The sequence below is a fragment of the Hemitrygon akajei genome, chromosome 12 (genome assembly GCF_048418815.1).
Source record: "Hemitrygon akajei chromosome 12, sHemAka1.3, whole genome shotgun sequence".
Classification (NCBI taxonomy): domain Eukaryota; kingdom Metazoa; phylum Chordata; class Chondrichthyes; order Myliobatiformes; family Dasyatidae; genus Hemitrygon; species Hemitrygon akajei.
In genome coordinates, this window is record NC_133135.1 from 109,027,292 (window position 1) to 109,088,239 (window position 60,948).

Genomic DNA, 60,948 nt, shown 5'->3' on the forward strand with positions numbered 1-60,948 from the left:
GGTAATAATTGTTCCTGATCCTGGTGGTGTGAGTCCCAAGGCTCCTGTACCTCCTTCCAGTAGCAGTGAGAAGAGAGCATGGCCTGGATAGTGGGGGGTCCTGATAATGAATGATACTTCGTAGCAAAAGCATTTTATGTAGATCTGTCCAATGGCTGGGAGGGCTTTAAAGTGACGTGCTGGGCCGTATCCACTGCTTTGTGTCAAGGGCATTGGTGTTCCCATACCAGGCTGTGATACAGCTGATCAACATACTCTCCACTATGCATCTGTAGAAGTTTGTCAAAGTTTTAGATTTCATGCCGACTCTCCACAAACTCCTAAGGAAGTAGAAGTACTATCGTACCCAGGACAGGTCCACCAAAATGATAACACCTAGGAATTTAAAGTTGCCGACCATCTCCACCTCTGATCCTCTGGTGAGGACTGGCTCATGGACCTCTGATTTCCCTCTCCTGAAGACAACAACCAGCTCCTTCGGGTTGCCGACATTTAGAGAGAGTTTGTTGTTATGGTACCACTCTGCCAGATGATCAATCTCCCTCCTACATGCTGATTCATCACACCTTTCAATCAGCCAATGACAGTAGCCACCATATACCTCATTAAAATTCATTTCCTTGCAGATGTTCACAGTAACTAAAAAGAAACATAACAGAACCAATTTAAAACCATACCCAAGAGAGATATATAGATATATATGTGCATGTATAAGCAATAAATATCAAGAACATGTTGTGGATTTTCCTAAAACTGAGACCGTAGGTTGTGGAATCAGTTCAGAGTTGTGGTGAGTGAGGTTATCCACACTGGTTCAGGAGCCTGATGGTTGTGGGGTAATAACTGTTCCTGAACCTGGTGGTGTGGGACCTGAGGCTCATTGTGGTGAGTGAGGTTATCCACACTGGTTCAGGAGCCTGATGGTTGTGGGGTAATAACTGTTCCTGAACCTGGTGGTGTGGGACCTGAGGCTCATTGTGGTGAGTGAAGTTATCCACACTGGTTCAGGAGCCTGATGGTTGTGGGGTAATAACTGTTCCTGAACCTGGTGGTGTGGGACCTGAGGCTCATTGTGGTGAGTGAGGTTATCCACACTGGTTCAGGAGCCTGATGGTTGTGGGGTAATAACTGTTCCTGAACCTGGTGGTGTGGGACCTGAGGCTCATTGTGGTGAGTGAAGTTACCCACACTGGTTCAGGAGCCTGATGGTTGTGGGGTAATAACTGTTCCTGAACCTGGTGGTGTGGGACCTGAGGCTCATTGTGGTGAGTGAAGTTACCCACACTGGTCCAAGAGCCTGATGGTTGAGGGGTGATAACTGTTCCTGAACCTGGTGGTGTGGGACCTGAGGCTCATTGTGGTGAGTGAGGTTATCCACACTGGTTCAGGATCCTGATGGTTGTGGGGTAATAACTGTTCCTGAACCTAGTGGTGTGGGACCTGAGGCTCATTGTGGTGAGTGAGGTTATCCACACTGGTTCAGGATCCTGATGGTTGAGGGGTAATAACTGTTCCTGAACCTGGTGGTGTGGGACCTGAGGCTCATTGTGGTGAGTGAAGTTATCCACACTGGTTCAGGAGCCTGATGGTTGTGGGGTAATAACTGTTCCTGAACCTGGTGGTGTGGGACCTGAGGTTACTGTACCTCCTTCCCAACAGCAGCAGTGAGCAGAGAGCATGGCCTGGATGTTAGGGATCCTTGATAATGGATGCACAATTTGTTATCCTTTTCACATTGGTTGTTTGGCTGTCTTTGTGTACAGTTTTTCATCGAATATCTCTGAAGATCTATCCTGGGCCCAATATATCGATGCAGCTACAAAGAAGACACAGCAGGGCTATATTTCATTAGGAGTTTGAGGAAACTTGGTATGTCCCCAAAGACACTTGCAAATTTCTTTAGATGTACCATGGAGTACAATGTGCCAATTCTGCATCGCCGTCGGGTATGGCGGGGGAGGGGGGAAGCTTCTGCACAGGATGGAAATAAGCTGAAGAGAGTTGTAAACTCAGTCAGCTTCATCATGGGCACTAGCCTCCGTAGTATCCAGGACATCTTCAAGGAGCGATGCCTCAAAAAGGTGTCGTCCATCATTAAGGACCCCCTTCACCCAGGATGTGCCCTCTTCGCATTGCTACCATCAGGAAGGAGGTACAGGAGCCAGAAGGCAAACACTGAATGATTCAAGAACAGCTTCTTCCCCTCGGCCATCCCATTTCTGAATGGACATTGAACCCATGAACACTGCCTCACTAATTTTTTATTTCTATTTTTGGACTACTAATTAAACTATTTAATATTTATACATTTGCTGGAATTCACAGCTTTTTTCTATTATTTTGTATTGCAATGTACTGTTGCTGTAAAAACTACAGATTTCATGAGATATTCCAATGACATTAAACCTGATACTGACTCTGATTCTATTCTGTTTCTTTGTTCTGAGAATATGGATCTCTAGGTACAATATGTTTACAAATATGTAATTTGATGATAAATTGGTTTTAAATTTTGAATTTTGAACTTTGAAATACAAAATAAAATATCCCTCGTGACTAGAGTGAAGGATGGATTCTTAACAACAGGAAGCTTAGTCAGAAATAACTGGTTTTGTTGTCTGTCTTGTGATACATCACAACTGGAAAAACTACAAGGAAAATATTACTTCATTAAAGTTTGTTCCTTTCTGGATGACAAGTCCGGTCTCTCCACGTTTGCAGGAGGAATCTTCCAAACCCTACCTGCCAAGATTGGAGCCATCGTGGGGACGAGGACGGAGGGTGGAGCGTCTAGAACGGGAACAGAGGTGGCAGCCCGGACCTCAGCCATCCCATTTACAGGATTAACATGAGAACATGCTGATCTCCACCGGGAGAGTCACAAAAATCCTCAGAGCTGTCTGAAATGCCCAGTGTGCTAGAGGAACGTGGACAGAAGGAATTTCTGGCTCTTTGGGTTAGAAATTCCTGGTGTCGATGGCTGGCAGTTTGGCAGGGAACTGCGTGGTTTGAACAACAGGACTATTTTTGTATATTGGTCCCCACAGGGTCTGCGCTCAGTCAGTTCAGGCTGTTCCCTGAGCCAGTCTGGTCCTCGGCGCTGAGGGAATTCAAACTTAAGAAAAGATGATAAATATTTTTAACAGGATTTTCCTCCTGTTGATTCAAGGAGCCAAACTGGGAGCCTTGGCCAACGTGTAGTGGGCTTGGCCAATAGCTGACAGAGTCTGGCAGGCGCGCGGAACACACACAAAAGACAAAGGCCGCACACGCGCTCGCCACACAGACACCAAGCACGGCGAGACAGAGGGAGGCCATTCAGGTCATCAGATCTGCTACCCCACCGTCAACACCAGTGACTTTAAAAACCAGTTTCAAGACTCCACAAGTATTCAGCTGATTGAATGAGTTTCATATCGGATTTTCCTTAATCAGACCCCCGTTCCGTTGTTTCGGGTTTGACTGATCATTCAGTCCTTTGCTTTTACCAAATCAAAACATGCAGTGAAATACGTCATTTGCATTAACAATCAACACAATCTGAGGATGTGCTGGGGACAGCCCACAGGTGCCAGTGCCAACATAGCATGCCCACGATGTTCAGCAGAACACGACTGTATGGTACGGGGTGGCTCGGTAGCGTAGTGGTTAGCGCAACGCTTTACAGTACGGACGACCCGGGTCCAATTCCCACTGATGCCTGTAAGGAGTTTGTACGTTCTCCCTGTGACTGTGTGAGTTTCCTCCAGGGGCTCCTTCCGCAGCCAAAGATGTACCGGTTGGTAGATTAACTGGTCATCGTAAATTGAGGGATTAGGGTCAGAAGTGCCTATTCCACACTGTATCTCAATGAATAAATAAATGTAACAGGCTGTAAGGTTTCACTGCTAATGTAATGGCCTCTCTGTAATGTTCTGCTGCTAAGGTAGCGGTTTCTCTGTAGCAGCAGTGTTTGGGTTATGACATGTTAGCCAATGAGTGGGACGTTGTTCTTTCTTGTGTGTGTCCGGGAGCAGCGGTTTTGCCGGGGAGAGATGAGGCAAGAAGACGCGAATGAACAGAGACGGTAGACCACTGGGCGGAATGGATTTGGAGTGAGGCTCTGAAGGTCAGTGACCATCAGAGGAGGTCGATGGTGGACGAACAGCCTTGTCAGTGAGCTCCAATGTTTGTGCATTAGACTGCTCCATGAGAATGGACCCTTTTCTTTTTTTGCCTTCTTTACTAACCATGTAGTCAAATTAAGAATTATAAAGCTCAATCGCTCGATCGCGTATTGTGTACTGTTTGTTATTTTGTGGTACTGATTTGTAGCTGCATCCACCCAAACGAGATTTCTTAAGTTTGGCCGGGCCAGGGGTTATCATCCCCTAGATTAAGCCACTAGCCAAACCGAGAGTTACATGAATAGATAAACAACAAGCAAAGCCAATCTCAGACTGCTTTGGTTATTGTCTGATTGCAGAGCTCAATATGTAATCATATCGGACAAAGTTTAAAAAAAGCTCAAAGTAAATGTATTATCAGCATATAGATAGATAGATAGATAGATAGATACTTTATTCATCCCCATGGGGAAATTCAACATTTTTTCCAATGTCCCATACACTTGTTGTAGCAAAAACTCATTACATACAATACTTAACTCAGTAATAATATGATATGCATCTAAATCACTAACTCAAAAAGCATTAATAATAGCTTTAAAAAAAAAGTTCTTAAGTCCTGGCAGTTGAATTGTAAAGCCTAATGGCATTGGGGAGTATTGACCTCTTCATCCTGTCTGAGGAGCATTGCATCGACAGTAACCTGTCGCTGAAACTGCTTCTCTGTCTCTGGATGGTGCTATGTAGAGGATGTTCAGGGTTTTCCATAATTGACCGTAGCCTACTCAGCGCCCTTCGCTCAGCTACCGATGTTAAACTCTCCAGTACTTTGCCCACGACAGAGCAATATATATACGTATATATACGTCACCATATACCACCCTGAGATTCTTTCTCTCACACGCATAGTCAATAAACCCATAATAACACTGGACAACCATTTTTTTCTGAAGCGTTGCTTCTTCAGAATTTTCTTTTTTTTATGACAGTCCGCATGAAGCTGAACACAAATCTAATTTCAGCCTACTTGTATCACGTAGGAATTTGGAGAAACAAGAAACTTACTTTTATGTGTTTAATTGCATAATGGTGCTGACGCTTCATAATGGTTCAGCTCAGCTAAAAATGTTTCGTTGACGATTTTCATTTGTACTCAGTGTCTGAGGCTTCTCGCTTAAGTGTCCAACAATAATCAGCCAGTATTGATGGATTCCAGTTTCCCTGATACCATTTCTCCATGACCGCAATGTCCCGGTGAAACCTTTCACCGTGCTCGTCACTGACAGCACCAAGATTTGCAGGGAGGAAGTCTAAATGGGAGTGCAGAAAATGAATCTTCAGTGACATGTTGCACTTCATGGTTTTGTTTGCTTCAAGTATGTTGTCAACCAGCTGCATGTAGTTTGGTGCTCTGTAGTTGCCAAGAAAACTTTCAACAAAATCCTTGAATGTCTTCCATGTGATTTTCTCCGGTCCTACTAGAAGTTCTTCGAATTAACTGTCATTGATGACCTGTTTGATTTGTGGACCAACAAAAATGCCTCCTTAATCTTGGCATCAGTTATTCTGACATGAATTATGAATTGAAATAACAAATATAAGTGATTTCAAAAACATGGTGTGCGATAGGGAAATTTCATGGCGATTTTCATGATCAGTAGCCCAAAATCTATAAGATACATCCAAAAGCAAAATTTTTGTTGTCTAGTGTAACCATCATAGAATCAACGAAAGACCACACTAACTCTGGCATTCAACCAAACCCTGGTCCTTCCGCCTCTCACTCATGGATTGTCCAACAGAGGTAAACGAAGACACCAGGTACTGCAGATGCTCAACTCAATTCAAGTTTAATTGGCACTCAACCACACATGAATACTCACGAATACAGTCAAATGTTACTCCGGGGTCAAGGTGCAAAACACAGTACCGACAGTCACACACAGCACCAAGTACACCCAAGATAGCCAGCATAAACGCTCAATAAAACAGTCCAAAACTCACGCTTTCAATCTGCAGTTGACCACAATAGAGCCCGTCTCACGCCGAGCGAAAACCAGGGGAGCCCTGCCTGGATGTTTTGCCACACTGACCCCAATGCCCCCGGCCCCACCCCTCCCCACAGGCGACCCTGCTGGAATCCAGAGCAACACACATACTGCTGGAGGAACTCAGCAGGTCAGGCAGCATCTGTGGACCACAGGACTATAAGATATCGGCGCAGAATTAGGCCATTCAGCCCATTGATTCTGCTCCATCAATCCATCACGGCTCAGTTACTTCACCTCTCAACCTCTCCATCTGTGGAAGTGAATAAACAGTCGACATTTCGGGATGAGGCCCTTCTTCAGGACACAGACAGAGAAATGCAGGTTCTCAGCCCTAAACATCAACTGTTAATTTATTTCTGTAGATGCTGCCTGGCCTGCTGAGTTCCTCCAACATTGCGTGTGTGCGTGTGTGTGTGTGTGTGTGTGTGTTGCTTTGGATTTCCAGCATCTGCAGAATCTCTCGTGTTCATAACATCTCCATCTGCCCATCATCCGAGCACTCCACCCACTGGGCCCCCTCCCCAACCATTCCCGACTTCCCTCCTCACTGCCCTCTCTTGCTTTCACATTCCACCTTCCTCTCCTATCAGATCCCTCCATCTGCAGCCCTATGCCACGTCCGCCTATCACCTCCCAGACTCTGTCTCCTCTCCTCCACCCGCTCCAGCGCTTTTCGCAGGACCCGGGCAACTTCTTCCAGTTGGTCCATGAAACTGCTTTTTGTTTTGATGTTTAAGTCTCCCATTATGCTTCAGTTGGGAAAATCGGCAAAGGGTCCACTGAAGCATGATGGGAGACTTAAAAATTGAGACAGTGGCTGCCGCGCTCGCTCATCGCCGGCGGCTGACGGAAGAAGACCCCTGTACTCGGGCAATCCCCCTAAATCTCTCTCTTTCGATGGAGGGTGAGAGCCTGTTGGTCCTCAATACAGGGGGGGGGGCACTTGGAGAAGCAACACAGGGGACTGTAACGTCGGAACAGCGAGTTGCTGGCCTCTGCTCTCGTTGTGGCAGCAGTGACCTCTCGCTGGGCAGAGGGAGAAGCTGGCTGAAAGGCTGAAGGGCCGGGTTATGGACTGTAGTTTTGATGGACCCCACGTCGCGTCTCTTTGGGGGGCTTTGATGCTTCGTATGAGGTTGTTGTTTCATAGCTGTCTGTGAAGAGTAAGAATTTCATTCTGTATCCATTCTCTGATATTAAACGAACCTTTGAACATTTGAACCTTATACCAGCCATTGCTTCTCTATCTTCCCGTCCAGATGAAGGAGGTCGACCGGAAACGTGAAGCTGTCCATTTCCCACACGGATGCTGGCTGACCTGACACGCATTCCCAACGTTTCTGTTGTCATTTTATTTTGGATTTTCAGCATCTTCGAGCTCTCGGTTTAATGATGATAAAGGTGTTTCTTACAGATTAGCTTTATCGAAACAGACAGTGAGACGTGCTGCAAGCATCAACGGCCAGCACAGCCCGAGGATGTGCTGGGATCTGCCCGAGGATGTGCTGGGATCTGCCCGAGGATGTGCTGGGAGCTGCCCGAGGATGTGCTGGGACCTGCCCGAGGATGTGCTGGGAGCAGCCCGATGTGCTGGGATCTGCCCGAGGATGTGCTGGGAGCTGCCCGAGGATGTGCTGGGAGCAGCCCGAGGATGTGCTGGGATCTGCCCGAGGATGTGCTGGGAGCAGCCCGAGGATGTGCTGGGAGCTGCCCGAGGATGTGCTGGGAGCAGCCCGAGGATGTGCTGGGAGCAGCCCGAGGATGTGCTGGGAGCTGCCCGAGGATGTGCTGGGAGCAGCCCGAGGATGTGCTGGGATCTGCCCGAGGATGTGCTGGGAGCTGCCCGATGTGCTGGGATCTGCCCGAGGATGTGCTGGGAGCAGCCCGAGGATGTGCTGAGATCTACCCGAGGATGTGCTGGGAGCTGCCTGAGGATGTGCTGGGAGCAGCCCGAGGATGTGCTGGGAGCTGCCCGAGGATGTGCTGGGAGCAGCCGGAGGATGTGCTGGGAGCAGCCTGAGGATGTGCTGGGAGCAGCCCGATGTGCTGGGATCTGCCCGAGGATGTGCTGGGAGCTGCCCGAGGATGTGCTGGGAGCAGCCCGAGGATGTGCTGGGAGCTGCCCGAGGATGTGCTGGGAGCAGCCCGAGGATGTGCTGGGAGCTGCCCGAGGATGTGCTGGGAGCAGCCCGAGGATGTGCTGGGATCTGCCCGAGGATGTGCTGGGAGCTGCCCGATGTGCTGGGATCTGCCCGAGGATGTGCTGGGAGCAGCCCGAGGATGTGCTGGGAGCTGTCCGAGGATGTGCTGGGAGCTGCCCGATGTGCTGGGATCTGCCCGAGGATGTGCTGGGAGCAGCCCGAGGATGTGCTGGGAGCAGCCCGAGGATGTGCTGGGATCTGCCGGAGGATGTGCTGGGATCTGCCCGAGGATGTGCTGGGAGCTGTCCGATGTGCTGGGATCTGCCCGAGGATGTGCTGGGAGCAGCCCGAGGATGTGCTGGGATCTGCCGGAGGATGTGCTGGGAGCAGCCCGAGGATGTGCTGGGAGCAGCCCGAGGATGTGCTGGGAGCTGCCCGAGGATGTGCTGGGAGCAGCCCGAGGATGTGCTGGGAGCAGCCCGAGGATGTGCTGGGATCTGCCGGAGGATGTGCTGGGATCTGCCCGAGGATGTGCTGGGAGCTGCCCGATGTGCTGGGATCTGCCCGAGGATGTGCTGGGAGCAGCCCGAGGATGTGCTGGGATCTGCCGGAGGATGTGCTGGGATCTGCCCGAGGATGTGCTGGGAGCTGCCCGATGTGCTGGGATCTGCCCGAGGATGTGCTGGGATCTGCCGGAGGATGTGCTGGGATCTGCCGGAGGATGTGCTGGGAGCTGCCGGAGGATGCGCTGGGAGCAGCCCGAGGATGCGCTGGGATCTGCCCGAGGATGTGCTGGGAGCAGCCCGAGGATGTGCTGGGAGCAGCCCGAGGATGTGCTGGGAGCTGCCCAGGGATGTGCTGGGAGCAGCCCGAGGATGTGCTGGGAGCTGCCCGAGGATGTGCTGGGATCTGCCGGAGGATGTGCTGGGATCTGCCGGAGGATGTGCTGGGAGCTGCCCGAGGATGTGCTGGGAGCTGCCCGAGGATGTGCTGGGAGCAGCCCGAGGATGTGCTGGGAGCAGCCCGAGGATGTGCTGGGAGCTGCCCGATGTGCTGGGAGCAGCCCGAGGATGTGCTGGGATCTGCCCGAGGATGTGCTGGGAGCTGCCCGAGGATGTGCTGGGATCTGCCCGAGGATGTGCTGGGATCTGCCCGAGGATGTGCTGGGAGCAGCCCGAGGATGTGCTGGGAGCTGCCCGAGGATGTGCTGGGAGCTGCCCGAGGATGTGCTGGGATCTGCCCGAGGATGTGCTGGGAGCAGCCCGAGGATGTGCTGGGAGCAGCCCGAGGATGTGCTGGGAGCAGCCCGAGGATGTGCTGGGAGCTGCCCGAGGATGTGCTGGGATCTGCCCGAGGATGTGCTGGGATCTGCCCGAGGATGTGCTGGGAGCAGCCCGAGGATGTGCTGGGATCTGCCGGAGGATGTGCTGGGAGCAGCCCGAGGATGTGCTGGGATCTGCCGGAGGATGTGCTGGGAGCAGCCCGAGGATGTGCTGGGATCTGCCGGAGGATGTGCTGGGAGCAGCCCGAGGATGTGCTGGGAGCTGCCCGAGGATGTGCTGGGATCTGCCGGAGGATGTGCTGGGATCTGCCGGAGGATGTGCTGGGAGCTGCCGGAGGATGTGCTGGGAGCTGCCGGAGGATGTGCTGGGAGCTGCCCGAGGATGTGCTGGGATCTGCCGGAGGATGTGCTGGGAGCAGCCCGAGGATGTGCTGGGAGCAGCCCGAGGATGTGCTGGGAGCAGCCCGAGGATGTGCTGGGATCTGCCGGAGGATGTGCTGGGATCTGCCGGAGGATGTGCTGGGAGCTGCCGGAGGATGTGCTGGGAGCTGCCCGAGGATGTGCTGGGAGCAGCCCGAGGATGTGCTGGGAGCAGCCCGAGGATGTGCTGGGATCTGCCGGAGGATGTGCTGGGATCTGCCGGAGGATGTGCTGGGATCTGCCGGAGGATGTGCTGGGAGCTGCCCGAGGATGTGCTGGGAGCTGCCCGAGGATGTGCTGGGATCTGCCGGAGGATGTGCTGGGAGCTGCCCGAGGATGTGCTGGGATCTGCCCGAGGATGTGCTGGGAGCTGCCCGAGGATGTGCTGGGATCTGCCCGAGGATGTGCTGGGAGCTGCCCGAGGATGTGCTGGGATCTGCCGGAGGATGTGCTGGGATCTGCCCGAGGATGTGCTGGGAGCAGCCCGAGGATGCGCTGGGAGCAGCCCGAGGATGTGCTGGGAGCAGCCGGAGGATGTGCTGGGAGCTGCCCGAGGATGTGCTGGGAGCTGCCCGATGTGCTGGGATCTGCCCGAGGATGTGCTGGGAGCAGCCGGAGGATGTGCTGGGAGCTGCCCGAGGATGTGCTGGGAGCAGCCCGAGGATGTGCTGGGATCTGCCGGAGGATGTGCTGGGATCTGCCGGAGGATGTGCTGGGAGCTGCCCGAGGATGTGCTGGGATCTGCCGGAGGATGTGCTGGGAGCTGCCCGAGGATGTGCTGGGATCTGCCGGAGGATGTGCTGGGATCTGCCCGAGGATGTGCTGGGATCTGCCCGAGGATGTGCTGGGATCTGCCCGAGGATGTGCTGGGAGCAGCCCGAGGATGTGCTGGGATCTGCCCGAGGATGTGCTGGGATCTGCCCGAGGATGTGCTGGGATCTGCCCGAGGATGTGCTGGGATCTGCCCGAGGATGTGCTGGGATCTGCCCGAGGATGTGCTGGGATCTGCCCGAGGATGTGCTGGGATCTGCCCTCAAGCGTCCCCACACTTCTGGCACCAGCATAGCATGCCAACAAGTCGCTGACGCCGACCCGCACGTCTCTTTGGCCTGCAGGAGGAAACCAGAGGAGATCCACACAATCACGGAGAGAACGTGCATTACAGGCAGTGTTGGGAATTGAACCCCGATTTCTGGCACTTTTCAATAAACAGGAGCCATTTTCAACAAATATCAGAGCACAGAAACAGGCCTTTCAGACCAACATTTCTGTGACTACCTGGGCTAGTCTCATCAGGCTTATATCTCGCTAAACATTTCTTATCCACTCGTACCCGTCACGCCTTTCCTTATTCCCTTGTCTAATCATCCCTCCCCACTAATCTCCCTCCCGGCAGTTAGGCCTCCTCCCTCCCCTCCATTCAGGGCTCCAAACAGTCCTTCCAGGTGAGGCAACACTTCACCTGTGAATCTGTTGGGGTCGTCCACAGTGTCCGGTGCTCCCAATGCAGCCTCCTCTGCATCGCTGAGACCCGTCATAAACTGGGACCACACCTCATCAAGCACCTTTGCATCATCCACCGAGAGCAGAGTTTTCCAGAGGCCTAACTTTTTAATTCCAATTCCCGATCCTGTCCCAACATGTCAGTGTGTGGCCTCCTCTGGTATCAAGATGCGGCCTCCCTCGGGTGGAGAAGCAACACGCTATATTCTGTCTGAGTAGCCTCCAACCTTCTGCCGTGAATATCGATTTCTCCTTCCAGTTTTAAAACAAAATTTCCCTCTTCCCCTTCCTCTATTGCCCACTCTGAGCTTATAGCTCTTCTCACCTGCCTATTACTTTCCCCCTGGTGCCCCTCCTCCTTCCCTTTCTCCCATGGTCCACTCTCCCCTCTTATCAGATTCCTTCCTCTCCAGCCCTTGGCCATTCCCACACACCTGTTCTCACCTATCGCCTCCTAGCTCTCCTCCCCCACCATTTTATTTTGGCATCTTCCCCCGTTTTTCCAGTCCCCATGAAGTGTATCAGCCCAAAACGTCAACTGTTTATGCATTTCCATAGACGCTGTCTGACCTGCTGAGTTCCTGCAACATTTTGCTTGTGTTACTCTGTCCATTGACACTGCCTGACCTGCTGAGTTCCTCCATCATTTTGTGTGTGTTACTCTGTCCATAGACACTGTCTGACCTGCTGAGTTCCTCCAGCATTTTGTGTGTGTTACTCTGTCCATAGACTCTGTCTGACCTGCTGAGTTCCTCCGGACTTTTGTGTGTGTTACTCTGACCATAGACACTGTCTGACCTGCTGAGTTCCTCCAGCATTTTGTGTGTGTTACTCTGACCATAGACACTGTCTGACCTGCTGAGTTCCTCCAGCATTTTGTGTGTGTTACTCTGACCATAGACACTGTCTGACCTGCTGAGTTCCTCCGGCATTTTGTGTGTGTTACTCTGACCATAGACACTGTCTGACCTGCTGAGTTCCTCCAGCATTTTGTGTGTGTTGCTGTAATTGTACCTATTTCTATTATTTCCACTGGTAGCTCATTCCACGTACCCACCACTCTTTGAGGAGAAACACTTGCCTCTCAGGTTCACTTTTGATCCTTTCCCCTGTCACCTTTAAACTATACCCTTTGTCTCTACTTACGTCAAAGGTTCAGATGATGTTATCACTCTTCATTGCAACGATGCAACTGTGGACATTCTGAAATCTAATCTGCACACAATGACCACTAGATGGAGAACGTGTCCTGAATTTTCAAAATTAAAGAGTACAAAATGCTGGCGGGAGAAGGACAGTCAATATTTCAGATTGCCACCCTTCACTGATATCTCAGCTCTCCTTTCCACAGATTATTATTTCATTCCAGATGCAGATGGTGCAGTAGCAAAGTCATGAGCCTATGTGGCTAAGCATTGAGCACTGCTTTCCGGATCACGTGCTTTTGTTAATTGTTGCCTTTAGTAGAGTTATTGTGCTTTCTGTTTACTTTGACTGGCACAGGTTTTCCACAGACTGTGATTATTTAAAGTGAACTCCTGATTTGCGCATATCACGGGCTCCTTACTTTGAGAACGGTTCGTCTCGCAGAGCCAGTCAGTCGAGCCACCAATGTTCTGTCAGAATTCCTATGAACAAACTCTCGTTTCTGTCTCCACATGGGAGTCAGTTGTTTCTCCGCACCTGGGTTCAGCCATTGCCAGCGCACACCGTGACAGAAGGACCCCATGGTCAGTGGACCCAGTTCAACAGAAGCTTGCACATCTGTCAATTTATATCCGAGTCTACGTTCTGAGCTTCTCAAGTCTGTATTCAAGACTTATTCCATAGTTCTCTCATGGTATTCAATGTCCCCTAGTTATATTCAATGTTCCCAGGAGTATCGGCCCTGTTTATCAGCCCTGTCTCGAGTTCCCCAGGGCTCCCTGGGACATCAGGTGCTGGCCTTGGGGAGGGAGGTACTGTCATGATCCCGGTGGCCCTGTGCGACTAACGGTAGAGCGCTGGGCTCTGAGGTTTCCAGATCACCTGGGTTCTTAAAATGTTGCCTTTACAAGAGACGTTAAGCTCTTGTGCTTCCTCTGTAATCTTGTCACGTTTATTCACCCCTGGGTTCAGTCGTTGCCAGCGCACACACACCCCGTGGCAAGCGTAGTGGCTAACGTAACACTTTACTGCACCAGCGATATTGATCGGAGGGTTCAATTCCTGCCACCGTCTGCAGGGGTTTGTGCGTTGTCCCTGTGACAGGGTGGAGTTCTGCGTGCTCCGGTTTCCTCCCACGTTAGGGTTAGTGAACTGTGGGCGTGCTATGCTGGCACTTGTGGGCTGCCCCCAGCTCACCACTGGACTGTGTCGGTGGTTGGTGCATCTCACCGTACGTTTTTTAATCCTTGATGCACATGTGACAAGATGAAGCAAATCTTTCAGTCTCTTCAAAGGAGCAACAATAACAAAACATAAAATAAAGCGTTACAGTTCCAGAGAAAGTGCACTGCAGGCAGACAACAGATTTGAGGCCGTAACGAGGTAGATTGTGAGATCAAGGATCTATCTTATACAGTCTCTGTCTCTTGCTGGTGTTCAGGGCAGCAGTGACGGTCCTCCATCTCTGGGGGTGTTCAGGGCTTCCTTCATCGTGTCAGTAGCTTCCTCTCGGTTTTCACTACTGTCAGTCACACAAGGACCAGGTGGAGATTCAGGAATACCGTCACACTCCGATGTAGAAGGATTATTCATTGCTGTTACCGTAACAATTTTGTTTGACCAGTCAGGGTTGTTAGCCCTAAACTGAACCCCCGAACCTGGAGGACCGGTGGACCACTCTTAGTCTGGCCTCCACCCTTTGACCTGTTTGGCATGGGTGACCCTACCAAGAGCCAAAGCAGAAAGCCCCCACTCCAGTCAACATGGCTCTCTGGGTCTGCTTACACTGGGATGAAGCTGTCTTTGAGCCTGGCCTACGTGCTTTGATCTGTTTGACGTGGGTAACTGCAGCCAGCATAGTGCTCTGGGTCATTGAAGCCTCCAAAATGCGACAAGGCTGTGGTCCTCTTGGAGGCCATCTTATGCAGAGGAACCATTCAATGTGAGATGGAAGATGTCCTCGAGCCCGGTGGTACGTGCTTTTAGGATTTCTGATCTTCTGCCTGATGGGGAGTGGGAATGTCTGGGCTGGGTGAGGTCTTTGAATTTGCTGGCTGCTTTTCAGAGGCAGCAAGAAATATGGACAGAGTCCGTGGAGGGGAGGCTGGTTCATCTGCTGAGCTGCGTCCACAACCCTCTGCGGTCACAAGCAGAGCAGTTGCCGTCCCAACCCGTGGTGCATCCAGATATGGTGCCCCAGTAAAAATAGGTGAGGGGTCGAAGGGGACATACTGAAATTCTTTCGACTTCTGCTGCTGGAGGAACTCAGCGACTCAGGGGGGCTTCTGCAGGGGCAAAGGGATGGTGACAGCTTGCATGGGGTCCCCCGGCAGTTTTTGTTCTCCTTTCACTGTGCCGTTCGGCCAAATGTAGAGGAGGCTTGACCCAAAAGCAGAGCAGTGTTGTAGGCGATGCAGTGGTGACCGATAACTTTGATAATAGACCACAAAATAACAAGCCACAAGGAGGCACCATAAAATGAGAAGGAACAGAAACTAATGCACTGAAACGCTTTACAAAGCAACATAATCACGTCAGACCAGCTTCTTAAAGCGAAACCCCAGCTCAGTGTCGGTGACTGTGGATTATGGACATTTTTTCCCAATTACCTTTCCCTACAAACCTCGCCCAAGACACAAGACTCCAGCGCTATCGTCCAGCAGCATCGGGCGAGAGACAGGTCAATTGCAAGCACTTTCCTCAGGGGGCAGAGAGGGAGAGAGAGTCCAGACACACACGGGCACCATCTTCCGGCAGCATCGAGAGAGAGGGACAGAGAGAGAGGCTGGTCAAAAGCAGACAGTCGTCGCTGAACGAACACTCATCCTCTGCTCTTGTCCACGTTGCTTTCAACTGTGCTCGATGCTTTAATCAGATTCAGAATCAGGTTTGTCATCACCCGCATGCGTCATGAAATTCGTTAACTTCGCAGAGCAGCAGTACAGTGAAAAACATCAAAATTTAGAAGTAGCAAACAAATGAATAAATTACAGTATGTACATATGTGTGTATGATAAATAGATTAAAATAGTGCAAAAACAGAAATTATATATATATATATAAAGTGAGTTGAGTTAGTGTCCATGGGTTCAATGTCCATTCAGAAATCAGATGGCAGAGGGGAAGAAGCTGTTCCTGAATTGTTGAGCGTGTGTCTTCAGGCCTCCTGTACCTCCTCCCTGGAGAAGAGGGCATGCCCTGGGTGGTAGGGGTCCTTAATAATGGGCATCGCCTTTCTGAGGCACTGCTCCTTGAAGATGTTTTGGGTACTACAGAGACTAGTACCCAAGATGGAGCTGACTAATTTTACAACTTTCTGTGCTTCTTTCAGTCCTGTGCAGTACCTTCCCCACCCCCACCCCACCGCCCCCCCCGTACCAGACAGTGATGCAGCCAGTCAGAATGCTCTCCACGGTACATCTACAGAAGTTTTCTAGTGTTTTATTTGACAAACCAAATCTCTTCAAACTCCAAATGAAATATAGTTACTGTATTGCCTTCTTTATAACTGCATCGATATGTTGGGACCTGGTTAGATCCTCAGAGATTTTGACACCCAGGAACTTGAAGCTACTCACTCTCTCCACTTCTGACCCCTCTATGAGGATTGGTATGTGTTCCTTTGTCTTACCCTTCCTGAAGTTCACAATCAGCTCTTTTATCTTAATGATGTTGAGTGCCAGGCTGTTGCTACGGCACCACTCAGTTAGCTGGTATATCTCACTCCTGTATGCCCTTTTATCTCCATCTACCAACAATGGCTGTATCGTCAGCAAATTTATAGATGGTATTTGAGCTATGCCTAGCCACACAGTCATGTGTACACAGAGAGTAGAGCTAAGCACACACCCCTGAGGTGTGCCAGTGTTGATCGTCAGCGAGGAGGAGATATTATCACCGATCCACACAGATTTGTTCTCCCAATTGCAGAGGGCGTTACAGAGGCCCAGGTTCTCTAGCTTATTGATCAGGACTGTGTTGAATGCTGAGCTATAATCTGACATAGGTGCTTGTGTTGTCCAGGTGATCGCAGGCCGTGTGGAGAGCCATTGCGATTGTATCTGCCATTGACCTATTCTGTCGATAGGCAAATGGCAGTGGGTCCAGGTCCTTGCTGAGGCAGAAATTCATTCTAACATGGCCAACTTGTCAAAGCATTTCATCAGCGTAGATGTGAGTGCTACTGGATGATAGTTATTAAGGCAGCTCACCCTGCTCTACCTGGTGCCTCTTTGAAGCAGGTGGGAACTTCGGACCGTAGCAGTGCGAGGCTGAAAATGTCCTTGAATACTCCCTCCTGTTATTTAGCATAAATTTTCAGAGCCTTACAGATACCCCATCAGGGACCTGCTGCTTAACATCAGCCTCTGGGATGGAGACCACAGGGTCATCAGGTACAGCAGGGATCTTCACAGCTGTAGTTGTGTTCTCCCTTTCAAAGCGGGTATAGAAAGCGTTGAGTTCATCTGCTAGTGAAGCATCACTGTCATTCATGCTACTGGGTTTCACTTTGTAGGAAGTAATGTCTTGCAAACTGCCAGAGTTGCCGTGCAACTGATGTCACCCCCAATCTCGTTCGGAATTATCTCCTTGCTCTTGGAATAGCCCTCCACAAATCATACCCGGTTTTCTGGTACAGGCCTGGGTCGCCAGATTTGAATGCCACAGATCTAGCCTTCAGCAGACGATGTACCTCTTGCTTTATCCACAGCTTTTGGTTTGGGAATGTACAGCAAGTCTTTGTGGGCACACACTCATCCACACAGGTTTTAATGAAGTCGGTAACAACTGCAGCATACTCATCCAGGTTCGAAGATGAATCCCTGAATACAGTCCAGTCCACCGACTCAAAACAGTCCTGTAGGCGCTCCTGTGCTTCCCTTGTCCAAACCTTCTTGGTTCTCACTACTGGTGCTGCAGTCTTCAGTCTCTGCCTAGACTCAGGGAGTAGAAGTACAGCCAGGTGATCAGACTTACCGAAGTGAGGGAGTGGAATAGAACGGTCAGCATTCTTGATGGTGGTGTAGCAATGGCCCAGTGTGTTGTTTCCTCTGGTATTGCAAGTGATCTGTTGAAGGTAGTTGCTTAGTGATTTTTTCCAGACTGGCCTGGTTAAAATCCCCCAAAGTGATGGTGAAAATGTCAGGTGTGCTGTTTTGCGCATGCTGACCCCATTACTCAAATCGTCTAAAGCCTGATTGTCATTGGCCTGAGGTGGAATGTACACCGCTACCAAAATCATCACTGAAATCTCCCGCAGCAGGTAAAATGGATGGCACTTAATTGTGAGATATTCCAGCTCTGCTGAGCAGAATTGGGATAACACTGATACATTTACACACCAAGAGGAGTTGATCGTGAGGCAGGCACCTCCCCCTCTGCTTTTAGAGACTCTATAGTGCTACCCTGACTGTGTACAGTGAACCCGTCAATCTGAATCACTGTGGAAGGGGTTAACTGGGATTCCATGAAACAAAGGATGCACGTGGTCCTAATGCCCCTCTGATACAGCCCCCCCCCCCCCCCCCCCCAGCTCTGAGATCATTGATTTTATTTACTGGAGACTACTTTTGCCAGCAAGATAGTCGGTAATGGGAGCCTAAAACTCCGGTTTCGTAAACACACCTGTTTCCCTGACCTGCAGCCATGTTTCCTACGGGGAATCTGACGAGAAGTACGGCCACAATTGGCAGTGTTTCCATCGGTTTTAGGCAGTGATAATTTATTCAATCGCATTAGGACAACTTCACTAACCGTACAGACCTTGGAAGCGGTTGTGATTCTCAGCTGTATCAGGCTGAAATGGGAATATTTAATCGTATCCGTCAAGCTGTGCTGCACGAGCTTGCTTTTCCCAAGTCACCCTGGAAGTGAACAGTGCCTTGAATCAACACACACAAAATGCTGGTGGAACACAGCAGGCCAGGCAGCATCTGTAAGGAGAAGCACTGTCGACGTTTCAGGCCGAGACCCTTCGTCAGGACCTGGCGAAGGATCTCGGCCCGAATCGTCGACAATGCTTCTCCCTATAGACGCTGCCTGGCCTGCTGTGTTCCACCAGCATTTTGTGTGTGTTGTTCGAATTTCCAGCATCCGCAGATTTCCTCATGTAGTGCCTTGAATCAGGAATGGTGTCAATCACTGGCTGCACACTCGACTCGAAACCGCACCGAACTCCCTCAGAGACAGCAAAATGTCAGATCACTCAATCAGCCCAAAAGCACACCATCAAAACGTAAGTGACAGATTCCAATCACACTCGAAACCGCACCGAACTCCCTCAGAGACAGCAAAATGTCAGATCACTCAATCAGCCCAAAAACACACCATCAAAACGTAAGTGACAGATTCCAATCACACTCGAAACCGCACCGAACTCCCTCAGAGACAGCAAAGTGCCAGATCACTCAATCAGCCCAAAAACACACCATCAAAACGTAAGTGACAGATTCCAATCACACTCGACTCGAAACCGCACCGAACTCCCTCAGAGACAGCAAAATGTCAGATCACTCAATCAGCCCAAAAACACACCATCAAAACGTAAGTGACAGATTCCAATCACACTCGAAACCGCACCGAACTCCCTCAGAGACAGCAAAATGCCAGATCACTCAATCAGCCCAAAAACACACCATCAAAACGTAAGTGACAGATTCCAATCACACTCGAAAGAAGGACCATCACGGGCTATCACAACGTTAAGGAGCTTTAAGTGATAACAATTAAAACATTACAAATGACAATAAGAAAATATAATTTTTAAGTAGATTGATTAAGTAGCGCAAAAACAAAAATGATAAAAAGGTAGTGAGGTGGTGTTCATGGGTTCAGTGTCCATTCAGAAATGGGATGGCGGAGAGGAAGAAGCTGTTCCTGAATCGTTGAGTGTGTGCCTCTGCTCTGATGGCAGCAATGAGAAGAGGGCATGGCCTCGGTGGTGGGGGTCTTTGAATGGAAGGGGTCACTGGCAGGGGTGACAGCAGAACAGCAATGGCTGGAGTTTCTGGGGGCAACTCGGAAGGCGCAGCAAAGATACATCCCAAAGATGAAGTAATATTCTAAAGGGAGGATGAGGCAGCCATGACTGACAAGGGAGGCCAAAGACAGCATAAAAGCAAAAGAGAGGGTATCTAACAAAAATTAGCAGGAAGTTAGAGAATTGGGAAACTTTTAAAAACTGATAGAAGCCAACTAAAAGGCCATAAAGAGAAAAAAAAGATGAGATATGAATGTAACCTAGCCAATAATATAAAAGAGGACACTGAAATGGTTTTTTTTCAGATATATAGAGTAAAAGAGAGATAAGAGTGGATATTGGACAACAGGAAACAACACCGGAGAGGTAGTAATGGGGTCAAAGAAATGGCAGAGGAAATTAATAAGAACTTAGTGCCAGTCGTCACTGTGGAAAACACTGGCAGAATGCCGGAAGTGTGTGAGAGCGTCAGGGGGCAGAAGTGAGTGTCATTATTACCAGGGAGAGGTGCTTGGGAAGCTGAAAGGTCTGAAGGTGAATGAGTCACCTGGATGAGAAGGACTACCCCCTAGAGTTCTGCAAAAGATAGCAGAAAAGATCGTGGAGCCAGCAGTAATGATCTTTCAAGAATCACAGGATTCTGTAATGGTTCCTGAGGACTGGAAAATTGCAACTGTCACTTCACACTTTAAGGAGGAAGGGAGGCAGAAGAAAGGAAATTTTAGGCCAGTTAGTCAGACCTCAGTGGTTGGAAAGATGTTGGAGTCTATTATTAAGAATGATGATTCAGGATGCTTGGAAGCACGTGATAACATTGGCCAAAATCAGCATTGGGCCAGGAAATCCTGCGTGACAAATCTGTTGGAGTTCTTTGAGCAAATATAATAAGCAGGATAGGCAAAGGAGAATCAGTGTGTGTTGTTTACTTGGATTTTCAGATAAGGTGCCACATATGAGGCTGCTTAACAAAATAAGAGTCCATGGTATTATGGGAAAGGCACTAGAATGGATAGCGGATTGGCTGACTGGCAGGCGGCAAAGTATAGGAGCAACGGGAGCCTTTTCTGTTTGTCTGCCACTGACCAGTGGTGCACCGCAGGGGGCAGTGTTTTAGACAATAGACAATAGGTGCAGAAGTAGACCATTCGGCCCTTCGAGCCTGCACCGCCATTTTGAGATCATGGCTGATCAATTCCTTTCAATACCCGGTTCCTGCCTTGTCCCCATATCCCTTGATTCCCCTATCCATAGGATACCTATCTAGCTCCTTCTTGAAAGCATCCAGAGAATTGGCCTCCACTGCCTTCCGAGGCAGTGCATTCCAGACCCCCACAACTCACTGGGAGAAGAAGAATTCTGCATGAAGGAATTCATGGCTTTGTGGCCAAGTTTGTAAACAATTCGAAGATAGGTGGAAGGGCAGGTAGTGCTGAGGAAGCAGGGTGTCTGAAGAAGGACTTGGACAGATTGAGGGAATAGGCAAAGAAGTGGCAGATGGAATACAATGTAGGGAAGTGTATGGCCATGCAAATTGGAAGAAGGAATAAAGGCATAAAATATTTTGCAAGTGGAGAGAAAATTCAAAAACCTGAGGTGCAGAGAGGCTTTCTGCAGCTTTTTTCAAATCCTATGCAAGGCCTCTTCGTATATGATGGTATACAACCAGTTAGATGCTTAATGTCTCAGAAGATCTGCCCTGGGCCTAACACATTGATGCAACCATAAAGAAGGCAGGACAGCAGCTATATTTCATTAGGAGCCTGAAGGCACTCACTCGATGATTCAGGAGCAGCTTCTGCCCCTCTGCCATCCCATTTCTGAGTGGCCCCTGTAGCTCATCAAGCGGCTGAACGGATGCCCGTGGCCTTCTGCTGCTGCAGCCCATCACTTCAAGGTTCTACGTGTTGTATACTTGGAGATGCTCTTCTGCATGTCACTGTCGAAAGCATGATTATTCCAGTTACTGTCAGCTTGAACCAGTCTGGCCATTCTCCTCTGACCTCTGTCACGGACAGCTCTAGAGAGAATCGGAGTCAGAATTAGGCTGAATATGGGATACGTCATGAGATTTGTTGGTATGCAGCAGTGGTACATCGCAATACATAATAACTGTGAATTACAATAAATGTACATTATATATATTAAAAAGTTACATTAAGTAAGTAGTGCAAAAAGTAGTGAGTTTATACAGACTGCAGTGCATGAAAATCACAACAGATCAGCAGTTTCTGAAATACTCAAACCACCCCATCTGGCACCAACAACCATTCCACAGTTAAAGTCACTTAGATCCCATTTCTTCCCCATTCTGATCTTAGGTCTGAACAACAACTGAACCTTGTGACCGTGTCTGCATGCTTTAATGCATTGAGTTGCTGCCACATGATTGGCTGACTGGATATATGCCTTAACGGGCGGGTGTAATGCGTACCTAATAAAGTAGCCACTGAGTGTTTGTCAGTGATATTAAACTCGATTCTCATTCATCAACACTGTTCCCTCTAAGTTGCATGGCACATGGCCATGCTGTAATTAAAATGCCCCCGTGCACATACCCTTTGTTACCGCGCTGCTCGAATAAAAACAGACAAGAAAATGTTTACGAAATGTGTAAGATTTTCTTTGTCGTACTGTATTTCATTATATCCTTCAATCAATAAATAGATTCAAAAGAATGTGATTTTTCAACTTTCATTCTAAATATTCACAGTACGCATATTTTAAAGCGTCACACAGTTTTCTGGCCGTGTAAAGATTTCCCGCTCAGAGCAATGGTTGGTCCACACAGCTGTAAAACTAATTAGAGGGATCACTGATCACCAGGACTTAACGTCTTCTTGTACGAAAGGTGACTTGCACCTATCAGGAAGGTGCATTAGCGCCACCTACTGTAAAGGAGTACGACAGGAGCCATGATGGGGATCAGATCCCGCCTCCCAAACCTGTTTTGATTAACAAGTTCACCAGGGCCCTACACAGCTTAACCGTCCTTGCCTCAGGTGCCAGAGCATCCCGCAAACTAGGTGCCCAGATCGACCCACAATTGCTTCTCGTGTTCCGGTGGGTATCTGCGGCACACCATGATCACACGTTCCACTCTCTCTGGGACTTTACAAAAACCACACCACTCGTTCCCGTGCTTACCAACAAGTGCCAAAGTGGAGTGCAAACTCATATATCCAAATCTCAGTCTCGCCAACCACACGTCTTCCCTCCATTCCTTCCCAAAAGGCAACTCGCCGGGACCAATGGAAACATATTGTAATACCTCCTCGCCGTCCCACTCTTATCCCACAAATACTGCCATTTTCCAATCCCAGCCAATCTAATACAAGATTTGGCTTCATCATATACTGACTATAATATCTACCTCAGACTTAGTCTGTTCTGCTATAACATCTGCCCTTTCATTACCACATGTGCAGGTACCCAACAAAACTGTACTACTATTCCCACACTCTCCAGAACACATAGGTTATAATGCAGGTCCATCAACAGTCTAGGTTTCCTTGAACACTTTGATTCCAAACTCTGTAGTACTGAGGAAGAGCCTGAGCAGACCGCTACCCTGTTTGGCCAACAACAGCGGCCATAAACTCTGCTGTACAGACAGACAACCCATCCGTCAGCCTTCTCCCCACCTCAATATTACACCAAGGGATAAATATTCCAGGGTCCACCCAGTTACCAACTGGGTCTTTGGAACCATCTGTAAAGATAAGCAAAAAGGTTAAAACACCCCTGTAGATGACCACCCCCTCACCATCCACAAAACCCCCGGAAACAGCAAATCTTATCCCCACATCTGGAAATTTCCAAGGGACAACTCCTGGCCAGGCCACTCTTGGGCTAATCTGCAAATCCCCAAGACCATACTCTTGCACATTTTCCCTAATTATCCATCCAAAACATTTATTAACTCTGCTAGTATAATCCCAACAATCCATTAAAACAGAATGGGACAGGCCCACACTCCACTATGAAATCCAGTATGAAGGCTCAATTTTTCTCTCCGCAGGTCAAGAGGCATCTCATCCAGCTCAATCCCCAGTGTGGTCTGGAACGCTCCACTGCAGATTGTAAGTGCCCTGGCCTGTAGGACATCCCAATCTAACTAAAACTGAATGAGCTGCCTCTCCATAAATCAACAGAGCACCAGGGGGAGATGATCAATATATAGGGGAGAAGGGGGTGGGTCAAGGCAGTAGCTGGCAGGTGATTGGTGGATCCAGGTGTGGAGGGTTCGATTGGCAGTTGGGTGTAGCGATAGCAACAGGGGCTGGGAGGTGATTGGTGGAGGCAACAAAGGGCTGCAGACGGTGGAATCTGATTGGGTGTGGAGCGGCACTGGATAAGGGAGGTGGGGAGTGGGCAACAAATGAGAGTCCTGAGGAGATCAGCAGCCCTGGTGGCATCTGTGGAGGAAAATGGTCAGTTGATATTTGGATCAAGACCCTCACCTGGGCTGAAAGAGGGGAAAGAGCTGGTGTCAATACACGAAGGGGATGGGTCGGTAGGCGATGGAGGGGAGTGTTAGGCAGGTGGAGGAGGAGAGAGTGGGAATGGTGAGAGAGGGCTGCAGATGGTGGAATCTGTTTGGAGAGGAAGGTGGAGTATGGAGGTGGGGAGAGGGCCCCCTGGGACACGTGATGGCCGGACGAAGGAGGGGAATGAGACGGTGATTTGGGCAGGGGTGGGTGTAGGACCGGGTAGATCAGGAGGAAAGTGGGGGGGGGGGGGAACGGAGAGGGATGGTGGGCAGATGGGATCAAAGGGGAAGGGGACCCAGGGGCTGAGTGTGTGGCAGATAGAAGCCTTTACACAGAAACATAGACACACACACATAACACACGCAAACTAACATACAGGGCAGAACTGAGAGCAAACCCTTCCTTCTCCGGTGGGAGCTTGCTGTGCGCCATTCAATTAGCTCATCGGCTACGTAACCAGAGCCCCGCGGTCCCATGGAGGGGCTTTTGGGCGACCCCCGGGGGAGAATGCCCCGAGTGCGGACTGTTCCCCCGGCGGCCAGGCGGGGTCAGTGTCCCGGCGAGGCGGAAGCCCGGAGGCTGACTCCGCCTCCCTCAAACTTTCACTTTCTGCTTCAGTTCTGGGTGTCGGAGCCACGGCCTGGGATCGGCCCTGCTAAACCCTTCCCACACCAGATCGGGGACCGGCACCCCATCGCAATGCTTTAAGTTGTATTTTTTTTTCTGTCTGTCGTTAGTTTGGAGCGAGGCAGAAGAATCGAAATTCCTTAAATAGAATTGCACGTAGACAATTTCAGTCAGTCAGTTGTGTTCAAAACGTGTTCTGCGTTATTGGAATTAAATCTTTTTCTCTCTCCCAAGAAGGATCACTGAGTGATTTTTCACCTCCCTCGTCTTCCACTCCGGTTAGGGTCCCCGCAGGATGTCAGACAGCCCCAAACCTCGCTTGGTGTCGGTGTCCCATCGCAAACTGCCTCTCATCCCGTTCGGGTGTCTCTGGATCCCGTGCAGCAACCGGTTCGTGTGCCTGGGGACGGGCTCAGGCTCCGGGACACCAGGCAACGGGGTAATCGGAGTGTACGGGACAGCGAGCGGGGAGATCCGACACGTGCACACGGTAAATCTATTGTTTCATTTGTATTTAGTTTCCTTTCTTCAGTGTTTCAGTTGTACTGTATTGAAAGGGAAGGCGAAGGCAGAGTCCCGGGACCAAGCAGCGTCACACGTACAACTGCCAGGATTCATTGTTACGGTTGTTTGGGAAAATAACGGTTACAATGTGTTCTTGAACAATGGACACACTGATATCATTCCCTTTGGCGGAGTGACAGAGCAGTGTAGAGGCTCAGGCCAGATTCCGACTCTGCTGTAATTGAAAGCTGCAATCAAAGAAAGACACATCATGTCGGGCAGGGTCTGTGGAGAGCAAACGGATGCCCTGTGGGCGTGGTGCGTGACGTCAGCTGACACTGACATCGATTCATGCCAGTTTCAATTTTGTGTGTGTCTGTATGGGTCTGTGTGTGTGTCTGTGTCTGTGTGTGTGAGTGTGTGTGTGTCTGTGACTGTGTGAGTCTGTGTGTGTGTGTGTGTCTGTGACTGTGAGTGTGTGTGTGTGTGTGTGTGTGTGTGTGAGTGTGTGTGTGTGACTGTGTGTGTGTCTGTGTGAGTGTGTGACTGTGTGTGTGTGAGTCTGTCTGTGTGTGTGTGTGTGTCTGTGTGAGTGTGTGTGTGTGTCTGTCTGTGTCTGTGTGTGTGGGTCTGTGTCTCTGTGTGTGTGTGTCTGTGTGAGTGTGAGGGGTTGTGGGTGTGTGTCTGTCTGTCTGTGTGAGTGTGTGTGTGTCTGTGTCTGTGTGAGTGTGTGTGTGTGGGTCTGTGTGTGTGTGGGTCTGTGTCTGTGTGAGTCTGTGTGTGTGTCTGTGTGAGTGTGTGGCGGTGTGCATGTTGGTGTGTGTCTGTGTGAGTCTGTGTGTGTGAGTGAGTGTGTGTGTGTGTGTCTGTAAGTGTGTGGCAGTGTGCATGTTGGTGTGTGTCTGTACGTGTGTCTGTGTGTGTGAGTGAGTGAGTGTGTGTGTGTGTGTGTCTGTGTGAGTGTGTGGCAGTGTGCATGTCGGTGTGTGTCTGTATGTGCATGTCGGTGTGTGTGGGTGTGTGTGTCTGTGAGTGTGTGTGAGCGTGTATCGGTGTGTGTCATTGTGCATTGATCTGTGTGTGTGTGTGTGTGTGTGTGTGTGTGTTTTGTACAGGGCGGGTGTCAGGGGAGATTCAGTTCCGCAAACAAGAAGGCAGGTTGGGTGGGCACCAAGAGCAGTGTTGTGGTTAGCATGGTATTATTACAGCGGGGTGGGGGGGGGGGTGGTGTTCTGAAGTTTAAAGTTCAATTCCTGCTGCTGTCCGTCAGGAATTGCAGACTGTAAACAGATGTCGACAGTCTTGATTAGTCAGGGCATGAAGGGATATGGGGAGAAGACGGGAGATTGAGGCTGAGAGAGAAAATAGATCAGCCATGATGAAATATTAGAGCAGACTCGATGGGCCAAATGGCCTAATTCTTCTCCTTTATCTTCTGGTCCTATGATAGAGAGTTAGTACGTCTTCCCTATAAAGCATGTGTGTTTCCTCTGGGTGCTCTGGTTTCCTCCCGCAGTCCGCAGACCGGCTGATTAGTTGGTTGTTTTGTCATTGTAAATTGTCTCTGGGAGGAGCGGCTGGTCCTGGTGAAGGGCCTTGGCCTGAAACGCCGGTTGTCCGTTTCCCTCTGCAGCTTCCCCCGACCCGTCAAGTTTCTCCGGCAGTTAGTGTTGTTTTTAATCCGTCACCAGGAACGCGGTCACTTTGGGTTTGGCGTTCGGCACCTTGGGCAGCGTTTGTCTTTAGCACCGAGGATTGGGAGAATCTTGGCCGGTTTTTTCCCCTCGGGCTGTGAGGTAAATGAATCCCCTGCCACCACCGAGGTCTCGTCACTAGGACAGTGAGCTGCTCACTGTTCACCTGCGCTGCGCACTACGCGCATTGTGAATGATATTTCATTAATTTATTTATGGTAATATTTTGTTTTATGTGTTGTGTGTGAGATGTAGGTCCAGAGGAATGTTGTTTCATTTGGTTGTGTATATGTGCAGTCAGATGACAATAAACTTGAACTTGACTAGACTTGTACCTGTCACAAAAGTTGTTGTAACTTATATCCAGATCTCTCCTCTCAACTCAGAATCAGGTTCAGTATTGCAGGCAGAAGTTGTGAAATTTGTTTCCTTTGCAGAAAACAATGTGAATTACAGTAAGTATGTAAATGGTTATATTAAATAAGTAGTGCAAAAATAGAAATAAAAAAGTAGTGAGATCGTGTTGATGGGTTCAATGTCCATTCAGAAACCGGGTGGCAGAGGGGAAAAGGCTGTTCCTGAATTGTTGAGTGTGTGTCTTAAGGCTCCTGTACCTCCTCCCTGATGTTAGCAATGAGAAGAGGGCACGTCCTGGGTGAGGGGGTCCTTGATGATAGATGCTGTCTTTCTGAGGCATCGCTCACTGAAGATGTCCTGGATACTATGGAAGTTAGTGCCCGTGATGGAGCTCCAGGGTATGGCGAGTGTTCAGGAGAGACGATGTACAGTGCAGAGTCAGCTCCCGGCCACAGCAACCCCTGACAACCCTGATTTAACCCCAGCCTAATCACAGGACAAATTACGGTAACCAATTAGCCTACACAGTACATCTTTGGACTGTGGAAGGAAACCAGAGCACCTGGGAAAACCCATGCATTGCATTTGGGGGACATAAGGTGATGAGAGGCAGTGATCATGGGGATAGTCAGAGGCTTTTTCCCCAGGGCTAGAATGGCTGGCACGAGAGGGCACAGTTTTAAGGTGCGTGGGAGTGGGTACAGAGGAGATGTCGGGTAAGTTTTTTTACGCAGAGAGTGGTGAGTGCGTGGAATGGGCTGCCGACGGTGGTGGAGGCAGATACGATAGGGTCTTTTAAGAGACTCCTGGACAGGTACATGGAGCTGATAGAGGGCTATGGGTAATTTCTAAAGTAAGTACATGTTTAGCCAAAGGACCTGTATTGTGCTGTAGGTTTTCTATGTTTCTATGACATACAGAAACTCCTTACAGAGTGGGGGTTATGCCTTTTTTATGCCATGTTCCCCAACCATTAGCCAGGATTAAACTCCACACTCTGACTTTCTGAGCTGTCATAGTGTCCAAGCTCGCATGGTGTCCAACGGCAGGGATGTGTTCAGCCCTCTCGATGTCCTTCCTCTCAGGACAGGGGCTGTTCACCAATTTTTGTATGGGTATCTATTTCATGATGTCGGAGAGAGACACAGTTCATGCCAAGCGTTAACAGTACATCAAAGTGGTACAAAGGAAATGGAGGAAGTTCACGAGACTTGAGGAAATTTCTACAGATGTACCGTGGAGAGCACTCCCTGTCTGGCACGGAGGAGCCAGTGCACAGGTTCGGAAAAAGCTGCGGAGGGTTGTAAACTCTGCCATCTCCATTGTGGGCACCGGCCTCCCCAGCATCGAATACACCTTCAAAAGGCGATGCCTCAAAAAGGTGGTGGCCATCATGAAGGAACCACCATCACCCAGATTATGCCCTCTTCTCATTGCTACCATCAGGGAGGGGGTACAGGAGCCTGAAAATACAAAATCAACAATTCAGGGACAGCTTCTTCCTCTCTGCCATCATATTTCTGAATGGACATTGGGCCCATGAACACTGCCTGAATACTTAGGGTGGCATGGTAGGTAGTGGATAGCACAACACTTTACATCATCCACAGCCCTGGTTCAATTCCCACCGCTGCCTGTAAGGCGTTTCTACGTTCTCCCCGTGACCATGTGGGTTTCCTCTGGGTGCTCTGGTTTCCTCCCACAGTCCAAAGATGTACCAGTTGGTAGGTTAATTGGTCATTGTAAATTGCCCTGTGATTAGGCAAGGATTAATTTGGGTGTGGCTCGAAGAGCTGAAAGGTCTTATTCCATGCTTTATCTCAATAAATAATGTTCTTTGCTCCCTTTTTGCACTATTAATCTAATTTTTAAACATGTATTTCTGATTGCAATTTATAGTTTTTTTTATTATTATGCATTGCACTGTACTGGTGCTGAAAAACGACAAATTTCAGGGCACATGCTGGGGGCATTAAACCTGATTCTGACTCTGATCTGAGTTATAGAGAAAGGTCAAACAGGTTAGGACTTTATTCCTTGGAGCAAAGGAGAAAAAGGGGAGATTTGCCAAACTTATCAGGGGTATAGATGGGGGTAAGTGCAAGCAAGCTTTTTCCACTGAGGCTGGATGAGACTAGAACTAGAGGTCATGGGTCAAGGGTGAAAGGTGAAGTGCTTAAGGGGAATTTCTTCACTGGTGAGAACGTGGAACGAGTGCCAAGAGAAATACTGGATGTGATTTGATTTCAACATTTAAGGCAGGGGTTCCCAACCTTTTTTATGCCACGGATCCCTGCCATTGACCGAGGGCTCAGTGGACCCCAGGCTGGGAACCCCGGGTTTAAGAGAGGTTTGGATAAGTACGTGATGGAAGGGGTATGGAGGGCTATGGTCCCAGTGCAAGTTGCTGGGACTAGACAGAATAATAGTATGGCATGGACTAGATGGGCCAAAGGGCCTGTTTCTGTGTTGTCGTGCTCTATGACTGCATGATAATTAGTCATCTCGGGAAGGCAAAATCCACCATCGGGTACCCTCAGCGTCCGGGACGCGCCCTTTCCTCATTGCTGCCGTCAGGCAGCAGGTACAGGAACCTGCACCATTTTGTCTGACAGACTTCCATTTTATTTAAGCACATACCAAATAGGAATCACGTTTAGCTTTTTCCTTGCAGAGGATCTAGGCAAAAAGGAAAGGTTGGACAGATGGGTTGTTTTATCTGAAGCATTCAAAGTAAATTTATTGTCAAAGTTCATATATGTCTCCATACACAACCCTGAGATCCATTTTCTTGTGGGCATACTCAATCAATCCATAGACTAATAAACAGAATCAATGAAAGACGTTTGGAAGCCGAGGGGAGATCTGATAAAGGTTTCCAGTTCCTGGGTGTCCCTATTTCTCAGGATCTAACCTGAACCCAACGTACGGTTGTGGGGGATGAGCTCCCGGGAGAACGCCACGGCGAATGGGTTACTGGCGCTGAGCGTGGGTCCGTGGCGCGGTAGCGGAAGAGGGGAGCGGTAGTGATAGGGGACTCGATAGTCAGGAGGTTCTGTGGATGTGAACGGGACACCCGGATGGTATGTTGCCACCCAGGTGCCAGGGTCAGGGGTCAGGGGTGACTCAGGTCATGTCCACAACATTTTGGAGAGGGAGGGGGAGCGGCCAGATGCCTTGGTACATGTCGGTACCAATGACACAGGAAGGAAAAGCAAAGAGGTCCTGAAAAGATATTGTAGAGAGCTAGACAGAAAGCTGAGAAGCAGGATTTCCAGGGTAGTAATTTCTGGATTGCTGCCTGTGCCACGCGCCAGTGAGGGTAGAAACAGGATGATTTGGCAGATAAATGCGCGGCTGAGAAGCTGGTGCAGTGGGCAGGGATCATTGGGATCTCTTCTGGGGGGAGTGTGACCTGTACAAAAGTGACGGGTTGCACCTGAACCTGAGGGAACCAGTATTCTCGCGGGCAGGTTTGTTAGAGCTGTTGGGGAGGGTTTAAACTAATTTGGCAGGGGGGTGGGAACTGGAATGATGGGACTTGGGAGAGGATGGATGGTAAAAAAAAGTAAGGATAGCGTGCGGTCAGACTGTCAGGAAGGGCAGGCAGATGATGGGACATAATTACAGCCAGCAGGGTGAGTATCAGTGCATTAGGGATGCAGAATCAAAAAGGGGAGCAAATACAGTAAGAGTGTTATGTCTCAATGCACGGAGTATAAGAAATAAGCTGGATGATCTTGTCACAGTATAGGTTGCCAGGTATGATGTTGTGGCCGTCACTGAATCGTGGCTGAAGGACGGTTGTAGTTGGGAGCTGAATGTCCAAGGTTGCACATTATATCGGAGGGATAGGAAGGCAGGCAGAGGGGGTGGTGTGGCTCTACTGGTAAAGAATGGCATCAAATCAGTAGAAAGGTGTGATACAGGATCAGAAGAAGTTGAATCCTTGTGGGTTGAGTTAAGGAACTGCAATGGTAAAAGGACCCTGATGGCAGTTGTATACAGGCATCCCAGCAAGTAGCTAGGATGTGGACTACATGTTATAATAGGAAATAGAGAGGGCGTGTCAAAAGGGCAAAGTTATGGTAGTCATGGGAGATTTCAACAGGCAGGTCGATTGGGGAAAATCAGGTTGGAAATAGATCTCAAGGGAGTGAGTTTGTTGAATGCCTATGAGATGACTTTTTAGAGCAGTTTGTCATTGAGCCTACTAGGGGATCAGTTATACTGGATTGGGAGTTATGTAATGAACTGGAGGAGATTAGGGAGCTGAAGGTAAAAGAACCCTTAGGAGCCAGTGATCACAATATGAGTGTGTTCAACTTGAAATTTGATAGGGAGAATGTAAAGTCTGATGTAGCAATATTTCAGTGGAGTAAGAGAAATTACAGTGGTGTGAGAGAGAAGTTGGCAAAGTAAATTGGAAGGAGATGCTGGCAGGGATGTCAGCAGAGCAGCAACGGTGTGAGTTTCTGGGAAAAATGAGGAAGGTGCAGGATAGATGCATTCCAAAAACAAAGAAATACTCAAATGGCAAAATAGTACAACCGTGGCTGACAAGGGAAGTTAAAGCCAATGTAAAAACAAAAGAGGGGGCATACAACAAAGCAAAAATTAGTGGGAAGGTAGAGGATTGGGAAGCTTTTAAAACTCTACAGAGAGCAACTAAAAGAATCATTAGGAGGGAAAGGGTGAAATATGAAAGCAAGCCGGCAAACAATATCAAAGTGGATAGTAAAAGCCTTTTCAGGTATGTAAAAAACAAAAGAGAGATGAGAGTGGATATAGGACCACTAGAAAATGAGACTGGAGGAATAATAATGGGGGAGAGGGAGATGGCAGATGAACTAAATGAATATTTTGCATCAGTTTTCACTGTGGAAGACACTGGCAGTGTGCCAGATGTTGAAGGTGTGAGGGAAGGGAAGTGAGTGCAGTTACTATTACAAAGGAGAAGGTGCTCAAAAATCTGGAAGACCCAAGGGTGGGTAGGTCACCCGGACCAGATGAATTGAACCCCAGGGTTCTGAAAGACTAGTGCTAGAGATTGTGGAGGCATTAGTAATGATGTTTCAAAAATCATTTAATTCTGGCACGGTGCCAGAGGACTGGAAAGTTTCAAAAGTCACTCCACTCCTTAAGAAAGGAGGGAGGCAGCAGAAAGGAAATTATAGACCAGTTAGCCTGACCTCAGTGGTTGGGAAGATGTTGGAGACAATTGTTAAGGATGAGGTGATGGAGTACTTGGTAACACTGGACAAGATACAACAAAGTCAGCATGGTTTCCTTAATGGAAAATCTTGCCCGCCAAACCTGTTGGAATTCTGAGGAGATTACAAGTAGGACAGATAAAGGGGATGCAGTGGATGTTGTATATCTGGACTTTCAGAAGGCCTTTGACAAGATGCCACACACGAGACTGCTTACCAAGTTAAGAGCCCATGGTATTACAGGAAAGTTACTAACATGGTTAGAGCAGGTAGGATGCAGAAGGAGTTAGACAGATTAGGAGAATTGGTAAGAAAGTGGCAAATGAAATACAATGTTGGAAAATGCATGGTCATGCACTTTGGAAGTGAAAGAAAAAGTGTGTAGACTAATATCTAAATGGGGGAAAAAATCCAAAAATCTGAGATGCAAAGGGACTTGGAAGTCCTTGTGCAGAACACCCTGAAGGTTAACTTGCAGGTTGAGTCAGTGGTGAGGAAGGCAAATGCAATGTTAGCATTCATTTTGAGAGGGCTTGAATACAAGAGCAGGGATGTGACACTGACGCTTTATAAGGCACTGGTGAGGCCTCACCTTGAGTATCGTGAGGCGTTTTGGGCTCCTCATCTAAGGAAAGATGTGCTAGCATTGGAGAGGGTTCAGAGGAGGTTCACAAGGATGACTCCGGGAATGAAAGGGTTATCATACGAGGAACGCTTTATACCTCTGGGTCTGTACTCGCTAGAATTTAGAGGAATGAGGGGGATCTCATTGAAACATTTCAAATGTTGAAAGGCCTCGATAGATGTGGAAAGCATGTTTCCTATGGGGGGGGATGGGAGTCTGGGACAAAGAGGGCACAGCCTCAGGATAGAGGGGCATCCGTTTAAAACAGGGATGCAGGGAAACTTCTTTGGCCAGAGGGTGGTGAATTTGTGGGATTTATTACCACAGGCAGCTGTGGAGGCCAGATCAAGGCAAGACTTGATGGGTTCTTGATTGGTCACAGCATCAAAGGTTGTGGGGAGTGGGGCTGAGGAGGGGAGAAAAAAAGGATCAGCCGTGATGGAATGGTGGAGCAGACTCGATGGGCCAAATGGACTAATTCTGCTCCGATAGCTTATGGTCTTACGAAGACCCACAGCTCAGGGTTCAACAACAGCTTCTTCCACACCACCATCGGGTTCCTGAACTGACCTGTAGAACTCTGATTGTACCCTGGACTTCCCCCAACTTTCACTGATGTCTTCATGTTTATATGTTAATATTGCCGTGTACTATGTATAATTTATGTTAATTTAAGACGATGTAATTCATGTTTATAATGTACTGTGCTCCTGTAGTAAAAAGCTGATGTTCATGACATCAATACCCTGGGTATGCTCCCTCCCATGACAATAAATTAGCCACTGACCCATAGGTCTTTGGGGATCCCACAGTCACAGTATGAATCAAATTCAGGTTTATCACTGGTATATGTCATGAAATTTGTTAACCTTGCAGCAGCAGTACAGCGCAATACTTAATAAAAAGTAGTGAAGTGGTGTCCATGGGGTTCAACGTCCATTCAGAAATTGGATGGCAGAGGGGAAGAAGCTGTTCCTGAATCGCTGAGTGTGGGTCTTCAGGCTCCTGTACCCCCTCCCTGATGGCAGAGGGGAAGAAGCTGTTCCTGAATCACTGAGTGTGTGCCTTCAGGCTCCTGTACCCCCTCCCTGATGGCAGAGGGGAAGAAGCTGTTCCTGAATCATTGAGTGTGTGTCTTCAGGCTCCTGTACCTCCTCCCTGATGGCAGAGGGGAAGAAGCTGTTCCTGAATCGTTGAGTGTGTGTCTTCAGGCTCCTGTACCCCCTCCCTGATGGCAGAGGGGAAGAAGCTGTTCCTGAATTGCTGAGTGTGTGTCTTCAGGCTCCTGTACCCCCTCCCTGATGGCAGAGGGGAAGAAGCTGTTCCTGAATCGCTGAGTGTGTGTCTTCAGGCTCCTGTACCTCCTCCCTGATGGCAGAGGGGAAGAAGCTGTTCCTGAATCGTTGAGTGTGTATCTTCAGGCTCCTGTACCCCCTCCCTGATGGCAGAGGGGAAGAAGCTGTTCCTGAATTGCTGAGTGTGTGTCTTCAGGCTCCTGTACCCCCTCCCTGATGGCAGAGGGGAAGAAGCTGTTCCTGAATCGCTGAGTGTGTGTCTTCAGGCTCCTGTACCACCTCCCTGATGGCAGAGGGGAAGAAGCTGTTCCTGAATCACTGAGTGTGGGTCTTCAGGCTCCTGTACCTCCTCCCTGATGGCAGAGGGGAAGAAGCTGTTCCTGAATCGTTGAGTGTGTGTCTTCAGGCTCCTGTACCTCCTCCCTGATGGCAGAGGGGAAGAAGCTGTTCCTGAATCATTGAGTGTGTGTCTTCAGGCTCCTGTACCCCCTCCCTGATGGCAGAGGGGAAGAAGCTGTTCCTGAATCATTGAGTGTGTGTCTTCAGGCTCCTGTACCTCCTTCCTGATGGCAGAGGGGAAGAAGCTGTTCCTGAATCGTTGATTGTGTGTCTTCAGGCTCCTGTACCTCCTCCCTGATGGCAGAGGGGAAGAAGCTGTTCCTGAATCGTTGAGTGTGTGTCTTCAGGCTCCTGTACCCCCTCCCTGATGGTAGCAATGAGAAGAGGGCAGATACTGGGTGATGGGGGTCCTTAATGATGGGTGCCACCTTTTTGAGGCACTTCTCCTTGAAGATGTGTTGGATATTTCAGAGGGTAGTGCTCATGAGGGAGCTGACTAAGATGACATCTCTCTGCAGCTTACTGTGATCCTGTGCGGTAGCTCCCCACCCAGCTGGTGATGCAGCCGGTTAGAATGCACTTCACGGTGCATCTGTAGAAATCCGTGAGCGTACTCAGTGACAAACCAGATCTCCTCAAACTCCAAATGACCTGCTGAGTTCCTCCAGTGTTTCGTGTGTGTTGCTTGGATTTCTAGCATCTTCAGAATTTCTTGTGTGTTTAGTGAACTTAGACCTCGATGGGTCACGTTGAACTGTTACAACACAGGGAATGCCGCCGTCAATTTGCCCTCATGAACTGCAAAACAAATACAGGCAGTCCCCGAGTTACAAACGTCCGACTTACGGACAACTCGTACTTACGAACCGAGGAAGGAGAGCGCCGTCCGCCATTTTAAGTTGGATTGCGGCGCTGTCCACCATTTTAAGTCATTGCCGTTGACACTGTGTTGAGTGTTTAACTTTGTATTTGGCTTAAATTTTTCTTAGTAAGATTGACCCTGACCCTGCCCCCCCCCGGTTCCGGTCGGCTGGTTGCGCAGTGAGATCAGCGCCGGGCTGGAGAACAGAGGTTCCTGAGTTCGATCCAGTGACAGACCGCTCCTGTGCCGGGTTGATGTTGATCCAGTGACTCCTGTAACATCCGTGCCGGGTTGATGTCGAGCTTGCAACTCGACCTCGTTAAAAAAAAACACTGCCACCTCCAGTTTAAATTCCCATGCGGAATATCGTGGAGGATCAAATACCCAAACCCAGCACAGCCCCCACTTGTCCCAGTTAACCTGTCTCAGTGCGGTGGACTTTAGGACCTGGGGAATTCAGTGCGGTGGTCCTTAGGACCCAGTGGACCTCGGGAGCCGGCGCAGCTTGGGACCCGCCACCCACAGTGTTTCTGTTACATTGACGGGAAGCGATCGCGATTGAAAATAAAGTGGAAATAATAAAGTGTTTGGAAAGAGGTGAAACGCCATCGCTCATTAGAAAAGCGTTAGATTACAGTCGGTCAACGATCGGAACAATTTTAAAGGATGTGAAAATAATGGAGCATTTGAAAGGCCCTGCCCCGATGAAAGCTACAATTACTACTAAGCAACGCAGTGGTTTAATTATTGGAATACATACGTTTCTTAATTGTTTTATATGGTAAAATTATATACTATATACTAAGACAAATGTTTGACTAATTGACACTAAATAATACCGGATGTACTTGTTCTGACTTACTCACAAATCTGACTTAAAGACGGACTCAGGAACGGAACTCGTTTGTTAGCCGGGGACGGCCTGTATTCAATATTTCTGTTTAACTGACGTTGATAAAACACACTGATCAAGTTACTGCTTTCCGTGAAATAGTAGCTGTGGGATGATCTTTATTCACCTGAGAACACAGGCAAAGTCTAATGTGCAGCGTTCTACCCTTTGGGCAGTACGTTCATTTTTTTTCTATGTGATAAGCACATTCAGCTTTTATTTTAAGAGCAGTTTCAGATCTGTATTAGGAAGTAGTAAGTAGGAAAATATATTGACTGGCAGAAGTCCAGAGGCTTATGCTCTGAGCGAAAGCAGTTTCTATATAAAGCCTTCCTGTTGTTTCCCCCGGCAGTTGCATTGCTTGTAAGTTGATGTTATATTGTTTAGAAGCTAATCTAAAGCTATCGATGAGATTTTGCTGAAGTAGAATGTTATTTTTGAGTTTATTAGACACTAACCTAGATACTAATGGTTTACACATACTATTTGCCTATGGTGTCGACTTGTTGGAATCTTATAATATTGACCTGCAGGAAACCTAGCTAAATTATTATTTGTCCGTGCACATTTCTTTGTGTGAAAGGAACAACGTGGTAATTGCAGGGATTTTTTTTGCTGTTCAGTTTCATTTGTTATTTCACTATGTCATGCCACTGAGTCTGCAGTAAACCCAAGGAGTTCAGAGACTGCACCTTGACTCTCGTCGTTTTTCAATGGAGTCTGTCTATTTGATGTACAACACCTCACTGAGGGCAGTGCATGCCCTCATAAATATCGATTTCTTCTTCTGGCTATTCCCCACACTGGCCTCTTAACTCTTCTCACCTGCCTATCACCTCCCCTGGGTCCCCTCCGCCTTCCCTTTCTCCCATGGTCCACTCTCCTCTCCTATCAGATTCCTTCCTCTCCAGCCCCTTACCTTTCCCACCTGCCTGGCTTCACTGATCACCTTCCAGCTGTCCCCCTTCCCTTCCTCCCATTCTTCCCCCTTCCTTCTCCGTCCAGGAGAAGGGTCTCGGCTCCAAACATCAACTGTTTATTCATCTCCCTAGATACTGCCTGACCTGCTGAGATCCCCCAGCATTGTGCGTGCGTGCGTGCGTGTGTGCGTGTGTATGTGTGTGTGTGCGTGTGTGTGTGTGTGTGTGTGTGTATGTGTGAGTGTGAGTGTGCGTGCGTGTGCGCGTGTGTGTCACTCTGAATCCTGTGACATGAATGAAGAAGAATGGAGAGCTCTGTGGGAGGAAAGGGTTGGATTAGTCTTGGGTGGGTTGGAGGGTCGGCATAACATTGTGACCCAAGGGCTCTAATGTAACATCGAGAAGATATTTCCTATAGTTGGGGAGTCTAGGGTCAGGGAACACAGCCTCAGTATAGAGGGAATTTTGTTTAGAACAGAGATGAAGAGGAATTTCTTTAGCCAGAGGGTGGTGAATCTGTGGAATTTGTTGCCACAGACAACTGTGGAACCAAGTCAGAGAGTTTATTTAAAACAGAGGTTGATAGGTTCTTGATTAGTCAGGGCATCAAAGATTACGGGGGGAAGGCAGGAGAGTGGGGTTGAGAGGGATAATAAATCAGCCGTGATGGAATAGTGGAGCAGACTCGATGGGCCGAATGGCTTAGTTGGGCTGCTATGTCTTACGGTCTTATATATTCTGTGATGGAATGGTGGAGCAGACTCGATGGGCCGAATGGCCTGATTCTGCTCCTACATTTTGTGGTCTAACTCGCACTGAATGAAGTTGATCCTTGCTCCTAAGTTCAGGAAGTCTTCTTTATCCCACAGATTGAAAAGCCCAGAGCTTTCCGATGTGGCACTTTCGGAGCCTCCAGCCTGCAGCAGAGACACCTGGCTACAGGGGACTTTGACGGCAACCTGCACATCTGGTAACGCACCGCTGGCTGGCCACAGTGGCTCGAGTGTAAAACCTCACAGTCCAGTATACCTCTCACTAATCTCAGCCCAAACTCTCAGCTGTCTATTCCTTTCCACAGATGCTGAGTTACTGTAGAGTATGTGAGCTTTTTGTTTAACGAGGCTTTGCTAGATTCAAGCCCTCTGGAAAATTATAGGAATGCTCGGCAGACCAGACAGCATCTGAGGAGAAAGGGGGTGGAGTTGATGTTTAACTAAATGATCCTTGGGATGTTGGCCGCACAACTCAAAAGGCAGTGGCTTCGCTCTCCCACCCCTGTTACAGCTGTAGCGGAAGTGGAGACGCTGTTAAAATGGGGATATTGTTGTTGTGTGTACAACAGGGTAACAGGCCATTTGGCCCAATTTCTCAGTACCAACCAACACTGACCTGAGACTCCCCCACTGCAGGAACATTGTCGCCATGTTAAACATTACAGTACAAGCTTTTGTGCCCATAATGTTGTGCCTACCTGCCAGCCCACTTCAAGACCAATCCAACCTTCCCTCCCGCATAACCCTCTATTCTTCCCTCTCAGCCGCACTCTCCTGCCTTCTCTCCCCTTCACTTTTGGCACCCTGACTAATCAAGAACCCATCAGCCTCTGCTTTCAACACACCCAATGACTCGGCCTCCTCAACCGCCTGTGGCGATGAATTCCACAGATTTGCCAGCCTTTGGCTAAAGGAACTGCGCCTCATCTCTGTTCGAAAGGGACATCCTTCGATTCTAAGGCAGTGCCCTCTGGTCTTAGACTCTCCGTCTATTGGAAACATCTTCTCCATATCCACTCTATCGTAGCTTTCAGTATTCAATAGGTTTGAAGGAGATCCCCCCTCCCCACCGACCATTCTTCTAAAGTCCATTGAGTACAGGCCCAGAGCCATCAAACATACTGATGTTAACCCTTTCATTCCCAGGACATTCTCGTGCTTCTACTCCCTTTTCTTACTTACTGCCCGTTACACCGCTGGCGTTCAGGGTAGCAATGAGGGCCTCCACCTCTGGCGGTGTTCAGGGCTTCCTTTATCATGTCAGTAGCTTCCTCTCGGTTTTCACTACTGTGGCCATGTAAGACCCGGGTGGAGACTCAGGAATACCGTCACACTCAGGTGTAGAGGGGTTCTTCATTGCTGTTTCCATATCAATTTTGTTTGACCAGTCAGGGTTGTTAGCCCCGAGCTGAACTGCCACCCCCTCCCCCCCGAACCCGGAGTACGGTGGGCCACTCTTAGTCTGGCCTCTACCCTTTGACCTGTTTGGTATGGGTGGCCCTACCAAGAGCCAAAGCGTAAAGCCCAGACTCCAGCCAACATAGCTCTCCGGGTCATTGAGGCACAAAAGTTTCCAAACCCTACGACAAGGTTGGGGTCCTCTTGAGGACTCCCTTTTCTCTTAGCCCCTAATTCTCTGCATGAGATGATGAAATATCACCAAGAGTCTTCATTGCTGAAGAAATAACTTACTTCGTGTAAAAGAAAAACAACAAATGACTGAGTTGATAGTTAAGACATTAAGACTAAAGAAATTCCTCCTTATTTCTGTTGTAAATGGACATCCTATGGCTGGGACCTCTGGTCTTAGACTCACCCTCCATTGGAAACATTTTCTGCATATCCGCTCTATCACACCATGGCTGATCCATTTTCCCTCTCAGACCCAATCTCCCGCCGTTTCCCCGTACCCCTTCATGCCCTGACTAATCAACAATCTATCAACCTCTGCCTTAAATATACGCAATGACTTGGCCTCCTCAGCCACCCGTTTGTCTGTTTTTGGCCCATGTCCCTGTAAAACCACTAAACAAATGTTTTAACAGTTTACCTGTCCAAATGTATTTCAACTGCCCTCACTGGAGTTTAGAAAAATGAGAAGGGATGACATTGAAACCCACCAAATATTGAAAGGCCGAGAGAGTGGTGCGTTGGGGATGTAAGGCACTCCCTCCTTCCGGTAGCCTGCAGGTCACCCCTGGGCAAGGTGTAGCACCTGCTTACCCCCCACCCTACCCCGGTCAGGTTCATGTGACTCCATGGGAGCAGGTGATGCGTATCACATGTCCTGGTTACGTGACCACCGACACCAAGAAGACAATCCCCGAACAGTATTGATAATGACTAGAGTCACCCGTCTTGTAAAGACACGGCCCAGGAGAAGGCAACGGCAAACCACTGCGGTAGAAAAACTTGCCAAGAACAATCATGATCGTGGAAAGACCACCATTGCCCACATCATACGACGACACGGCATATAATGATGATGATATAGAGGAGATATTTCCAATATTTCAAAGTTGATTTATTATCCAAGTCCATGTCTGTCACCATATACAACCCTGAGATTCATTTTCTTGCAGGCATACACAGCAAATCTGAGAAACGCAATAGGATCTGTGAAACACCACACCCAATGGGTGTGGGGGAGTCCAGGACCAGAGGGCACAGCCTCAGAAAAGAAGGATGTCCCTTTAGAACAGAGATGAGGAGGAGTTTGTTTCGTCTGAGGGTGGCAAATTTGTGGAACTTGTTATCACGGACGGTTGTGGAGGCCAGGTCACTGGAGTTTAATGCTGATAAGTGTGAGGTGCTACATTTTGGTAGGAATAATCCAAATAGGACATACATGGTAAATGGTAAGGCATTGAAGAATGCAGTAGAACAGAGTGATCTAGGAATAATGGTGCATAGTTCCCTGAAGGTGGAATCTCATGTGGATAGGGTGGTGAAGAAAGCTTTTGGTATGCTGGCCTTTATAAATCAGAGCATTGAGTATAGGAGTTGGGATGTAATGTTAAAATTGCACAAGGCATTGGTGAGGCCAAATTTGGAATATTGTGTACAGTTCTGGTCACCGAATTATAGGAATGATGTCAACAAAATAGGGAGAGTACAGAGAAGATTTACTAGAATGTTACCTGGGTTTCAGCATCTAAGTTACAGGGAAAGGCTAAACAAGTTAGTTCTTTATTCTTTGGAGCATAGAAGGTTGAGGGGGGACTTAATAGAGGTATTTAAAATAATGAGGGGGCTAGATCAAGTTGACGTGGATAGGCTTTTTCCATTGAGAGTAGGGGAGATTCAAACAAGAGGACATGATTTGAGAGTTAGGGGGCAAAAGTTTAAGGGTAACACGAGGGGGAATTTCTTTACTCAGAGAGTGGTAGCTGTGTGGAATGAGCTTCCAGTAGAAGTGGTAGAGGCAGGTTCAGTATTGTCATTTAAAGTAAAATTGGATAGGTATATGGACAGGAAAGGAATGGAGGGTTATGGGCTGAGCGCAGGTTGGTGGGACTAGGTGAGAGTAAGCGTTCGGCACGGACTAGAAGGGCCGAGATGGCCTGTTTCCGTGCTGTAATTGTTATATGGTTATATATTTAAAGCAGAGGTTGACAGGCTCTTGTTAGGGCGAAAAAGGTTACGGAGTAAAGGCAGGAGACTGGGGTTGAGAGGGAAAATAAATCAACCATGATGGAATGGTGGAGAGGACTAGATGAGCTGAATGTCCTAATTCACTGCCTATGTCTTATAGTCTAATTATACCCATCTCCAGCGCATCCTTCTGCAGCTCCTTTGATGTACCACCGTCTGTATTAAAAAAACCCTCAAATGCCCCTTAAACGTTTTGCCTTCCTGCTCTGGTTTTAGACTGCCCTGGGCTGGGTCCCCATACTCCGCTATGACGCGTGGCACAGTAGCAATGCCGCCAGTGCAGCGCTTGTCAGCACCAGCAATCACCTATCGGGGTTCAATTTCCGGCACTGTCCGTAAGTCCTCCCTGTGACTGTGACGTGGGTTTCCTCTGGGTGCTCCAGTTCCCTCCCATATTCTAAAGGCGTACAGGTCGGGGTTAATAAGTTGTGGGCACCAGAATCATGGCGGTAATTTGCGTTGACGCAGAGCAGTGCATTGCACTGTACATTTTGATGTTTTGATGTCGTCGTCATCATCATCATCATCATCCTCATTCTCATCATCACCATCACCATCATCATCATCCTCATCATCACCATCACCATCATCCTCATTCTCATCATTATGAGCCATGTCAAATGACGTTGGCGATTATGGTCTTTGACCAGGATTGTTCTTGGCAAATTTTTCTACAGAAGTGGTTTGCCATTGCAGCCTTCTGGGCAAAGTCTTTACAAGATGGGTGACCCCAGCCATTATCAATACTCTTCAGAGATTGTCTGCCTGGTGTCAGTGGTCACATAACCAGGACTTGTGATCTGCACCGGCTGCTCGTACGACTACCCACCACCTGCTCCCATGGCTTCACGTGACCCTGATCGGGGGCTCAGCAGGTGATACACCTTCCCCAAGGGTGACCTGCAGGCTAGCAGAGGGAAGGAGCACCTCACACCTCCTTTGGTAGAGACATAGCTCCAGCCCACCTCCTGGTTTTGATATACAGTCACTATAAAAAGTATTCACCCCCCCCCCCCCCGGGGTCTTCATGTTTTATTGTCTTACAGCATTGAACCAATTCACAGTGGATTTAATTTGGCTTTTTTGACACTGATCAACAGAAAAGGACTCTTTCATGTCAAAGTGAAAACAGATCTCTACAAAGTGATCTAAATTACAAATATAAAACACAAAATAACTGATTGCATACGTATTCTGACATCAAGTCATCACCGGTGCAGCCAATTGGTTTTAGAAGTCACATAATTAGTTAAATGGAGATCTGTTTTTGGAGATCTGAGTGAGTCAAGGTTCTTCAATTGATTGTAGGAGAAGTACACCTGTATCTGGAAGGTCCAACGGCTGGTGAGTCAGTATCCTGGTAAAAACTATACCATGAAGACAAAAGGGTACTCCAAGCAACTCTGCAAAAAAGGTTATTGAAAAGCACAAGTCAGGAGACGGATACAAGAAAATTTCCAAATCACTGAATATCCCTCGGAGTACAGTTAAGTCAATCATCAAGAAATGGAAATAATATGGCTCAGCTGTACATCTGCCTAGAGCAGACCGTCCTCAAAAACTGAGTGACCGTGCAAGAAGGGGTCTAGTGAGGCCCTGGGAGGCTTGTGAAGGTAGAGGGTAAAATGAATGCAGCAAAATACAGGGAAATCCTGGAGGAAAACCCGATGCAGTCAGCAAGAGATCTGCAACTTGAGAGAAGATTTGTTTTCCAGCAAGACAATGACCTCAAGCATAAAGCCAAAACTACGCAGGAATGGCTTAAAAACAATAAAGTTAATGTCCTGGAGTGGCCAAGTCAGAGTCCTGACCTCAATTCAATTGAGAATTTGTGGCTGGAGTTGGAAAAGGCTGTTCACTCTCGATCGCCATGCGATCTGACAGAGCTTGAGCAGTTTAGGAAAGAAGAATGGGGGAAATTTGCAGTGTCCAGATGTGCAAAGCTGACAGAGACCTATCCTCAAGGTTGTCAAAGGTGCAACTACTAAATATAGATTCAAAGGGGGTGAATACTTGTGCAATCATTTATTTTTGTAATTAGATGACTTTTTTTGGTTCCATTTTCACATGGAACAGTCTTTTTCTGTTGATCGGTGTCAATAAAAGCAAAATGAAACCCACTGTGATTCAATGTTGTAAATCAATAAAACATGAGAACATTTAAGGGGGGTGGGGGATGAATACTTTTTATAGGCACTGTACATGTGACAAGGAAAGCTAATCTAATCTAGGTCCCCCTCAGCCTCCTTTCCTCCAGGGTTAACAGTCTCAGTTTGCGCGGCCTTTCCTTATAATTCATGTCCTGGTAACGTCCTGCTGAATTATTTCTGTGCCGCTCCACAGGAACCTGGAGGCACCAGAGGCCCCTCTCTACACGGCTAAAGCACATCGAGAAATTATCAACTGTATTGATGGTGTTGGGGGGCTGGGAATTGGACAGGGAGCCCCGGAAATTGTCACCGGAAGCAGGGATGGTGAGTACTCCAAATCCAATTGGTTTAGTATTGTCACGTGTGCCGCGTAACAGTGAAAAACTGTGGTTTGCGTGTGATCCAGACCAACCACGCCAAATGGGAAAAGAAAGAAGAACCTGAAGATGTTGTTGCACCAACACAGGAGATTCTGCAGATGCTGGAAGTCCAAAGCAACACACAGAAAATGCCGGAGGAGCTCCGCAGGTCAGGACATTGATAAAGAGTCTCGGCCCTTCTCCGCAGATGCTGAGTTCCTCCGGCACCTTGTGTGTGTTAGAGCAACGGAGAAAGTACAGACAGGCAGACGAAGGGCAAGAGGCTTGCCGAGGAGATCGAGCTGTCGCTTTTAGCATTTCAGTAAACAGACTGAGGCATGACAAGATTACACTGGAAGTACTCTGCTGGTCAGTCCACGTGTGTCCTGCACATGCCACTTACTTTGCAAATCGATTGATTTATTTATGTATTACATATTTATTAATTGGTTTATTGATTGAGATGTAGTGTGGAACAGGCCCTTCTGCTCCTTCGAACTGTGCTGCCCAGTAGTCCCCCGATTTAACCCTAGCCTAATCACGGGACAGTTTACAATGACCAGTTAACCTACCGACCGGTAGGTCTTTGGACGGTGGGAGGAAACCGGAGCACCGTGAGGAAACCCACACGGTCACAGGGAGAAATTACAGACTCCTTACAGGCAGTGGTGGGAATTGAACCCAGGTTACCGGTACTGTGAAGCGTTGTGCTAACCATTACACTGGCCTGTCCGTTTGTGTTCTGCACTTTGTAAAGGGGAATTGGTAAATTGGTTTAAACCTGTCGTGTGTATGGAGGCACAATGGAAAGATCGTCTAACCTGGGGACAAGATGTAGTTGCCATGAACGTGGTTAGGTTGAGTTGTTCTTTGATCGTGGCTAATCATTTGCAACAGTTTCGTCACCATACGAGGAGACATTATCAGTGCGCAGTTGATTGCGGTGTGTCTCCGAACGCTTCGCCTTCGTATACCGTACTTATCAACCAGCTGATTGATCAGCAACTCCATTCCCGAGTGTTCGCATCTCTGAGGGCCTGAATATCGATGAGGTGGGCAAGACAGTGGCTACGCTTCCTGGGCTTGCTCGCACTGTGACTTCCACTGGCGTCCAGTCGAACCTGTGCCCCTCTCCATCTTCGTAGGTAGGGAGTGAAAATAAATCAGCCATGCACCAGACTCGATGGGCTGAATGGCCTAATTCTGCTGCTATGTCTTATGGTCATATTGGAGCAGAGGAAGCTGAGAAAGCACGGATGGAACTCGACGTCGAGCCTGGACAGGACAAATAGGAGACTTTACCCACCCCCCCCCCCCCCCGACAGATGTGTCCAAATCAGGTTCAAAGTTCAGAGTACATAGGTGTCACCATATACAACCGTGCAATTCATTTTTTCTGGGCATTCACAGCAATACAAAGAAACAAAATAATAATAAATAAGCAATGAATATTGAGAACATGAGGTGAAGTGTCCTTGAAAGTGAGGGAACAGTTCAGTATGGGGCTGAGTGAAGTTCTCCCCTTTGGTTCAAGAGCCTGATGGTTGAGAGGCAGTAACTGTTTGTGAACCTGGTGGCGTGAGCCAAGAGGCTCTTGTACCTCCTACCTGATGGCAGCAGCGAGAAGAGAGTGTGGCCCCGGGAGGATCGGACAGTGTGGAGCACCCTGGGGGAGTGGACAGTGAGCTGTACAAGTACCCAGAGGGGCATTTGAAACACCAGGGCAGAGAAGTGCTGGTGGACGGGCCGGCAGACCCCGTGCGTGCAGCGAGCTGAAAGGCCTGTTCTGTGCCGCGGGGCTGGTGGGGAGAGGCCAGACGGGGAATTCTGAGCCGGTTGAAATCGCTGTGTGGTGTCTGTCACCTTTGCAGGGTCGGTCAGGGTGTGGGACCCTCGGCAGAAGGACCTTCCTGTGGCCAACATGGAGCCAGCAGAGGGGTTCAACAGGAGAGACTGCTGGACGGTCACTTTCGGTGAGATGATCCACATTGAATGTCGTGTACACCTCTCACATCCCCACAAACACACCCCCAGACTCTATCAAAAACCTGCACTCTCCCCTCCCTCTCTCCCACTAACTCCCCCTCTCCCCAACACAATCATGCCCCTCTCCCAAATCCCCGTGTCTTACCACCCCCTCTTTCCTCTCTCTCCCCCTCCCCTAACCCAATCACCCCCTCTTCCAAACTCCCCCCTAACCAACCACCTGACCCCTTTTCCCTCTTCCCCCTCCCTTCCCTCTCTTCCCCTTCCCCCTCCCTTTCCCCTCATACCCGTTTCCCCTCATATCCCTCCCATTCCCCCATATCCCTCCCATTCCTTCATATCCCTCCCTTTCCCCTCATACCCCTCCCTTTCCCCTCTTTCCCCTTCCTTTCCCCTCATCCTCCCATCACTTTTCCCTCTCCCCCCTCCCTTCCCCCTCTTCCCCTTACTTCCCCTCTTCCCCCTCTTTCCCCTTTTCTCTCCCTTGCCCTCTTCTCCCCCTCCCTTTTCCTCTCCCCTCCCTTCCCCGTTCCACCCTCCCTTTTCCCTCCATCCCCCCTTTCCCCTCTATCCCCTCCCTAACCCCTCTTCATCCACTCTCTTCCCCTATTCTCCCCTCCCGTTCCCTCTTCCACCCTCTCTTTCCCCCTTTTTCCTCCCTTTCCCCTCTTCCTCCTCCTCCCTCTTCCCCCTCCCTTCCCCTTCCCCCTCTCCTTTTTCACTCTTCCCCCCCCCCCCACGGCGTGTTAAAAATTTGTGTTTGATCTGTGTCTCAGGTCACGCGTGTAGTCAGTGGGACCGCTGTGTTTGTGCCGGCTACGACAACGGGGACATCAAACTGTTTGACCTGCGGAACATGGAGGTTCGATGGGAGACAAACATCAAGAGTGGGGTAAGGTTGAACTGACAGGAGAAAATGCATCAAAAGTGTTAGCATTTCTGCATCTGATGTGAAATGGCAACTTCATCCCCAGATCTGGGTTCAGTAGGCAGGTCCCACTTATGCTGAAGGCAGTTCTCGAATTTCAAAGTAAATTTATTGTCAAAGTTCATATATGTCACCATACACAACCCTGAGATCCATTTTCATGTGGGCAAAGTCAACATATCCCTAGAATAACAACAATTAACAGAATCAATAAAAGACCGCACCAACTCGGGCGTTCAACTAGGGTGCAGAAGACAACAAACTGTGCAAATACAAGAAGAAGAAATAATAATAATAATAAATAAATAAGCAATAAATATCAAGAGCATGAGATGAAGAATTCTTGAAAGTGAGTCCATTGATTGTGGGAACATTTCAATGATGGGGCAAGTGCAGTTATCCATTTTAGTTCAAGAGCCTGATGGTTGAGGGGTAATAACTGTTCCTGAACCTGGTGGTGTGGGACCTGAGGCTCATTGTGGTGAGTGAAGTTATCCACACTGGTTCAGGAGCCTGATGGTTGTGGGGTAATAACTGTTCCTGAACCTGGTGGTGTGGGACCTGAGGCTCATTGTGGTGAGTGAAGTTATCCACACCGGTTCAGGAGCCTGATGGTTGTGGGGTAATAACTGTTCCTGAACCTGGTGGTGTGGGACCTGAGGCTCATTGTGGTGAGTGAAGTTATCCACACCGGTTCAGGAGCCTGATGGTTGAGGGGTAATAACTGTTCCTGAACCTGGTGGTGTGGGACCTGAGGCTCATTGTGGTGAGTGAAGTTATCCACACTGGTTCAGGAGCCTGATGGTTGTGGGGTAATAACTGTTCCTGAACCTGGTGGTGTGGGACCTGAGGCTCATTGTGGTGAGTGAAGTTACCCACACTGATTCAGGAGCCTGATGGTTGAGGGGTAATAACTGTTCCTGAACCTGGTGGTGTGGGACCTGAGGCTCATTGTGGTGAGTGAGGTTATCCACACTGGTTCAGGAGCCTGATGGTTGTAGGGTAATAACTGTTCCTGAACCTGGTGGTGTGGGACCTGAGGCTCATTGTGGTGAGTGAAGTTATCCACACTGGTTCAGGAGCCTGATGGTTGAGGGGTAATAACTATTCCTGAACCTGGTGGTGTGGGACCTGAGGCTCATTGTGGTGAGTGAAGTTATCCACACTGGTTCAGGAGCCTGATGGTTGTGGGGTAATAACTGTTCCTGAATCTGATGGTGTGGGACCTGAGGCTCCTGTACCTTCTTCCTGATGGCAGCAGCGAGAAGAGAGTGTGGCCTGGGTGGTGGGGGTCTGTGAGGACGGATGCTGCTTTCCTACGACAGTGTTTCAGGTGGATGTGCTCAGTAGTGGGGAAGGCTTCACCCGTGATGGACTGGCCATATCCTTTACTCTTTGTAGTGTTTTCCATTCATGAGTATTGGTGTTTACAGGCCAAGCAATACACTGTCCACCACTCACCTATAGAGTTTGTCGAAGTTTTATATGTCATGCAGAATTGTCGCCAACTTGCACAGAAGTAGAGGCGCTGCCATGCTTTCTTTGTACTTGCACTTGCACTTGCTTGATGGGCCCAGTTCGAAGTAATAACACCAAGTAATTCCACGTTGCTGAATTGAGGACTGGCTGATGGACCTCCGGTTTCCATCTGCCGAAGTTCTGGTACATAGCTGGTATTGGTATTGTTTGATTACTGTCACATGACTCAAGATACAGTGAAAAGCTTGTCAAAGGTTCAAAGTACCTTTATTATCGAAGTATACTGTACACAACCCTGAGATTCGCATTCCCCACAGACAGCCACGAAACAAAGAAACACCATGGAACCAACCTGGTGAAAGAAAAAGATCAGACAAAATTGTTTTGCAAAAAAAAAAATGGTGCGAACAGCACCGAAGAAGAATGAGCAAAAACACAAAATCAAAAGGCATATTTCAATGCATTTTAGCCCAGTGTTGAAAGTAGCAACAAAAAAAGAGCGATCATAAAACATCACACATGTGAATTAAGAGTCTAAGTCTACATACTGCAGCACCTCGATGATTTCAGTCTACCTTGGTGCTTTAGTCAGTGAGGGATGGAGTCGAGCATGGGCCTAGGCCCCTTCTCCTGGCTTCCTGGCCTCAATGCCGTGCACTTTGGTCGCAGACTCATAGAGCCCCCTCTGAGACAGCAAAGCACCAGATGGCCCAATCGGCCCAAAATCGCGCCACCAGAGTGTAGATAACAGGTTCCAGTGGTAGCTGAGCCACATCTGAAATAAACAGAAGTGAAAGAAGTGGCTTCATGAACCATCTTGAGGATGTTGCCTTTGGTAGCACTGTTCTTGCATGCTGTCGTTACACAATGCCTCGAGCTAGAACCGGGTAAATCAATAGCAGAGTTGCTGAATAAAGTGTCACAGTTACAGAGAAAGTGCAGTGCGTTAACAGGGCCCACGCACAAAATGCTCTTACCCCATCCCCCCTCCTGCCATCCTACCAGAGACAGGGTTCCTCCTCTCGCCTACCACCCCACCAGCCCCTGCATCCAGCACGTAATCGTGAAATCTCCGCCACCTGCAGTGCCATCTAACCACCAAGCACGTCCTTCTCTGCCCCCCCCCTCACTCCCTTGTCCATTCATCCCACCCCACTGATCTCCCACCTGGCACTTACCCTTGCAAGCAGAACAAGTGCCCCTACACCTCCCCCCCCCCCCCTCACCACCATTCAGGGCCCCAAACCGTCCTTCCAGGTGAGGTGACACTTCACCTGTGAGTCTGCTGGGGTCATCGACTGTGTCCGGTGCTCCCGGTGTGGCCTCCGTATATCAGTGAGACCCAACGTAGATTGGGAGACCGCTTCGCTGAGCACCTGTACTCCATCCGCCAGAAAAGGCGGGATCTCCCAGTGGTCACTCATTCTAATTCCACTTCCCGTTCCCTTTCTGATATTCCCATCCATGGCCTCCTCCACTGTCGTGATGAGGCCACACTCAGGTTGGAGGAACAACATCTTATATTCCATCCGGGTAGCCTCCAACCTGATGGCATGAACATCGATTTCTCAAACTTCCAGTAATGCCCCCCACCCTCCTCCTTCACCACTTCCCGTCCCCTTTTCCCTCCCTCACCTCATCTCCTTGCCCACCCATCGCCTCCCTCTGGTGCTCCTCCCCCTTTTCTTTCTTCCATGGCCTCTGTCTCTTTCACCAATCAACTTCCCAGCTCTTTTCTTCATCCCTCCCCCTCCCGGTTTCACCTATCACCCAGCATTACTCCCCTCACCCCACCTTTCAGATCTACTGCTCATCTCTCTCTCTCCAGCCCTGCCGAAGGGTTTCAGCCCGAAACGTCGACTGTACTCTTTTCCTAGATGCTGCCCAGCCTGCTGAGTTCCTCCAGCATTTTGTGTGTGTTACTCTGTCCATAGACACTGTCTGACCTGCTGAGTTCCTCCGGCATTTTGTGTGTGTTACTCTGACCATAGACACTGCCTGACCCGCTGAGTTCCTCCAGCATTTTGTGTGTGTTACTCTGACCATAGACACTGTCTGACCTGCTGAGTTCCTCCAGCATTTTGTGTGTGTTACTCTGACCATAGACACTGTCTGACCTGCTGAGTTCCTCCAGCATTTTGTGTGTGTTACTCTGACCATAGACACTGTCTGACCTGCTGAGTTCCTCCAGCATTTTGTGTGTGTTACTCTGACCATAGACACTGTCTGACCTGCTGAGTTCCTCCAGCATTTTGTGTGTGTTACTCTGTCATTAACACTGTCTGACCTGCTGAGTTCCTCCAGCATTTTGTGTGTGTTACTCTGTCATTAACACTGTCTGACCTGCTGAGTTCCTCCAGCATTTTGTGTGTGTTACTCTGTCCATAGACACTGTCTGACCTGCTGAGTTCCTCCAGCATTCTGTGTGTGTGGCTTGGATTTCCAGCATCCACAGATTTTCCCTTGTCAGTAACAGGTCCAGCCAGCTAGCACCACCCAAATGCACTCATGACAAATTAACCCACTAACCCAAAGGAATGTGAGAGGAGCCCACCGGGGTATAGGGAGAACACACAAGACTCCTGACAGACCGCAGTCGAACCCAGGTCACTGGTGCAGTAGTGGCATTATGGTAACTGCTACACCACTCTGCTGTCTCAAAACACGTAGTGTTAAAGTTACCGAGACGTAGACAGATAAAGAGGGAGTGTGCTGACAAGTGGGAGATGAAGATGTCATCTTCAGCATTTGTGTAAATATGTGATGATGATAAGCTGGAAACTCTGCTGGTTGGCCCACGTGTAGGTCTGTGCAATGGAGACCTATAGCACAATCAGGTTTATCGTCACTCACACAAAGTTGCAGAGCAAACTGTTATAGTTACAGAAGGTACAGTCCAGCTAGATAGAGCACCGTAACAGATCCCTGGTAAAAAAATGAAATCAAACCATTAGAAAGAGGTGGCACAGGGTCAGCGGGTGAGTGACTTCGCTTTTTTTTTAGAGGAATAGAGAGCACGTCCGTAGGGTTAGTACTTTGCTCTGGGTGTCGGATGTGGGAGCCCCGGGAATCTTCCAGTCTCCCAGAGGGCCACGTCTGCACCAGGTGCACCGAGTTGCAGCTCCTGAGAGACTGTGTAAGGGACCTGGAGCTGCGGCTCGATGACCTGCAGCTTATTAGGGAGAGTGAGCAGGAGATAGAGAGGGGCTACAGGGAGTTAGTCACCCCGCGGCTGCAGGAGTGGGTGACGGTCAGGGAAGGGATCAGACAGTAGAGAGCAGCCCTGTGGCCGTCCCCCTCAGTAATCATTATCCCGTTTTGGATGCTGTCGGGGGGGGGGTGACCTGACAGAGGACGACCACGGCGATTGGGTCTCTGTCACTGAGCCTGGTTCCGTGGTGCAGAAGGGAGAGAAGGAGATGAGGAATGTGGAATAGGGGAACAGACAGGAGGTTCTGTAGGCCTGCATTCACCAGTGGTACAGGTAGAGAAAGGGAGGAGGTCCTGAAGAGAATTCAGGGAGTTGGGTAGGAAGCTGATCTCAGGATTGCTGCCTGTGCCACATGCTAACGAGCACAGGAATAGCATGATCAGGCGTATTAATGCGTGGCTGAGAGACTGGTACAGTGCAATACATGAAATCACTACTATACTGTGCAAAAATCTTAGGCACCCTGGCTGTCATGTAAATGTATATGTGCCTAAGACATTTGCACAGTATTGTACATTCTTTGATAATAACTTTACATTGAGAGACAATAGTGTCACAGAGCTGTGTGTGTCTGCTCCTGCACCACCCCCTGCCCCTGGCACTCTGTCTCTGCCACCTGTCCCACACCCCTCCCACGGCGCTCCGCCCTCACCATTCCCAACATGCTGTGCACCCGCAAGATTTACAAACTTGCTCTCCGCTCCACGTTGACAAATAACAGTACTGTATAAAAGTCTTCAGCACCCTAGCCAAGTGTAGATGCGCCCAAGGCTTTTGCTCAGTATCCTAGCTACATCTACGTGCTTAAGACCTTTGCGCAGTACTGTGTGATCGTAACGTTTCTGGGTTTCCATCTTCAACAGGCATGTTGCATGGAGTTTGACAAGAAAGACAGCACTTTAAATAAGCTGGTCGTGACGACCCTGGAGGGAAGGATTCACATCTTCAACATGCAGGAGTACAATGCCAACAAGGGCTTTTCCTGTCGGAGTGAGAAGGTAAGGCTTGGGCTGACAGAGGGGGGGCACGACTCTGATGAACCGGAGAACACTGGAGCTGAAAGAGTTAAGTTTTGAGATTGGGGTGCGCGCATTCAGAATCAGGTTTAATATCACTGGCGAGTGTTGTAAAAAAAGAATGAATTACAGTAGTATAAGTAAGTAGTGCAAAAATAGAAATAAAAAAGTAGTGAGGTAGTGTTCATGGGTTCAGTGTCCATTCAGAAATCGGATGGCAGAGGGGAAGAAGCTGTTCCTGAATTGTTGAGTGTGTGTCTTCAGGCTTCTGTATCTCCTTGCTTACAGTAGCAATGAGAAGCCGGCATGTCCTGGGGTGGTGGGGGTCCTTAATGATGGACGTCACCTTTCTGAGGCATTGCTCCTTGGAGATGTCCCGGATACTACGGAGGCTAGTGCCCGTGATGGCACTGACTGAGTTTACAACTCTCTGCAGCTTACTTCGATCCTGTGCAGTAGCCAAATACCAAACAGTGATTCAGCCAGTTAAAATGCTCTCCACGGTACATCTATGGAAATTTGCAAGTGTTTTTGGTGATAAAACAAATCTCCTCAAACTCCTAATGAAATATAGCTGCTGTCTTGCCTTCTTTATAACTGCATCCATATTGTTGGGTCCAGTTTAGGTCCCCAAAGAAATTGACACCCAGGAATTTGAAATTGCTCCCTCTCTCCACCTCTGATCACTCTACAAGGACTGGTGTGTGTTCCTTCGACTTTTCCTCCCTGAAGTCCACAATCAGTTCTTTGATCTTACTGACTTTGAGTGAAATTTGATGCTGTGATACCACTCAACTAGCTGGCATATCTCGCTGCTTTACGCCCTCTCGTCAGCATCTGAGACTCTGCCAACAACGGGTGTACCATCAGCAAATTTACAGAGCAGGGACTCCGTCGGGGCACTGATACGTCACTTCCTCCACTGTCATTAAGCCCCTGACGTCTGCTCCAAACCCAGTGCTCTTCTGCTGACAAATGGGCTATCTAAAACTGCTCACCTGTGACTGACCAGTGCCTTAAAAGACAATCCCAGTCTCCCCCAACACTCAAACGCTCCATTCCCAGGGAAATTCCTGGTGAATCTCCTCTGCACTCTCTCCACTTCAGTCGTCTTCTTCCTCTTAGGTGCTGACCAGAAATATGCACAGGACCCAGCTTTGCATACAGTTCTGGTCGCCCCACTATAGGAAGGATGTTGAGGTTTTGATGAGGGTGCAGAGGAGGTTTACCAGGATGCCTGCCTGGTTTATCACGAGAGACTGTAGCTGGAGCATTGTGAGCAGTTTTGGGCCCTTTATCTAAGAAAGGATGTGCTGGTGTTGGAGAGGGTTCATGAGATTGATCACAGGAATGCAACGGTTAATATATGAGGAGCATTTGATGGTTCTGGGCCTGTACTCACTGGTGTTCAGAAGAATAAAGGGGGGATCTAATTGAAAGCTATTGAATATTGAAGGCCTGGATAGAGTGAACATGGGGAGGATGCCTCTTGTAGTGGGGTAAGTCTAGGGCCAGAGGGAACAACCTCAGAATAGAGGGGTGTCCATTTAGATCAGAGATGAAGAGGAATTTCTTCAGCCAGAGGGTGGTGAATCTGTGGAATTCATTGCCACAGACGGTTGTGGAGGCCAAGTCACTGAGTATATTTAAAGCAGAGGTTGTTAGGTTCTTGGTTAGTCACAGTGTCAAAGGTCACAGGGAGAAAGCAGGAGGTCGGGGTAATAAATCAGCCGTGATGGAATGGCAGAGCAGACCTGATGGGCCAAATGGCCTAATTCTGCTCCTGTGTCTTATGATTGCTGGCCGGTGGTGTGGTGGCATCCGCATGGGCCTTCGAGGTGAGCAATCCCGGGTTCGAATCCGGCCGGCTCCTTGCACGCTTTCCATCCATCCGTGCTGGGTTGGGTTGGGTTGGGCATCAAGCTAGCAACTCGGCCGCGTAGAAAAAGCAGACAAAAATGCTAAAGTAACGGCAAGGTTGCCGCCTGATGCACCACGAGGAACAACAACAGTGTCTTATGGTCATGTGGTCTAACCTACTGTTGCCATGGAAATACTTAACTCTCTCTGGTTATCACACTTCCTCTCTCTGTCCTTTCCAATCTCAAAATGGTCGTAATTCCTCCTTGTCTTTCTAAACAGATAAATTCAATAGAAATATCTTTTACTTCACTTTTGGGTTGGTTAAGTGACCGTATGAAGGTTTATAACATCTTCAGGGACATAGACAGAGAGACTGTACGTGGTCTTTGTCCCAGAGGAAACGCCAACAACTTAATGTTTGAGGAGCGTTTGATGTCTCTGGGCCTGTAGTTACTGGAGTTCAGAAGGATGGAGTGGGCTGGTGGTGTCTCTTTAAAACTTACCAGATCCTGAAAGGACTGGATAGAGTGGATGTAGGGAGGATATTTCCGTAGTTGGCAGTGTCCTGGATCTGAGGGAACAGCCCTGGAATAAAGGCACATCCCTTTCAAACTCAGTTGAGGAAGAAATTCTTCAGCAGGAGGGTGGTGAATCCATGGAATTCATTACCAAGGAAGGCAGTGGAGGTCAAGTCAATGGGTGTACTTAAGGCAGAGGTTGATTAGCTCCAGATTAGTAAGGGTTGTGGGGAGAAGGCAGAAGAATGGGTTTATAAAAATAAGTCTCGATGGAATGGTTGGTGGAGCAGACCTGGTGGGCCAGACGGCCAAACTCTGCTCCTGTATGTTGTGGTCTTACGGGATGAGTGCCTCTGCCGTTACTGAGCTGCAGAAACTCACCAATGACTGTATTTTCATTGTTTCGTGAAGCCATACAGATCCACAGCTTGGACGGTGAGGCACCTCCCTCAGAATCGATCCATCTTCGTAACAAGTGGAGGAGCTGGGAGTCTGCATCTCTGGAAGCAGTGAGTGGCTGTCTGTTGTATTGGCTGGTGCTGGGCTCTGGTCAGCACAGTGGGGAGGGAGACCGTCTCTGTTCTGATCACAAAGAAAAGTGGGAGTTCCCAGTGGCCAATCACTTGAATTACTATCCCATTTCCATTCCGACATGTTCCCATGTTCCTATCCCCATTCCCATATGTTCCCATGTTCCTATCCCCATTCCCATATGTTCCTGTGTTCCTATCCCCATTCCCGTATGTTCCTGTGTTCCTATCCCCATTCCCATATGTTCCCATGTTCCTATCCCCATTCTCATATGTTCCTGTGTTCCTATCCCCATTCCCATATGTTCCCATGTTCCTATCCCCATTCCCATATGTTCCTGTGTTCCTATCCCCATTCCCGTATGTTCCCGTGTTCCTGTCCCCATTCCCGTATGTTCCCGTGTTCCTATCCCCATTCCCATCTGTTCCCATGTTTTCTTCTTCTCTTGTCCTTTACTTTTTCCACCTATCATCTCCCAGATTCTTACTTCATTTCCCCTCCCCCAACTGCCTGGCTTCACCTATCACATATATGTCAAACTCAAGGCCCGCGGGCCAAATCCGGCCCGCGGTGGAATTATCTTTGGCCCGCGAGATAATATCTAACTACTATTAAAGCTGGCCCCAGTAATCGAAGCGCCTAAGGCATATGATATGGCTAATGCTGAGTTTATTCAGGTACCAGGTTTTCAGGGTTTTTAGTGTTTATTCGGCAGTCTTGCTCGGCAGTCTTCTTCATAAGAAACGGAATTTGTAAAGTGAAACACTTTGTAGTTATAGCAGAGACTGAGACACATGAGAGCAGGCTGAAAAAACGGAGGCAACGAAAGCTGCGTTCGCACGCGTCCGACTGATCCGGCCCGCATGAAGCTGCATTTTGCTCAATCCGGCCCGTGACCTAAAATGAGTTTGACACCCCTGACCTATCACCTACTAGCTTGTACTCCTTCCCTTCCCCCCCACCTTTTTATTCTGGCAATTAAACCTTCCTTTTCAGCCGCAGCGTGAGGTGTCAACTGTTCATTCACTTCCATAGATATTGTCTGACCTGCAGAGTTCCTCTGTTCTTGGGCAGAGCTTGTGAGCCTGGGATGGGGCGAAAGTGAAAGTTACTCGCTTCCCGGTCACCAGATGTCACAGAAGGGAGTCTGGAGGACAAGATGAGAGAAGGTTCAAATTCTAATAGTCTGGGGGTGGGGGGATACAGGTCTGAAAATGAGAAATGTTAAGTGAAGGGGGCTGGTAACATTGAGGAGGCAAGGAGTCTACAGAAGACCGGCAGATTGGGGGAATGGCTGATGGAATACGGTGTTGGGAAGTGTACGGCCATGTACGTTGATAAAAGGAGTGAAAGCGTAGACTGTTTTCTAAACGGGCAGAAAACTCACAAATCAGAGGGGCAAAGGATGCTGGTGCAGGATGGCCTTGCAGCATGAGCTGGTAGCAAGTGCAATGTTAGCATTCATTTTGTGAGGACTAGAATATAAAAGCAAGGATGGAACGCTGAGGCTGTATTGGTCAGAGTACGTTTGAAGTATGGTGAGTAGTTTTATCTACGACGGGGATGTGCTGCCATTGGAGAGGGTTCAGAGAATGCCGGGAACGAAGGGGTTAAACGATAAAGGGAGCTTGACGGTTTTGGACCTGTATGCACCGGAGTTTAGAAGAATGGGGTGTGGGGGATCTCATTAAATCCTACAAAATATTGAAAGGCCTGGACCAGGGGTTCCTAACCTGAGGCCCATAGACCCCTCAGTTAATGGTAGGAGTCCATGGCATAAAAAAGGTTGGGAACCCCCTGGCCTAGATGAAGAAAATGTGCAGGGATGTTTCCAATAGCGGGAGAATTGCACAGCCTCAGAATACAAGGATATCCATTTAGAATGGGGTTGAGGAATTTCTTTATCCAGAGGATGGCGAATCTGTGGAATTCATTGCCACAGGCAGCTGTGGAGGCCAAATCATTGTGCATATTTAAAGTGGAGATTGTTTAATGAGGGTGGGAAGGAGGCAGGAGAATGGGGTTGAGAGGGCAAATAAATCAATCATTATTGACTGTTGGGAAAGACTCGGTGAGCCAAATACTGTTCCGATAGCTTATGGTCTTATAATTACTTCGGTTCACTCCCATTGTCAGTCCTGCTCTTGTAGTTCTGTAATAAAGTTACTGGTCTATTTAACATTGCAGGGTCTGTCTAAACTAGTCCTATTCATATTCAGGTGCATACCCCCTTTGATCACAAGAACCTTGAAGCACAGAACAGTACAGCACAGCTCCAAAGCCTCCCAAGTTGAGGAGGGCGCTGGCCAATTCTGCTGATCCCCAGCCACAACACCATTCACAGCAGAAACTCATTGACATGGTGTCCCACTGAGCCAACCAGACAAGATAGACCTTCTGTGGATCTGTCCAAGCATCTTTTACCATTTCTGACACCTCCCTCCTCTTTCTCAATCTCTGGAGACAAATTGTCAACTGGTATCTTTCATAAACCTACCAGTTCCCATGGTTATCTTGACTACACCCCTTCCCACCCTGTTTCCTGGAAAAATGCCTTTTCCCTTCCAGGGCATCGGAGGTGGCCTTCCTCTTCAAAGAACTGGCTTTCCCTTCCTCCACCATTGATGCTGTCCTCACCTGCATCTCCTCTGTCTCCCAAACATCTGCTCTGACCCCATCTTCCCCCCACCCTAACAATGATAGAGTTCCTCTTGTCTTCACCCACCACCCCACGAGCCTCTGCATCCGATAGGTCACCCTCCGCAACTTCGCCATTCCCAAAAGGATCCTATCACTAAACGTATCTTTACCTCCCTCTCTCTCCTTTCCATGATTCCGTCCATTGATCCTCCCTCCTGGCACTTCTCCCTGCAAGTGACAGAAATGCTACACCTGCCCATTCACGTTCTCACTCACCTCCATTCAGGGCCCCGAACTGTCCATCCAGGTGAGGCAACGCTTCCCCTGCGAATCTGCTGGGGTCCGGTGCTCATGATGTGGCCTCCTCCACACTGGTGAGATCCGCTGTAAATCGGGGGACTGCTTTGTCGAGCATCTCCGCTCCATCCGCCAGAAGTAGAATTTTAATGCCGATTCCCATTCCCGTTCTGATGTGTTGATCCATGGCCTCTTCTTGTGCCACGTGGAGGGCCACCCTCTGTCTGGGTAGCCTCCAACCTGATGCCATTAATATTGATTTCTCCTTACGGTAAAAAAAAATCCTTTCCCTTCCCTTCTTCTGTTTCCCACTCTGGCCTCCTACCTCTTCTCAGCTGCCTATCACATCCCCCGGTTCCCCTCCTCCTTCCCTTACTCTCCTCACCTATCAGATTCCTTCCTCTCCAGCCCTTTATCTTCCCCATACACCTGGCTTCACCCATCACTTTCTAACTTGTCCTCCTCCCCCTCCCCCCACCAAACCTTTTTATTTTGGCATCTTCCCCCTTCCTTCTCAGTCCTGAAGAAGGGTTTTGGCCCAAAACGTTGACTGTTTATTAACTTCCATAGATGGTGCCTGACCTGCTGAGCTCCCCCAGCATTTTGTGTGTGTTACTCTGACCATAGACACTGTCTGACCTGCTGAGTTCCTCCAGCATTTTGTGTGTGTTACTCCGACCATAGACGCTGTCTGACCTGCTGAGCTCCCCCAGCATTTTGTGTGTGTTACTCTGACCATAGACACTGTCTGACCTGCTGAGTTCCTCCAGCATTTTGTGTCTGTTACTCTGACCATAGACACTGCCTGACCTGCTGAGTTCCTCCAGCATTTTGTGTGTGTTACTCAGACCATAGACACTGTCTGACCTGCTGAGATCCTCCAGCATTTTGTGTGTGTTACTCTGTCCATAGACACTGTCTGACCTGCTGAGTTCCTCCAGCATTTTGTGTGTGTTACTCTGTCCATAGACACTGTCTCACCTGCCGAGTTCCTCCAGCATTTTGTGTGTGTTACTCTGTCCATAGACACTGTCTGACCTGCTGAGTTCCTCCAGCATTTTGTGTGTGTTACTCTGTCCATAGACACTGTCTGACCTGCTGAGTTCCTCCAGCATTTTGTGTGTGTTACTCTGTCCATAGACACTGTCTGACCTGCTGAGTTCCTCCAGCATTTTGTGTGTGTTACTCTGACCATAGACACTGTCTGACCTGCTGAGTTCCTCCAGCATTTTGTGTGTGTTACTCTGCCCATAGACACTGTCTGACCTGCTGAGTTCCTCCAGCATTTTGTGTGTGTTCATCTTTCTCTGTCTCTCCCGCAGCAATTCTTCACAACTGCGTGAAAGGACCGACCATGAGCGAGAGGACAAGGATTCGACAAGTCCCACCCTCCTGAACAGCATCTCCCTCTCCTCACAGCCCGTTGGAAGCCTGGACTGGAACAGCGATAAGCAAGGCCTGTGTATCTGTGCATCCTTTGACCACAAAGTCCACATCATCTTCATGGTAGACCAGCAGACCTTCTAGCTGGAGCAGTGGGCAGCATAGCAGTTGGAGGCGGCAGTTAGAACAATCTTTACTACTTGAAGCTGAGCAGTCGATTGACTCATCAAGGGCTTGCTTTTTGTTTGTGAAAGGCTCTCAGATGTGAGGTGTCAGTACTGTATTTTGTTAACAGGAATTTATTGTAATGGAGTTGAGATAAACGGTATTTTTCAATGCAGTGGCTTCTCAACTCGTGTCATGATGGCTGCTCTGTTAAATAAACAAACTGTGAACACTTGAACAGGTTCCTTAAGGTTGTTATAGGCGGGGGTGGTAAAGGGGATCAGCTCCCACTTCCTATTAAATGTTCCCAATGGTGTACGCCTCAAATAGCCTCTGACAATCAAGTCCGGCTCCTGGCCTTCACATGTGGCTTGGCTACTAATCCTGGCGGAACTGTTTCGACTGACAGGAGAAGGGGAAAGTGCAGGTTACTGGGTCCTTAAAACCAGTCGCTTTGGACAGATGAGCTCGTCTGTTCATCCAGGAGCAGGAAAACTCTGATCTCAAACCTTGTGGCTTTGCCCACTCATGGGGAAGGCTTCGGGAGTA

The 60,948-nt window shown here is 48.8% G+C and overlaps 1 protein-coding gene and 1 long non-coding RNA gene across 2 annotated transcripts; one reads left to right on the top strand and one right to left on the bottom strand.

Annotated features, from left to right (window-relative positions):
- Positions 1-19,345: 19,345 nt before the first annotated feature.
- Positions 19,346-24,890, bottom strand: LOC140737372 (uncharacterized). Its single transcript, XR_012101122.1, has 2 exons — positions 24,495-24,890; positions 19,346-21,645 (listed from the first exon to the last, which is right to left on the bottom strand). It is a non-coding gene; the product is annotated as an uncharacterized lncRNA (long non-coding RNA).
- LOC140737371 (dynein axonemal assembly factor 10-like) lies at positions 23,645-60,631 on the top strand. The gene is made up of 9 exons (XM_073063832.1): positions 23,645-23,707; positions 25,029-25,235; positions 38,316-38,416; positions 44,217-44,347; positions 46,254-46,355; positions 47,145-47,260; positions 52,850-52,984; positions 55,795-55,892; positions 60,174-60,631. The coding sequence occupies exons 2-9, from the start codon at positions 25,041-25,043 to the stop codon at positions 60,376-60,378; spliced, it is 1,083 nt and encodes a 360-aa protein (XP_072919933.1). The 5' UTR covers positions 23,645-23,707; positions 25,029-25,040; the 3' UTR covers positions 60,379-60,631.
- Positions 60,632-60,948: the final 317 nt, after the last annotated feature.

Excerpts from the sequence above, each read along its gene's own strand:
- LOC140737371 (XM_073063832.1), top strand. The coding sequence starts at position 25,041 with ATGTCAGACAGCCCCAAACCTCGCTTGGTGTCGGTGTCCCATCGCAAA. Across the intron at positions 25,236-38,315 it reads AGATCCGACACGTGCACACG|ATTGAAAAGCCCAGAGCTTT; the intron begins GTAAATCTATTG and ends TTTATCCCACAG. Across the intron at positions 52,985-55,794 it reads TTTCCTGTCGGAGTGAGAAG|CCATACAGATCCACAGCTTG; the intron begins GTAAGGCTTGGG and ends TGTTTCGTGAAG.